The 72,089-nt window shown below is 39.2% G+C and overlaps 1 protein-coding gene and 2 pseudogenes across 1 annotated transcript; 1 reads left to right on the top strand and 2 right to left on the bottom strand.

Moving 5' to 3' along the window:
- Positions 1–21,415: 21,415 nt before the first annotated feature.
- On the top strand, positions 21,416–21,484 carry LOC121458173 (annotated as a pseudogene).
- Positions 21,485–22,820: 1,336 nt separating this feature from the next.
- On the bottom strand, positions 22,821–28,452 carry LOC121457377 (interferon-induced very large GTPase 1-like). Its single transcript, XM_041666049.1, has one exon. It carries the CDS (start codon positions 28,450–28,452, stop codon positions 23,221–23,223), a length of 5,232 nt encoding a protein of 1,743 aa, XP_041521983.1. The 3' UTR covers positions 22,821–23,220.
- Positions 28,453–36,389: 7,937 nt separating this feature from the next.
- On the bottom strand, positions 36,390–37,386 carry LOC121458127 (annotated as a pseudogene).
- Between the last annotated feature and the right edge of the window lie 34,703 nt (positions 37,387–72,089).

Below are 72,089 nucleotides of genomic sequence, written 5' to 3'. Positions count from 1 at the left end.
TTATAGACTTAGGGACTTGCTTACGTATTATTTCCAATGGCTGACTTACAAAGTATTGAGCTATTGAGCATTTACTGTGAGAGGACAGTTCACTGGTACCTCCTAGTAGGCTGAGAATTATTATAAGTAGGCACTATGAAGGCAAACTTTTCTCTATCTTTTTCTTGTTAAGGTATCGTGAAGAAACAATCCTTTAAATCAATAACTATGAGAGGTCATCCCTTTGGTAACAGAGAGGGCAGAGTAATTACAGATTTTACAAGGATAATAGGTTGAATAACCTTGTTGATAGCTTTAAGATCTGTCACCATTCTCCATTTTCCAGATTTTTTTTCTTAACAACAAATACAAGAGAATTCCAAGGGCTGGTAGATTCTTCTGTATGTTGAGCATCTAGTTGCTCTTGTACCAGCTATTCTAAAGCCTGTAACTTTTCCTCAGCTAGGGGCCATTGCTTAACCGATATTAGTTTCTCAGTCAACCATTTTAAGGGCAGGGCTGTTGGTACATATGGGTTATCAATTTCTTTGTGTTCTTGTACAGCCCAAATGGCCAGTGTTTGTTGTCTGTAATATCTTCTAATATTTTCCTCAAAAACATAAGCTTTAGGGGCTGCAGGAATGTTAATATGGGTATTTGATTGTTGCAATAGGTCACATCCCCACAAATTCACTGTAATATTGGCTATACATGGCCTTAGCTTTCCTATTTGCCATTCTGGCTCTATGCATTCAACCCATCTTGTGCTTTGTCTTACCTGAGATAAGGTTCCAATTCCCATGAACTGAACATTTAACTCCTGAAGAGGCCAATTCGGATGCCAAGATTCTGAAGTAATGATACTTACATCAGCACCCATGTCTAATAAGCCTTCAATAAAAATGCCATTTTTACACACTCTTAGCTTTGGTCTTTATTCATTTATAGAAGTTGGACAGAATATACATTTCCTCTGTCTCATCAGAGCTCTTGACTCATTCTCCACAATTATCTCATCATTCAGACCATTATTTCTTTTCACAGCAGGCATGAGAATTTTTAATTTTCCTGATGAGACACATTCTCCACAGTAACTGGGAATGATGGTACCACATTTGTCATGGGGGCCTGTGAGAGCCCCCCCCATGTTATTTCCCAATGGTATCAGGTTGCCTTGTCTCTCTTTGTTGACCTACGTAGGTCCAATGTCGGCCTTTGCCACCCCTCCTGAAGGCTGGGTCCTCCTATTTCTGTCATGCCCAGAAAAGGCATTAATCCTAGAAATCCATTGTCTACAATCCCTACTCATATGTCCCATTCTGCCACACTTAAAAGATTTGGTATTTTGATGTCTTCTTTTACCATTGGAAATTGTTTCTCCTACCCACACTTCAGTACCATAGTCAAGTGTCTTGACACGAAATGTATGCAAGACCCATTCATCTATGGGTACTGATCTGATCTTTAAAGGCTCCAGGACCCTTTGGCACTCTATGTTGGCATTCTTATAAGCCAGAAATTCTATTATTATACGTCTATCTTCTGGGTCAGTTATCCCTATTTGTAAGCCCTAGTTAGTCTTTGCAAAAAGTCACTAAAAGGTTCTCGCTGACCCTGTTTAACCTTAAGATATGGTTCAACTCTCTTTCTTAGTTCCTGAATTCTGTCCCAAGCCTTTAAAGCTGCTGTGGTACATGGGGACAGGGTTGTGGTCATCATAGAAAGCTTGATCCTGAGGAACAGAGTAAAGTCCTTCACCTAGAATTTGATCTAGGGAAATTTACATTCCTTTCACTTTTTCTTGTTGCTCCAAAATTCTCACTTTCTCTTTAAGAAAGCATCTCCAGTGCAACTGCGGTCCACTTTCTAGGACAACTGGTATTAACTGAGCCCAATCATGGGGTCTGGCTTTGTTACTGAAAGCCCAGGTTTTGACCATCTCCCTAACAAAGGACAAGTGTAGTCTGCAAGTCACAATTGATTGTCTAATTTCTTTTAGATCTGTCATATGTATAGCTCCCATGTATATTCCTTGACAACCTTAGGGTATTTGGAGCCAGATACCTTTTCTGATGTTAATACTGGAAAGGCAGGTAGATTTCTCGGGAAGCTATCTCAGAGATTTTTACATACTGATGAGGTTAAATTTTGCCTTTTTATCTTTTTCTCCTGGTCATCAAAGTTGATATTTTCTCAATCTTTTCAAATCTATTTACTACAGCCTTTTGTAATGTCTGGACCTCCTGTCCAGTATTCTGCTGTAATGCCCTCATTGAGGATTATCAAGTATGAAGTCTGTCTAGTAAAGATAATGGCTCATCCTTGGACATAATCTTCATGGCATGCATATTACCTTCTTGGAGAGACATTCTATCAGTCAATCTGTCATACCCCTTTGACAGAGTCTGAGTAATACATTCAACAGTGTGAATTCTCTCAAATAATGTTTCAGTACCCACTGTCACAGACTGAGTTTTATGTGCCAAATCAGCTGTTTCCTTCTCCAGAGTGCTGAATCTCTCTTTAAATGAATTACTTTTATGTGTCAAGTTAGCTGTTACCTCCTCCAGAGTGCTGAATCTCTCTCTAAATAAATACTATTATTTGCCAAATCTGGGGTTTCCTTCTCCAGAGTGTGGAATCTCTCTTTAAATAAATTATTATAATGTGCCAAATCTCTGTTTTTTTTCCTCCAGAGGGCTGAATCTCTCATTAAATAAATTACTATTATATGCCAAATCAGTTTTTTTTCTCCAGAGTGTTGAATCTCTCTTTAAATAAATTACTATCAGACTGTACCTTTTCCAAAAATATCTCAGGTGACTGAGTCTTATTAAACAAAGTCCTAGTATCCTCCTTCAGATGTGCAATCTCTTTTTCGAAAAGTTTGTTATTAGTCTGTACCACTTCTAAAAGCACCGCATTCCACTAAGTTTTGGTATTTAAAGTGTTTGTATTCTCCTGTAGATGTATGACTTCCTCTTCAAGAAGCTTGGAACCAGTTTGTACCATGTTTAAAAATACCTCAGCTGGCTGAAAATTGTTAGTTAAGATGGTCATATCCTTCCTTAGATTTCCAACTTTTTTCCTAAGAAGCCTGAATTCAGTTGTCAAGACTGCATCATTTTCCTATTATCAAACCATATTTTTTAAGAAAAGATTATTGAGTACAAAACTAAACCCTTGGAATAGGAATAGCAATGTAGAAGTGACATCATAGGTGTCTTGTAAAACCTCACACATGGTGTAAAAGAAAAGGCTATTGAAACCTTGAATGGTTAGATTGTCTGACATATTGCCCATTTTAAATCAGTAATTTATGAATTATAGTTAGAATAAAAAAGCTCACCTTTGGTTTAATCAGCTGGAGTAGGGACAATAAACTGTCATCTGCCAGTAGGTGTTTGAGTGTACTTGAATCCACATGCGTGGATTAGATCTAATTTTAGGTTAAATGCTGAAAAGTATACTCAAATCAAGAAGTTTTTTTAGTATAAATCACAGACTGTATGTCTGTGAAGGTCCTTGGCTGTTTAATAACCACACTAGACAGGTCTCCTGCTCTGGCGGCAGCAGTAGCAACAGCCATGGTGGTTGGGCTCATGCTGGGTGCAGTGGGGTCTGCAGCCCCAGAAGGGTGCAGGGAAAGTGCATAAAGACTGTCTTTGCCCATGGCAGTGGCAGCAGAGCTGCTCACTCTAAGGGCTAATTCTTGACACTTGGCGCCCAACATAGAATTCCCACACAGTGGCCCTGTTTGGCTGTTACCAGCTGATTTCGGGGTTGGGAACACAGGAGGCAAAGGCAGAAAAGGCTGTGGAGATGTGACTTTGTTGGAGTAGGTGTGAACTTGTTAGAGGAAGTGTGTCACTGCAGGATTGGCTTTGAGGTCTTCTTTGCTCACAGTGTTCAGTGTGACACATATTGCATCTGCTGCCTATGGATCTCTCCTCCTTCTCCAGTACCCATCTGCCTGAATGCCACCACCATGGTGATAATGGACCAAACCTCTGAGACTGTAAGTTAGCCCCAGTAAAAGTTTTCCTATGTAAGGGTGATTGTGGTCGTAGTGTCTCTTCAAATCAATAGAAACTCAGACTGACACACTGACTCATGGTGTTTTATATCCTAGAGAACTTTCTTGACTTTTAATGGTATTCTGTAATATTCTTTTCCAGAGCTTTAAAATATTCGTATTTTTAAGAATAATACTTTTTAAAAGAAATAGTTGATATGTATAAAAATTAACATTTTTCACTCAAAAAGGAGTTAAACTCTGCCATAATAAAGACAGATAGAGCCCTATTTCCCTTCCTAAATACTATAATTAGACCAAGTTAAAGATTATAAGATTGTGATTTCAACCTAATCCAGCCTTTTATTAATGTATTTAAAAATGGGAAAATATAATTTTGTTAAAAGAACATTTGAAAGAATACTATATTGTTACCTAATTTCCTCTGTAATATAACTGTTCATTTACTTCCTCAAACTAAAATCTGAGTTAATAAAAAAGATCAAATGAGGAACCACAGGTAAGAGTTATAGTCAGCTAGCTGTAAAAGGCCAGCATCATGTGCCCCAGGGAGTCAGGTTTTGATACCTGTCCTTGATTACAATAAAAGAGAACAGAGAAACAAGATTCGTTGTGAAAAGGGAAAAAGATCCAGTAACACCCTGCAAGTCTATCTTCAGGAACCTGAAGTGAGCTGAAGTTTAAATAGAGTAGCACACCTGCCATTTGCCATCTTTGTCCCTTCTTTAAGAAAGTCTGACAAGCTGAAAATCTCTTTCCTAGAGAAGAGGTTTCTGCACTGGCTAGGCAGGATTTAGGCTTCCTCTTCTCCTTGCCTGAAATCCCTGGGAAATTTCAAGTTCTTAATAGCCCATGGTTTTCATAATCTGGTAGCGAAAATGTAGCACAGTTTCTCTTTAGAATATATTCATTCCTGCTCTGCAAGCAAGATTCTCCACATGAGGTTATAGGTATTTCCAGAGGAGAATCTAGAGTTAAAGAGCACAAAATCGCTTCAAATACTCTAAGCATCAAGTAAAACAGTGCAGGCAGTATAGATGGGTGATTGAAAGAGTGAAAACACTCAGAATTGGTTCAGGAGAATTGTCTGTAATCTGTCAATCATGTTTTAAATAAGCGTTGATTGGCCAAGCAGGAAGTATAGACAGGAAAACCAGACAGGAAGTAGAAATGATGTAATGAGAACAGGAGAATTCTGGGAAGGAGGAAGTTGATTCCTCCCACTCCTGCCCAGACCACCAAAGCAGCAGGATGTGGTCTGCCCCATTGAAAAAGGTACTGAACCACATGGCTAAAAGAGATCAGAAAAATGGGTTAATCAAGATGTGAGAGTTAGCCAGTAAGAGGTTGGAGCTAATGGGCTAATCAGATTTATAACTTATGGAGATCTCTGTGTTATTTCTTTGGGGCTTGCTGGCTGTGGGGTACCAGACAGGACAGAAATCCCAACAAGCAGGCTCCCTTATGTTATACAGAATGTCCCCAGAAAGTGAACTTAGAATTTTAGACTGTACTTAAAAGAGTGACATGGGATAGGCATGGTTTCATACTCATCAAATCCTAGCACTGATGAGGCTGAGGCAGGAGGATTGCCAAGAATTTAGCATCAGCTAGGCTTTCATTATCATACTCTATCTAAAAAAAGTAGAGACAGGCCAGTGAGAGAGTTCAGTGTATAGGCACTCTCCCTCACATATGATGACCTGAGTCTGAGCTCTGGGTATCAAATATTGAACCAACTATTACAATTTGTCTGCTGACATCTGTTTAGTGCTCTACCATACACATGCCCTGCCCACACCAAATAAAGAAATTGCAAAAAAAATAATAAAGAAATAAATCCTTTTTTTCTGAGTCAAAACTCAGAAAAAGGACACATAGCAGAGGGCACCTGTGCTGTGGAAAGAGATCCTGGGTAAATATCTAACTGAAGGAGCAATTCTTTTCCCTCCTTACCTTGTTTTCCTATGTATCATATTTATTGAAGTTTCTGGGACAATAACTTTCATGTCCAAATAATTGTCAGGGCTCTTTGGATTATGCTACCAACTGCAAGATCATGCAGTGAGAGTTCAGCACAGTCTTCAGGTGTCCACTCAGCACAGATGCTTGTCTCATGTGGGACACACCTCATTTATCAAGGCATGAGGAGTATCGTTACCAGAGATGCACATCTTCTTAACGTTTTCTGCAAGACAGTATGCAATAGTGCCTCTGAATGTTTAAAGCTGTCTCTTTGCAGACATCTGTGTGAAGACCTCTTTCCCTTAGATTATAGTTTGGGAATTCTTCCCATAGCACTATAGTGTGTTAATAGTTTACTGAGCATAGTTTTCCTTATGCACTGATATATTGGATGACTCCACCCAGCAGTACATGATTCTGACAAGAATGTAATCACTGTTAATTCCCTTGTTCTCTCAACTATAAACTTAGAAGTCTGACTTCCTGCAATTATCTTCCTTGGCAGTTTGTCAGTGTTAGTGTCCAGGCAAAGAGACCTCAATTGTGACATTCACAGATGCCCAAGGACAAGAGTTATGATATATCTGAACTTGTTTATCATTTTACTGTCCGCTAAGTCTTGCATTAGTGCTGTTGTTCTATTTGTGTGCTGTTATCTAAAAAGAGTTTGGATCTGTCTAATTACAGATTACAGAGAGTGAGGCAGCTCTGACTATGGAGTGGCCACAGTATTGTGTTTTATGAATTAGACAAAGATTTCTTTCCACAGTACAGCTCTGTTGATACAAAACAAACAAGCAAACAAAAACCCAACTAAAGAGAAAACAAAACAAATTCTTTTACCTCGGTGGATATAAGATAATTTATTCTGTAGTTAAATGTGAGTGACCATGACCCAGGAATGATTGGGCTTCATTCAAATATTTTGTTCCATTATGGTAGCAGTCCAGAGAAATTTTCATAGTCACAGAAAAATGAAAATCATGAATCAATTCCTTTTCAACACATTGGCAGAAACATGAGTGAGGCAGTGACCATCAGAGTCACAGAATCTCTGTTTTGGGTCTCAGATCCTATCTGATGACATTTTTTAATCTTTAATTTGGTAGAAGGTAGAGGTGTGTATTTTCTGAAATACTTCTCTCATAGTTACACAGTTGTTAGTGCAAATAAAGAAGAGGATTAAATATCTTTTTAGGGGCTAAGATAACCCAGGATAACTTGAGACACACAGAATTCCAACTCTCCAGAATATTTGGAGTTCTAGTAAGTCAGCCTTGTATGAAGTTTAGTGTAGATTCAACCTCCCCCTATCCCAAAACATCAGTTAATAGTTTCTTCTTATCGTTTAGTCAGCCGTGCCTCACTATGGAACAGAAGCTTTCAGTCTCATTTCTCACTCAAAGTCCTTTTCTCAGAAATGCTTATTTATATTCACATGTAAATGGAGAGTTGTCAGCCAACTGTGTGTCTGTTGATTAACCAGTGGGTTTTTTTTTTTTTTTGGCAAGGTATTTTTTGATGTTTTCCTTTCTTTTCTTTCTTTCTTTCTTTCTTTCTTTCTTTCTTTATTCCTTCCTTCCTTCCTTTTTTCCTTTCTCTCTCTCTCTCTCTCTCTCTCTCTCTCTTTCTTCCTTTCCTTATTCTTTTTTTTTCTTGTGCTGTCATTTAACAAATTTGTACCATTGAAATTTGAAGTAAGAAGACTTCATAGAATAGTCCTATTTTCTGTTATGTTCAGGGCCTTAGAAAAGCTTCCCCAGTCCTCAACAATATTGTTTGTGGACACTGGCATGCTGTGTACAGTAGATCCATGATGGAAGGCAAAAGCTGTTTCACTCCAGCTATCCTGGAGTGGGTTGAGTCCCAGAGCCCACTATAAACAATAGTTGTGCAAATAACCAGACCAAATGCTGCTAAGAAGCAAGGAGGAGCATCTTCTGTTGACTGTCAAGTTTCTTCCTTACTCCCTGGTAATCTACACTTTCCCTAGAAAAGTGGTTATCTGTCTTATAGACAAATATCTGAATAATCTCCTAAAGTAAGAGTGGAGGGAAAATCTTTCATTCAATTCAAAGGTCTTCATCCACCAATTTCAAAGCAATGTAGTTAAAAATATTATTCTCATAAGGATTACTTTGGGTTTCATGGAGTATTTCAATGTCCTATTTGTTATAATTTTTTAAACTTTTCTTCCAATCCAACCATATTCTCAAATGGAGAACATTTAAGTTACTTATAAAATTCTAGTCCATTGCAAGCAATAATCACTCAGATAAATGTTCATTTTACTACTAACTACTTGAGGAAAAAAGTGCCCACTTTCCCCTCAAATCCTCTTCCAAACCTTCGTTCCAATGGTTTTACTTTGTGGCGATGTCATTGTGTCCTCACCTTTAGGCTTCTCATTCTTGTGTAGACTTCTTCCATTTGTAATTCCACACTCTTGGGCCTCGTACATATCCATAAAACATCTTTTCTCATGCCTGCTGAACTAACTTCCCTCACCATAATGGAGCATAGAGCAGTGCTTGTGGTGGAGGAAGCACAGCAAGGGTAGAAGTGGCCCCAAAGCACAATCTCCCTCCATCAGTCTTCTCCCAGGCTCAGAAGTTTTTGAAAAGAAGGAAACCGAGGCAGACTGTTCCTTAAGAAAGAGATCTATAAGAGCAGATAGGCAGGTACACAACAGTGCTGTGGGGGTTGAAGCAGAGTTCACACACTCAGCATATATTACTGCCAGGGGCACTGTAGACTGCAGTATCACTTAACTTGCATTTGCATTCTAGGTGTTTGGCATTGGTGCTTGGCTTTTTCCCTTATATTCAGTCTATCTCTAGTTACAATATATCCTTAGGAAAGACTGAGAGAAATTCCCACATTCTTCATTCTTTCAATCTCTCTCTCTCTCTCTCTCTCTCTCTCTCTCTTTGTGTGTGTGTTTGTTTGTTTGTGTTTGTGATAATTATAGAATTGTTTGAGAGTTTGTAAGTAAGTGCATATATGAAAACATCAAAGTCTCAGTGTTCAGTGGCTGGATTGAAATTTCTTGCTACCTCTCTTATCTCCCTTTCTCATAGCTGTTCACACTACTCATCCAGAAAGAAAGGAGATGGGAATACAATAGCCTGATGTTTTCAGGTCTACAATGAAGAAACAACAGGAGCATTCTTTTCATCCTTGCTCCAGCAATCTCTTTTTTTTTTTTTTGTAGCTAATACGTGTTGATTTTTTAAAGCACAGTTCCACCTTGATGCAAGAGAAGCTGGAATAATTTTATTTGAAAGGAGTTCACGAAATCTTTGCTGAGCTCTGGAGGTTTTCTCGGAGGCTCTGAAACAAGGAGAAAGGGAATTTCAGTTCTGTGCCCTTGTTCAGGAGTGAAGTTTGCAAGGCCAGTCTAGGGCTGGAGCCAGTGCTTCCTCTTAAGGGTCAAGGTTGCAGTTTCTGGGATCCTGACTCTTCCCCCTGGAAAGTAGTTATCAGTCTATAGTCAGCTGTGTCTGAGGTATCCCTCATATTCTTTGCCAACATTGTCTGACTTAGATCCCTCCTGACCTTAGGCATTTCCCCTGTAAATAGTTATGTGGTACTGTACTTCTAATAAACTTGCTAGACACAAGTGATCTGCTTATGCAAGACATCCTGGTCCCATGTATTGCTTTTGGAGTCTTTATTTCTCATTTTCTCTATTTCTCATCCCTGGCCCACCCAGTCAGTACCTCAACTTTTAGGACCTTTTTTCTTCCAGTTAGGGATTCTAACTGTCTAACTGTGGGTAATGCCAGAAATACACAATGAATCAATGGCCATTTATATACAGAAGACATGTATCCAAGTAAATAATGGGTTTAGAAGACCTTCCAAGATATATTTTTATTATTTTACATGGATGAATATTTTTCCTGAGAGTGTGGATGTGTACCACATGGTTGCCTGGTGCCCCCAGAGGTCAGAAGAAGGCATTGAATATCCTAAGAAGAATTAATACCTATACTGCTCAGATTGTTCTGCATAATAGAAACTGAAGGAACATTGCCAAACTCCTTTTATATGGCTAGACTTACTCTGATACCAAAACCACACAAAGACTCAACCAAGAAAGAGAATTACAGGCCAATCTCCTTCATGAAAACTGATGTAAAAATATTCAGTAAAATACTGGCAAACCGAATCAAAAAACACATCAAAAAATCATCCACCATGATCAAGTGATCAAGTTGGCTTAGTCCCATACATGCAGGGCTGGTTATAAATATATATATTCCATATTAATAAGCTGAAAGATAAATAAAATATGATCATCTGGTTAGATGCTGAGAAAGCATTCGACAAAATCCAATACTCCTTCATGATGAGGGTCTTGGAGAGATCAGGGATACAAGAAACATATCTAAACATAATAAAATCAATATAGCAAGCCAACAACCAACATCAAATTAAATGGACAGAAACTCAAAGCAATACCACTAAAATTAGGAACAACACAAGGGCTGTCCTCTCTCTGTATATCTATTCATCATAATTCTTGTAGTTATAGCTAGAGCAGTAAGACAATGAAAGATCAAGGGGATTCAAATTGGAAAGGAAGAAGTCAAAGTTTTGCTATTCATAGATGATATGATAATATACATAAATGACTCCAAGAATTTTACCAGGGAACTCTCAGTTGACAAACACCTTCAGTAAGGTGGCAGGATACTAGATCAACTCAAAAAAAAAAAATCACTAGCCCTCCTGTATACAAACAATAAAGGAACTGAGAAAGAAACCAGAGAAAACTTGCCCTTCACATTAACTGAAATTAACATAAAATACCTTGGAGTAATACTAATAAAAGAAGTGAAAGAACTTTAAATTTTTGAAGAAAGAAACTGAAGAAGATACCAGAAAATTGAAAGATCTTCCATGCTCTTGAATAGGTAGGATCAACATAATAAAAATGGCAATCATACCCAAAACAGTCTTTAGATTCAATGCAATCCCCATCAAAATTCCAACACAATTTTTCACAGACCTGATTTTCCATTGGAGATTTATTCACTTCCTTTTTACAGAACGCTATCATATTCTTACAGTTAGTTTTTAAATTCTTTTTCTTATGCTACAGCTATGTTGCAATATCTAGGGCATGCTGTGGTAGGATTGCTGGACTCTGGTGGAGACATTTTTCTCTGATTGCTATTGATTTTGTTCTTATTCTGACATCTAGTCATCTGGGTTTAGGGTGATTATAGGTATAGATGTTGATTTCTGGTTTTTTTTTTTTTTTAGAAGGCTGTTTTGTTGTTTGGTTTTTGTTTCCCCTCTGGATTTTAGGAGATTGTTGGAAGCTAGGGGAAGAAGTGTACAGAGGTCACTGGCCTGTGAGATTTTCAAGAATCATGGATGGGAGTTGGAGAGGAAGCTCCCCTTGATATTCTGTTGTAGGGCTAGAGAATACCCTAAGGATTCGAATTGGGGGAACAGAGAGAGGGGAGAAGGTCTTGGGGTGGGTGGCCTATCTGCTTTTTTGGTAGGCATGGACTGTTTGAATAGAAAATATCTGCCTGAGTAATCATGACACATGGGAGGGTTAACTTCTATTGAAAGGTAGAGAGTGGACTAAGCCTCAGGCAGCAAGCTAGGCCTTTTGTCTGTGAGGTTCCTGGCCAGCAAGGGGCCCTGATTCTGCATCAGAAGATCCATCAGAGGGGTGAGTGTGTTCTTGACCGGTGGCAGAAGCCCCGGAAATGGATCATGGACATTCCTCAACCCCCTAATCTTTCTGGTCATTCTGTAGGGGATTCTCTCCCCAGCTACTCCCTCTCTCTTCCTAGCCCATCCCAGCTTGTGCCCAGGCAGCCCTTTCCTTCTTTAGGGCCATAAGATCCCCCACCTCAGTCTGTTTGGGGCTGGGACGGGGTTGTGAGTGTAATCAGGCAGGAGTTTCTTTGTTTCACTAAGCCTCAGGCAGCAAGCTAGGACTTTTGTCTGCTAGGTCCCTGGACAGCAAGGGGCCCTGATCCTGGACCAGAAGATCCATTGGAGAGCATTTGAAGGAAGAGATGGGTAGGCGCCAATGCAAGAATTCCTCAACAATCTGAAAAACATAACACCAGAAACCAGTGAACATATGGCAGCAAGACTTGAATACCCTATTCTGGAAGAAGTAGAATAAATTGACATTATGAAAGTGATAGAGTTCCTTAAACAGGATGTTAAACACTCCCTTAATGAAATGGATGAGAATAACAAAAAGTTTGAAGAAATAAGTAAATGTGTAAAAGATATCCTAGGAAACCTAGAAAAAACAATCAAACTGATAATGGGAACAGATCAAGACTTGAAAACTGAAATGGAGGCAATGAAGAAAACACAAACCAAGGGCCATCTGGATATGGAAAATCTAGGTAAATAAACAGAGATGACAGAGACAAGCATAACCAACAGAATACACAAGATAGAAGAAAGAATCTGAGATGCTGAAGACACCATAGAGAAAATAAATTCACTGATCAAAGAAAAAAGCAAACCCAACAAATTCTTATCACAAAACATCCAGGAAATGAGGGACACAATAAAAAGACCAAACCTAAGAATAATAGGGGTAGAAGAAGAAGAATTATTACACCTCAAAGGCCCAGAATATATGTTCAAAAATTATAGAAGAAAACTTTCCCATCCTAAAGAAAGATATTCCTATGAAGGTACAAGAAGCATACAGAACACCAAATACAGTGGATCAAAAAAAAAATCCCCTTGCCATATAATAATCAAAACACAAAACATACAGAATAAAGAATGAATATTAAAAGCTGCAAAGGAAAAAGATCAAGTAACTTCTAAAGGTAAACCTATCAGACTTACACCTGACTTCTCTATGGAAACCATGAAAGTCAGAAGGTCCTGGACAGATGTGCTGCAGAAACTAAGAGACTATGGATGCAAGCCCAGACTACTATACCCAGAAAAGCTTTCATTCACTATCAATGTAGAAAACAAAATATTCAAGGATAAAAACAAATTTAAACAATGCATAGCCACAAATCCAGCCTTACAAAAGTAATAGAAGGCAAATCACAACCCAAGGAACCCAACAATGCCCACAATAAATATGACATCTAGTGACCCTTCACCAGCACAACTCAAAGAAGGGAAACACACAAACTCTACTACCCAAAAAGAAAATAACTGAAGTAAACAAGAACTGATCATTAATACCACTTAATATCAATGGACTCAATTCACCTCTAAAAAGGCACAGGCTAAGAGATTGAATGCGAAAACAGAATCCAACATTCTGCTGTTTACAAAGAAACACATCTCAATCACAAAGACAGACATCTACTCAGAGTGAAGGGTTGGGAAAAGGTTTTTCAATCAAATGGACCTAAGAAACAAGCAGAAGTAGCCATACTAATTTCTAACAAAATTTACTTCAAACTAAAATCAATAAGAAGAGATCATAAAAGGAACAATTCATCAGGATGGAGTCTCAATCCTGAATATCTATGCCCTTAATATAAAAGCACCCACTTATGTAAAAGAAATATTACTAGAACTCAAGGCAGACATCAAACCACACACACTAAAGTAGGAGACATCAACACTCCTCTCTCACCAATGGACAGGTCAATCAGACAGAAACCTAATAGAGAAATAAGAGAATTAATGGAGGTAATGAATCAAATGGACTTAACAGATATCAATAGAGCATTCCACCCAAATAGGAAAGAATATACCTTCTTCTCAGCATCTTATGGAACCTTCTCGAAAATTGACCACATACTTGGTAACAAAGCAAACTTCCACAGATACAAAGAAATATTAGTAACCACCTGTGTCTTATCGGATCAACATGGAATAAAGTTAGAATTTCACAATAAATCTAGAAAGCCTACAAACTCATGGAAACTGAACAGTCAACTACTGAACCACCCCTGAGTCAGGGAATAAATAAAGAAAGGAATTAATGTCTGTCTTGAATTCAATGAAAATAAAGGCACAACATATGCAAACCTCTGGGATACATTGAAAGCAGTGCTAAGAGGAAAGTTCATAGCTCTAATTGCCCATATTAAAGAAACAGAGAAAGCTCACATTAGAGACTTAACAGCACAGCTGAAGGCTCTAGAAAAAGAAGCAGACTCACACAGGAGGAGAATAAGACTGGAAATAATCAAACTGAAGGCTGAAATCAACAAAATAGAAACACAGAAAACAATCCAAAGAATCAATGAAACAAAGCTGGTTGGTTGAAAAAGTCAACAAGATTGACAAACCTTTATCCAACCTAATCAAAAGGCAGAGAGAGAATATGCAAATTAACAAGATCAGAAATGAAAAGAGGGACATAGCAACAGACAATGAGGAAATTCACAGAATCATTAGGTCTTACTACAAAAGCTTATATGCCACAAAATTGGAAAATGTAAAATAAATGAACTTGGTTTTAGATAAGTAACATATACCAAAATTAAATCAAGACCAGGTGAACAATTTAAATAGACCTATAAGTCTTGAGGAAAAAGAAGCTGTCATAAAAAAAACCTCTCAACTGAAAATAGCCCAGGACCTGATGATTTTAATGCAGAATTTTATCAGAACTTCCAAGAAGAGTTGATACCTATTCTCCTTAATGTGTTCCACATAATAGAATCAGAATAGTCATTGCCAAACTCTTTTTATGAAGTTATAGTCACCCTGATTCCAAAAACACACAAAGACCCAACAAAGAAAGAGAATTACAGACCAATATGACTCATGAACATTGATGCAAAAATTCTCAATATAATTCTGGCAAACAGAATCCAAGAGCACTTTAAAAATATATCTATTATGATCAAGTAGGCTTCATCCCAGAGATGCAGGGCTGGTTCAACATACGAAAATCTATCAATGTAATCCATCATATAAATAAACTGAAAGAAAAAAAATCATATGATCATTTCATTAGATGTGGATAAAGCATTTGACAAAATTCAAAACCCATTTATTATAAAGGTTTTGGAGAGGTTAGGGATACAAGTATCGTACCTAAATATAATAAAAGCAATATATAACAAGCCAACAACTAATATCAAACTAAATGGAGAGAAACTCAAAACCATTCCACTAAAACCAGGAACAAGACAAGGCTGTCCACTCTTAACATATTTCTTCTACATAGTTCTTGAAGTTCTAGCAATAGCAATAAGAAAACATAAGGAGATCAAAGAGATTTGAATTGAAAAGAAAGAAGTCAAACTTTCATTATTTGCAGATGAAATGATAGTGTACATTAGTGACTTCAAAAACTCTACCAAAGAACTCCTAGAGTTGATAAAAAAATTCAGTGATGTGGCAGGTTACCAGATCAACTCAAAAAAATCAGTAGCCCTCCTATACACAAAGGATAGAGAAGCAGAGAGGGAAATCAGAGAAACGTCACCTTTTATGATAGCCACAAATAGCATAAAGTATCTTGGGATAACTCTAACCAAGGAAGTGAAAAATCTATTTGACAAGAACTTTCAGGCATTGAAGAAAGAAATTGAAGAGAACACGAGAAAATGGAAGGATCTCCCATGCTCTTGGATGGGTAGGATCAACATAGTAAAAATGGCAATTCTACCAAAGGCAATCTATAACTTCAATGCAATCCCCATTAAAATACCAACAAAATTCTTCATAGACCTTGAGAGGACAATAATCAACTTTATATGGAAAAACAAAAAACCCAGGATAGCCAAAACAATCTTATACAATAAAGGAACTTCTGGAGGCATTACCATCCCTGACTTCAAACTCTATTACAGAGCTACAGTAATTAAAACAGCTTGGTATTGGCATAAAATCAGAGAAGATGATCAATGGAATCAAATAGACGACCGGAATATTAACCCACAAAACTATGAACACCTGATTTTCTACAAAGGAGCTAAAATCATCTTCAACAAATGGTGCTGGCAGAACTGGTTATCAACCTGTAGAAGAATGAAAATAGATCCATATCTATCAGCATGCACAAAACTCAAATCCAAATGGATTAAAGACCTCCATATCAGTCCGAACACACTGAACCTGATAGAAGAGAAAGTGGGACATAGTCTGCAACACATAGGCACAGGAGACCACTTCCTATATATAACCCCAGTAGCACAGACAATAAGAGCAACATTGAATAAATGGGACCTCCTAAAACTGAGAAGCTTCTGTAAAGCAAAGAACCCTGTCATAAAGACAAAAAGGCAACCTACTGATTGGGAGAAGATATTAACCAACCCCGCAACAGACAATGGTCTGATCTTCAAAATATATAAAGAATTCATGAAAGTAGACTTTAAAATACTAATTAACCTAATTAAAAAATTGAGCACTGAACTGAGCAGAGACTTTTCAACAGAAGAAGTTCATATGGGCAAAAGACACTTAAGGTCATGCTCAACCTCCTTCGCAATCAGGGAAATGCAAATCAAAACAACTTTGAGATACCATCTTACACCTGTCAGAATGGCTAAAATAAAAAACACCAATGATAGCCTTTGCTGGAGAGGCTGTGGAGGAAGGGGTACACTCATCCATTGCTGGTGGGAATGCAAACTTGTACAACCACTTTGGAAATCAGTGTGGAGGTTTCTCAGGAAATTCAGGATCAACCTACCCCAGGATCCAGTAATACCACTCTTGGGAATATACCCAAGAGATGCCCTATCATATTACAAAAGCATTTGTTCAACTATGTTCATAGCAGTATTATTTGTAATAACCAGCACCTGGAAACAACCTAGATGCCCCTCAGTGGAAGAATGGATAAAGAAAGTGTAGAATATATACACATTAGAGTACTACTCAGTGGTAAAAAGCAACAACATCTTGAATTTTGCATGCAAATGGATGGAAATAGAAAACACTATCCTGAGTGAGGTAACCCAGACCCGAAAAGATGAATATGGTATGTACTCACTCATAGGTGGATTCTAGCCATAAATAAAGGACATTGAGCCTACTATTAGTGATCCTAGAGAAGCTAAATAAGAAGGTGTACCCAATGAAAAATATATCGTTATCCTCTTGGATATTGGAAGTAGACAAGATTGCCAGGCAAAAATTGGGAGCTTGGGGGTGGGAGTGGGGTGAGAGTAAGGGGAGATGGAAAGAGAGAAGTGAGAAGGGTAGGATGGGGAGAGCTTGGGGAAATCAGACTGTTGGAATGGAGGAAGGGTGGATATTAGAGCAGGGAATTATATATCTTAATTCAGGCAGCCATTTGAGGGTTGGCAAGAGACTTGACTCTAGACAAGTTCCAAGGTGTCCAAGGAGATATTCCCAGCTTGTTCCTTGGACAGCTGAGGAGAGGGCACCTGAACTGGCCCTATCCTATAGCCACACTGATGAATATCTTGCATATCACCATAGAAACTTCATCTGGTGAAAGATGGAGATAGAGACAGAGACCCACATTGGATCACTGGACTGAGCTCCTAAGGTCCAAATGAGGAGCAGAAGGAGGGATAATGGGAGCAAGAAGTCAGGATCTCGAGGGGTATATCCACCCACAGAGATGGTGGAGCTGATCTAATGGGAGCTCACCAAGGCCAGTTGGACTGGGACTGATGGAGCATGTGATCAAACCGGACTCTTTGAACATGACTGACAATGAGGGCTGACTGAGAAGCCAAAGACAATGGCACTGGGTTTTGATTCCACTGCATGGACTGGCTTTATGGGAGCCTAGTCTGTTTGGATGCTCACATTCCTGGACCTGGATGGAGAGGGGAGGACCTTGGACTTCCCACAGGACAGGTAACCATGACTGCTCTTTGGACTGGAGAGGGAGTGGAAGGGAATGGGGGGAGGGGGAGGGATATGGGGGGAGGGGAGGAGCTGGAAATTTTTTTTTCTGACCAAATTTCACTATTTATTTGGCAAAAACAATGGTAAATATTCACACATACATAAAACCACATGATTGTATATTACATTTAACTACTTGTTTTGATGTATGTATACACCATGTAATTCTGTTAAACACATCTGTCTGTGTGAATTCTTATCTCTCCTTCACAATGAAAGCATCAAAAGTAATTTCACCAAATTCTTCAGTATATACAGCACACAACAATAACATTTATTGACCAAAAGTAAGATTGTCTCCAAATACAATTCTGTAATATCTTCTTATTCCTCAAAATTACTTGGGAACCTCCCTCATCCCCTGGAACTTATGTTTTCTGTCTGTGGTGACATGTAGGCTTACCTTACAGATGCCTTGATTTAGTGAAAGCTGACATTCGCTGATAACAAGATCATTATCATTACTCTGAGACAAAGACATGTTGCAGTAAATCTGTGCTTACTAATGCATTCATTTCAGTTTACGGTATTTTGGGAAGGATAAGACATTTTGTTTCAGTAGTGAAGGAAATTTTTATGTTAATTAAAAAAAGGAAGGTGGAGTTGGGGATGTTCTGAGAGTGAATGGCCTAACTGGTCTCATGGAATATGTGGCCAGTGTTTGAGCAGGGGGTGTCTGCCTGAATTCAAAATGTGGGATTTTTAAATAAAAGCAAAAACTAAAAGAAGAAGGTAATGACTCACAAGAAAGTCTAGCATTCTTGACGACCTTGGCTTGATCTCCAGTGTCTTTCTATTAGTTGAGTACGTTCCTTAAGTATATTGGTTTCTTTTAGCAGTTATTATAAATGATTACAAGCAGTAGCCCAAAAGAATAAAAAAAAACGTATTACTCTCAGGTGAAGTTACAAATTCAACTCAAAAATTATTTTTAATAATTCCTTGAGAATTTAAGATAATATACTTTGAACATAATATTAATCTCAATTTTTCACAGGTCATGTTCTCTGTCCTTAACTCCCAATTCAACTAAATTTGAGATGCTATCTTCTCTTCCTGTTTCTCTTCCTCTTCATTCTACTTCTTTTTTTTTCTAACATTGAGTCAAGTTTGGGTTGTCTACTTACTGGTGGGAGTGGGACCTGAACTGGAGTTAGTTTCCCACTCCCAGATGCTATCATATGACAGTGGTACTTCAGCTAATAACTCTTTCTGCTATCCTGTAATTTTGTCTGGTTAGAACTAGTATAAGATTCACACTTTTCCCAAATTTATCGGACATGATTTTTCTTATCTCAGGGAACCCATCTGTTTATTTTGAGTTATGAATATTTTTATAAACTGTATTACCCCCCAGGTTCCTCTTCCTCCTCGTCCTCCTCTGCTTCTTCTTCTTCATCATCATCTTCTTCTTCTCTTCTCCTCCTCCTCCTCCTCCTTCTTCTTCTTCTTCTTTTCCTTCCTCTTCTTCCTCTTACTCTCACCTTCCAAGTTTAAAACCTGTTTGAAAAAGTCTGAACTTGTTTAATAAATTGGACTTAAAGAAGTTCTTCTGAATGTCTGAAGGGGATTTAAAACAATCCAGGTCCCATCCAACTTTAGCGCTGCGATAAGGGAATAGAGATATTAGGGCTCCAAGACAGGGCCTCCAAAATGGCAGTGCTGATGGAAATATTTTAGGGAGATTGTCCAACTCTCATCATGGTTTGGGCATGCTAAAACACTTGTTTTTTCCCCTGAAAAACAGGAACTGAAATTTTTCACAGAAAGCCTTTAAGTAACATCTGAGCACTCCTCAGTTCAGTAATCATATGTGAATGCTCTTGACCATGGCTAACCTGTCTCTTCTCTATGACCAAGTCCCCAGGCTAACCCACCTAGATATTCCACAATCAGAGTTCAGTGGACATGGAAAAGATATATTTAAATGAAGCTACATAAGTTCAGAAAGGCAAAAATAATATTACCCCTCTCATATGCAGATCTGACCTATAATATATACTTGTATCTATGTAAAGGTATGTAGCTTAAGTCTAAAGAAAGAAACTTTTGAAAAAGAATGGGATTAATCCAGGAAGTAACCTGAAAAATTGACAAATGAGCTAATCTGATAAAGGCAATTCCCAAATTGATATTCCTTCCTCCCATAAAATCCTAGTTTGTGTTATGTGGACAATATTTCACTAACACAACCTAACAGTCCGAATCCCATAGATGAAAAACCAGAAAATACATTTCAATTAGCATGCATAAGAGAATACTTTCTGAACAAGGACTCTGGTATCACAGACATTAAGACCACAATTGACTAATTGGACCTCATGAGACTAAAGAGCAAAGAATATGATCATGACAATAAAGAAAAAGAACGAAAAAAAAAACTTTACCAGCTTTACTTATGACAGAGGGTTATTGTCTAGAATATATAAAACACCAAAAAACTGAAGACCAAGAAATCATCTCCATTACAGAATAGGGTATAGAACTAAACTCAAATAGTAATATATAGTCTACAGTGTTCAATGTCCTTCACCCTCAGTGAAATGCAAAGTAAAACTACTTCAGATTTCCTTGTAAAATAGTCAGAAATTCCAAAGTCAAGAATACAAACTACAAGAAATTCTTGTGAGTATTTGAGGAAAGGGGATCACTTCTTCACTGTGGGATGGAGTGCAAACTATTACAGCCAATATGGGAACCAATGTAAAGCTTTCTCATAAAGAGAAAAATAGAAGTGCCCAGGTCCCCAAGGTGTTAGTATATCCGAGACATAAGATATTTGCCAAGGGAAGTACAAATATTAGAATAAGCATAATTAAGAATTCTATGTTGTGGGGAGCAAAGCTGGAGAGCTGGAGTCATCAAAGTCCTTGAAGACTAAAGCATCAAATGCCAGACACAGAGCTGGATCCTGGATTTGGTATTTTCTCTGATTGATTTCTGTCTTGCATTGTTTTACTCTTTCCTTACTATATCTCCATCCCCATATTTCAAAAAAAATAGGAAGGTCTATTTTCTACTGTTTGGGGGAAGATGTAATTCTTTCTAAAATCTGTTTACTTTTAGTCATTGTTCAGGTGGTCGCAGTGAAGAGTTATCTTTATGTCTGAGAATTGACTTTGGATTTTAGAGTTTTGATTAATGTTGATACATTAAACTCGTTTAATTTATGTCAAGAATTGAAAACTAACTGGTTATAATTAGGTAACAGTACACATTGCTGACTAAAATACCTGACAAATTCAACTGAAAGAAGAAGAGTTCCAGCTCATGGTTTGACTTCAGAGTGAGAAAATTAGAGCTGCAGGAGCTAGATCCAAGTGATCTCATTACATTTCCAGTCAGTAAATGGAGAGCAGTGAATGCCCTGTGTTCAGGTCACTTCCTCCTTTTTCTTAAGCCCAGGAAATGGGGCTTACCAGTTAGGGAAGGTCCTCCCACCTCCAGGAATCTAATCAGTATTATCTCTTGATGGAGGAAGGTCATTGGCTAATAAAGGAACTGCCTTGGCCCATTTTATTGGTTAGAGGATAGGTGGGAGGAGTAGGCAGAACAGGACGCTGGGAGGAAGAGGAAGTGAGCTCAGTCTCAGCCTGCCCCCCCCCCTCTCTCTCTCTCTCGCTTCGGCAGCACATATACTAAAATTGGAACGATACAGAGAAGATTAGCATGGCCCCTGCGCAAAGAGAGAGAGAGAGAGAGAGAGAGAGAGAGAGAGAGAGAGAGAGAGGGGCAGGCTGAGACTGAGCTCACTTCCTCTTCCTCCCAGCGTCCTGTTCTGCCTACTCCTCCCACCTATCCTCTAACCAATAAAATGGGCCAAGGCAGTTCCTTTATTAGCCAATGACCTTCCTCCATCAATCTCTCAAGGCATAGACTAATATAATCTGAAAAAAAAAACCAAAAACTTTTGCTGGTATGTTCCTGGAGTCTTGTCTCCTAGGTGACTGTAGACAAAAATTCTGGTAAAAATACCATTGAGTTTGTTTTTTATTAGTCAAATACTCATGTGCATGGGACATGTACTGCAGTATAGATAATATACCTATGGGGTTTCATTGGTTGAAACTGATTTTTTCCTTTTCAGTGTGTATAAATTGCAGACAACTTATTTGAGGGTGGGACCCTGTGTTCACTTCTCCCTTTTAGTGCTGCAACAGTGTCTGGATTGAATTCATCAAGACATTGTGTGCATTGCTACAGTCTCCGTGAGTTCCTATGCACATCAGTCCTGTTATGCTTGCTCGTACTGTTTTCTTGAAGTTGTACATGACATCTAAATCTTCCAAACTTTCAGCCTCCTCTACTGTAAAGCTACCTGGGACATGAGGATGATTTGATGAAAACTTCCTATTTAGGACTGAGTGTTCCAAAGTCTCTCACTCTCTATATATTTTCTCACAGTGGGTTTCTGTATTAATTCCCATAGACTATAAGAAGAAACTTCTCTGATGTGTGTTGATCAATGCACTGATTTATTGATATAGCAATCATTTTAATGCTATGTTACTTTAGCAGAATTTTAGTAACAGGTTTCCCCTAGGTATGAGATCTATCTAATCTGAGGTTCTTGGCTACTTAAGCAGTATACATATAGGTTTCATTGTATGGAGTGGGCCATAAATCAAATCAGAAAGTGTCAGTTAATCCCACAATATATGTGCCAGTATTGAACAAGTTTATCTTGAAGGCAGGTAACTGTTGTTTTGGGGTTAGTAGTTGGGCAATGCTGTTTTTAAGTACTAATATTTTTGATTTGTTCTTTCTTTTTATAAAATGAACAGAAAAATGCCAAGACAGAAAGTATGAAAAGAGTAAAACCATGGTCAGAAAAATTGTTCTTGTTTATCTTTCCTTTATTGGATTGGTAATGATCATTGACATCATGGGTTTGTCCTGATCAAACCTGCTTAACTATTTTACAAAACAGAGGCTTCTTCAATTGTTCTGCTTTGGGATCCTCAATTCTCAAGGAAGATTGTTACATTAAAGTTGGCAAGGTTTCTTATAATTTAAAGAGGGGAAAATCGACTTAAAGGCTTTTCCTCAGACAAGTATTTTAAAGCCTTTTCCATCAGTGTATCTAGAGATCTGTGGCAGCCTGAAAGGCTAGAATATTTGTCTAATAACATAACTTTCCATGTGTATGCTATATGCTTAAAGAAACATTAAGAATATAAACTGTGAAGTAGACTATTGATAGGATATTGGTCTATACATATTTTCATATATATAGTACATTATATATGAAGCAGGAATAATAAACACATTGCAAAAATCTTCTTAGTAGAAAATCTTCTAATATGGAAATAGTAGCTTATTAATGGTTATTTTCTTGATTTATAAGGTATCTTGAATGTAGCTCCTAAATTGATATTAGGGTCCCTTGATTAATTTGAAATTTCTTTGGAACTACTAGTATTCTATTTGTGACTTTTTAAGTAATCGAGTACTTCTTGCTTTGTGATTTTGAACCATGAATCTGGTATTGTTCCTTTTTCAATAAACTTTTTGCCATATTTGTTTTCTAGCTCTGTTTTAAAGTGGCAGACAAACCATTTCCAGTATGACTGGGGAGATGAGTCTGGAGTGATGCTCCACCTGGCGTAGTTATCTCCTGCTTCTCGATATCTTTTGTATGAATATTGCAAGTCATTTACAAAAAAAGGATAATCACTTGCTACTAAACTAGTACAGAATTCAATGACAAAGTCCTCTGTTTTGTTCCATTTAGCTCCACGTACAGCCTGAGGACGGTGGAGTGACACACTGTGGTCTCCTTCGTGTTCAGGAATGGTGTTGGTACAAACTGCTTTACAGAAAGGACACTGTTTCCAGCAGCCACAGAGCTGAGCAGAGAGAATTTTCTCAATGTCAGGAACCATTTCATCTATGGGCTTACTTGAGCAGTCCTCTTTGACTTTCCTCAGTGCAGGATCCAAAGCTGCACTCATGGATTCTTTGAGAAACTCAGTGTCCTTTATCTCCAGGTGCTCTATGCTTATCAGGTCTCTTTTTGGAAAGATCACGTGGCTCCCTAGATGATCACAGAACAAATCCAACCAGCGAGAAGCAGTGCTGCTATCATCTTTAGTTACTTCTGTGGCATTTTGAACAGCAGAGAGGATGGTGTTCTTGATGTCCTCTAAACTTATTTTTAAAAATGTCTTTAATTTCTCACCTTTTTCTGAGCAGTACCTTATAATGTGCTCTGTAATGTATTCTCTAAAAAATGGTTCTGGATAATGAACATATTTCCAATACTTCTCAAAATTTTCTTCTTCTGCCAGAGAAATGAGAATGTGTTTCTCCAGGTTAGCCCTGTTTCCATTGAATGCAGGGCACATGGATTGCATATCCCCAGTTACTTTACTAACCATTTCCCTCCATACAGTGGCAGATATAGCAGGAGTAAGCTTAAGCCAAAGGAAGTCAACAATGGATGTGATGGAGGTGGTACCTTGGCAGTGCATCTTAAAACTCATGAAAAAATCCTCTTTCTTTCTCTTCATATAGTTCACAGGATCATTTGCCATCTTGAATGCCTCATGCATTTCCTTGAAAATCTTTGATGCTTTCTGGAATAAGCACAAGGATAAGTCAATGATGTAGTCTCTGGTTAATATGTAGTCCTCCTCCTGGGGAAGAGATTTCACTTCATTTTCTACTATCCTCAGGATTTCATGGAAATCATTCTGATTGTAACCACACTGTTGCTTCCAAATATTTTTGATTGTTTCATTAAATCTTAAATCAATATTAGAAGTAAAAATTTTAATAGATTCTTTATGTGAGGTTTCTAAACTCATGCGGATTAAGCCATGTCGTTTTTTCATTTGGATATGTTTGTCATAGTTTATTTCAAACATGTCTCCAGAGTCCCTTTTTAGTTTTTCTATAATATTTTTCTCTTTCTTGAAATGCTCCAGAAGGATATTTTCAGAATCCAAATCAATGTTAGGATCTGTCACAAGAGGAACACTTGGAGTCACATTGGAGATCCAATTTGTCCAAAGTTGATTGAATTTCTCATGTAACTCTTCATCACTGAATTCTTTACCCTTCACACTTAAAGCCAACTCTCGGCTCTTCTCTAACAGTTCATTTTCATATTGTGAAATTTGGTTATCTAGTCTTTCTTGGCTTTGTTTAAGATTGATAAGCTCATTGCTTTTCTTTCTGGTATCTAAAATAAGTGATTCGTTAAGCATTTGTAGCTTCTGCTCAAAATAAGTTTTCCACTGAATCAATATTTCACTCTCTGGATCTTCTTCAAAATACTTGTCAAACTCTTTCTTGATGGTTTCATATTTTCTGTGAAGTGGACCCTCTAGTGTATTGATTGTGATCGTCTTTATTTTTGAATTCTGAATCTGATTGTTCAACTGGTTCTGTAATTCCAGAACATAACTCCTCAACTCCCAGGTCCAGTGATTATACATAGTTTCCAGTTTGTTCATGGCTATGACTTCCTTAGTGTTTCTGAAATTGAAAATGAAATTTTCACTGACCAGGGCTTTCCACAAATCTTGAACTCGGAATTTTATATCTGAGATTTTCTTGATCCTTCCCCTGGATTCCTGCTGGGCAGTCTGAAGAATCACACTCTTCAATTCCTGGACATTGTAGCTATAATAAGGATTGGGAGAGGCCATTGGGGGATTGCCATCCCAGAGGTGAGCAAAGTAATAGACATGATTCTTAACATCAAATTTGATTACATCGCTGAAGCGGGTTATGTTTGAGCATTCTTCTAACTCAGCAACTAATGCGGTCATCTCATCCAGTCTCTGCTCCAGTCTCCTTCGTCCTTCCATAGTTTGGTCTTTAGCTGTAACTTCTCCCACATTCTGATGGACAAAGATACAACTTGGGGAGATTTTCACTTGTTTCATTCTGAGAAAAGCCTGGACAACTATTTGAAGGATATCCTGCATCTCTGCTGGATTCTCCCCAAATATATTGATCAGAGTCAAGTTTCCAAGACAAGTAACAAATGTTGCCAACTCATTGTCCCAATTCTGGGATTTGCTGTTGAGTTCTGGAGCCCGCAGTCCTTCTGTGTCTACAACGAGCAGAAAATCAAAGCCAAGTTCTTCTGTGAATGTCTCTTCCACCTTCAGGAGCTGCATGTAGGCCCCCTTGGTGCACCTGCCTGCACTGGCTGTGAACTGCAGCCCAAAGAGTGCATTCAGTAGGGTGGACTTCCCTGAGCTCTGTAGGCCAAGGATAGAGAGAACAAACAACCTTTTGTCTCCAACTTTCTCAGAGATCTTGTCAAAAACAGCTGCCACCCACTTTAGAGGCACATATGAAGCATCCCCATCCATCAGCTCAATGGGAAGACCAGCTACCATCAGGTCTGCAGCAATCTGGGGGAGGCAGAGAATAATGCTGTCTCTAGGGGAGGAAGTTTCTTCCAGAACTTCATAAATCTGGGCAACTTCTCGGAGTAGGTGCTCAATGCCAAATGTACAGTCATAAATCTCTTTGGTGATGGCTTCTATCTGATTCTGCTGGTCAATCAAGAAGTTGCTTTTACACTTTCTATGTCCTTCTGTTTGTTCTAATAACCACAAAGACCTTTGTTTCTCCTGTAATTTTTCTAAATGATCTTTAGTTAAGTTATGTAAAAGCAGATTCAACCAGGTCAAGATATACTCTTTGGAAGGAGTTTCTTCATTTTCTTGAAAAGTTTTAAGGAAAGAGCACATTACATCATTGAGAGGAAAGGCTTTTTCTAATTGTTGAAAGCGGATTTTTTGTTTCTCTCCCTCAATATCACTTTTATGTTGTTCAATACTCCGATTTCCTTTTTCTGTCAGATGATAGAGTTCTTTGTCCTTCTTACACCAAATATGCCAGAGATTTCCCTGAAGTGGTAGTAAGTTTTCTTTTATCTTTGATAATGTCTGTTTTGCTAGTAGGGCCGTTATAATCTCAGCCTTTTCTTTAGCTTTCTTGCAGTCTTTCTGGTCTTCATCAACCAGGAATCCTTGTTTTCGAGCCATCTGTGAACAATCTTCTAAGCTCAAAGAAGTATTAGAGTATTTTAATAAATGTTTTATGGCAGTTATGAGTTCTTCTCTTATTTCTGCCCCATTTCTATTCCTGATGCCAATTCTTACTCTTCTACCAGAATTATTGACCGAGACAATTTTTTTATTATCCAACAAACACAATAGAGGTATTGAGGACTCACTCAAGTGTCTGACAATATTCTGGTTTTCTTTATTGTCATCAGTAGATGACATGACCATCACAATGACAGAAGAGATATCCTGCAGGAAGCTGAGTTGTTGCCTATGGTCCTTGGCATCTCCATGAAGATTGGTGAAGGCCATACACCTATCAAATGTGTCCTCACCTTGACCCCCAGGACAGAACCAGGAGATCTCCACCACTCCCTCCATCAGGAGACAATATTTGCTGCTTTCTCTGCAGAACCTGTGAAAAAACACATCGTGTTTACCTTTACTGAGCAGAGAGTTCATGATCTGAGATTTGGAAGCAGAGAAGTCATTTCCAACTCTAATGAAAGACACAATGGGGGTAGAGACACAGCACATCTGCTGATTCCTGTGACTGTAGCTCTTGTCCTGTGCTGATTTACTTGACTCTTGCCAACTTCTCCTGATTTGTCTGAGAGACCAGAGAAAGAATTCCATCTGAGAGGTGTTTGGATTTGGCACCAAAAGGGGGAGTGCAAACTGACAAATGGAGAGTTTGGACAAAATGTATTGCCTGGCAAGATCATCTGCACAGTGGAAAATGGCCATCTGGATGTCCATTGGGTGAATGCGTGGCTGGGACTCTGTGTCCAGAGGATCAGTAGGTTCATCTCTGTCATCAGACAAGTCTTCGAATGGATCAAAAGTATCAGTTTCCTCATAGCAGGGATCTAAAGAACTATTGGTTTTTTCATTTTCAGCCTCTTTGAGGACCAGATGTCTGAACCCACAATCTAGCATCAGTAGCTTTTGTAGGAAATAGAAGGGAAGTTCCTGTTCAGATGCTGGTTTGGACTTGTGTACAGAACTCTTGCAGATCAAATGGAAGTCAGCTCTGCTCATCTTTTTTGGGTAGTGATGTTCTAGGCCTAGGCGTTGTAGTAAGCTTAAGAAAGATCCTTTTTCTATCATTTCTGCTTTGCTGTTTTCATTATGCTGCTGGTTACTAGTCTCTTTATTTTCATGGGTGAAGCACTGTGACTGTTCTTTTGCCTCATCCATCCAGCATTCTTCAGGGATCTCCATTGCTTGTCTCAGCTCTGCTTCTTTTTTCTTAACTTCTTTGTCTTCTCTGTGTTTCCCTTGTATTTGCAAGGCTGTCAGTTCCTGCAGTGCCTGTCCTGCCTGCTGCTGTCTGCTCTCTATCATCTCCCCTGCAGTCTCCTGGAACTCTGCAACACCGTTTGGATGTGAGATGTCAAGCAGCTTTTCCAGAGCCTTTTCCTCCCATGTGTGTTGTATCTGGGACTTCAGCTTCTGGAGCTCTCTTTCTCCTAAGTGTTGTAAGTCCAGGGCACTAGTCACACCCAGGTCTTTCTGAAGCTTAGGCAGCCAGTAGTCAACAGACAACCCCATGTTGGTCAGCTTCTCCTGGAGATCTAGCTGCCTTCTGCTCCTGGAATGAACGCGCTTCGTTGATGCCATGGCTCTGTGAAGAACAGATACTTATTTAATCTGTGTCCAAATGTAAGATATCTGATCCGTGTGACCCAAAGTGTAAGTCTTCTTAGGAGGCTTGTTATTGAAGATTTCTATGCTTTCTTTTAATTGTCTAATTTATGTTTACTTAGAATTTTTGTCCTGTTGTTTTCTGTTTACTGTACATAATTTATATGTCTAGCTGCCATTAAGAGCTTCAATATAATAGACTGGCTTCAGGTATTTCCTTCTGCATTGACTGAAGCCAGAATTACTAATGGTGAAATTTTTAATACATTAAGAGGTGACAACCAACTTTTTATTTGACAAAAAAATAATTTCCTTATCCTGATTAACATTTCTGTATTTGTTTCTATGAAAACTATGTTGACTGTTGTAATTTATATCTTCCTAAATACAAATGAAATTATGTAATATTGTGTTGGTCTCTTATCATTATAAATGAATTTCTGTTTTATGCTTGGTCACTTGCTTCTAACATTTCCTCTTGCCCTAGGATATTGTGTTAGAATCTTTTCTATTGATGTGATAAAACACAATGATCAAGGCAACTTAAAAAACAATGTCTAATTTTGGGCTTGTGATGTCACATGGTTAGAGTCTATCACCATTATGGCAGGGAGGATGATAATAGTCAGGAAGACATAATACTGGTACAGTAGATAAGAGTTCTTGTCTTAAGACAAAACCATAATAAAGAGAGAAAGGTAAGGAATGGCTGGGGTCTTTTAAAACCTCAAAGCTCATACCTAGTGACAAACCTTCAACAAGTCCACAACTACCAATTCTTCTCAAGAATTTCCACCACTAGCAGGACGGTGGTGGTGCACGCCATTAATCCCAGCACTCGGGAGGCAGAGGCAGGTGGATCTCTGTGAGTTCGAGGCCAGCCTGGTCTACAAGAGCTAGTTCCAGGACAGGAACCAAAAGCTGTGGAGAAACCCTGTATCAAAAAAATCAAAAAAAAAAAAAAGAATTTCCACCACTGTGGAACAAACATTCAAGTATCATTTTCATTCCAACCACTGTATTCTACTTCTAGCCCCCAATAAATGTATAATGCAAAATGCATTTCATCTAACTTCAAATGGTCTCATCATCTTCAATTCTCAACACTTTAAAAATCCAAGTTCAAAAGATTCTTCTGAGAGTAAAGACAATTTCTGAATTGTAACTCTGTAAAATCAAAAAGCAAATTGAGTGCTTCCAACTTCTAAGAGCAATAATTATAATTATCATTCCATAAAGGAGGAAAGGGGTATAGTGAGAGCATACTGGACCAATGCAAGACCAAAATACAGCAGGACACACTGCAAATTCCACAGCTGCATGTCTGACATCAAAGGGTAGACATTAGATGGCTTTATTTTTCTAGCTTCTCTGGCTACAACGAAGCTAGAGGTGGGGGAGAGACTGGAAGAAGAGGGAGAAAAAAAACTATGGACAGAGTGTAAAAGCAAATTAATCAATTAATATATCAGAAGCTACAGTATTGTACAATAAATGTACTGCTCACAGATTAATAAAGGAAGACCCACAAGTGTACAACTTATGGGGCATCTCGTTTTGCAGAGCCTGTGAGAAGACTTGACTTTTGGATAAATCGCTGTCAATTCTGTTAAATCTTGTGAAATCATAGTGATTCTCCCTTAAAAATGGGATTCGTTCCCAAAACAATGAGCTGTGTAACTTCTCCTGCAGGGGCAATGCAATGTCCTTTCCATTCTCCCACACCATGAGACCTTAAAGCCAAAACATTCACTCTTCATTCTAACAGTCAAATTTACAGAGATTCAATCCCACAAAATTACTTGCTAACAAACCATATAGAAATTTTTATAAAAGATAGGCACTGAGCAGATAGGCAGTATGCCCAGCCCTTACCAGACTGGCAGGTCTGGGTGTGGGTGAAGTCCAGGTTCAGGAATCTTTAGTAACTTTATCTAATGGTTTGTAATGTCAGATATTTACCCTTGGATGCTGGCTGTTTCCTGGGTGGTGTCACCTGTTCCAGAGTGCTGTTTTGTGACTGCCCTTTTTGTGACCTTAATATGCATATTATCATTGTCTTGGTCTATGGAATTTTTCAACTATGTTTGTAAAGACTAGAAACCTCATGGAGACACCCCTTGTTCTTCTCCCTGTTTCTTCTCAAGAAGGAATAAAGAGCATGTAGTGGTAACGTACAGGAGTTGATTTATTCTGTTTACCCTCAGATCCAATTATCCAGGTTTTGCCTGCCATTGTGAATCTTTCTGTACCCTGGGTGGTTTAATGGGATTAACCCCAAAATAAATCTTGATATTAATATTAAATATTCAGTGGGAAACTAAAAGAGTGAATGAATGCCAAGATAGAATAACAAAGCTTGTACACTAGATAGGTTTGAAAGTTTGGAACACATTGCAACATACTACAGGGCACCTCTGACAAACATATATTCAACACTATATCAATGAGGAAAAATTCAGAGTACTTACTTTAAAATCAGGGTTGAGACAAGGAAGTCCATTTTCTGACCTCTTAATCATACAGTCCTTAAGGTCTTAGGTAGATTATCTAGGAATCAGAAATAAACAAAGGTGAACAAATAAGGAAAAAAAATCCAATTACTACCATTTTAGGATGATGTGATCCTATACATTAGATATTCTAAAACTTCCATGATAAAACACTTTCATCACACTATTAGTATACAATATAAATAGTAAAAGTATCACGATGTTTCCAAATACCAATAATGAACTTGAAAAGAAAGAAATTGATAAAAAAATATTTCATTCACAATAAATGAATGAATAATAAAAATATGGAATAAAACTGTTTTACTGGCATTGGGACCCTACTTCTCACACTTGGTCATCTTAATACATGGGGTATCTTGATATGCCATGTGTTGTTGCTATCCGTGGAAGACTTGCCCTTTCCTGAACAGAAATGGAGGAGGAGTGGACTGGAGCTGAAAAGAGAGGGGAGAGGAGGGAGGAAATGGGAGGAAAAGAGGAAGGAGAAACTGTAGCTGGGTTGAAAAATGAATAAATAAATATATTAACAAAACCAAAAATATAAAATATATGTACTTTATGTTTTATTCTGTCAAAATAATTAAATCATTTGCTGGAAAATGGATGAATAAAGCCGGGCGATGGTGGTGCATGCCTTTAATCCCAGCACTCGGGAGGCAGAAGCAGGTGGATCTCTGTGAATTCGAGACCAGCCTGGTCTACAGAGCTAATTCCAGGACAGGCTCCAAAGCCACAGAGAAACCCTGTCTCAAAAAAAAAAAACAAAAAAAGAAAGAAAGAATCATATTAAATAAAATATACCAGGCTATGATAAATGCAACATTTGATTTCATTTTTTTATTGATTTTTATTGAGCTCTACATTTTTCTCCCTAATTCTCCCCTCCCCGCTTCAAACTTCCCCCAAGGTCTCCATGCTCCCAATTTACTCAGTAGATCTTCTCTTTCTCTACTTCCCATGTAGATTAGATCTATGCAAGTCTCTCTTAGTGTTCTCATTGTTGTCTATGTTCTCTGTGACTATGGTTTGTAGGCTGGCTTTCTTTGCTTTATGTTTAAAAACCATCTATGAGTAAGTACATGTGATAAATTGTGATAAATGTCTTTCTGTGTCTGGGTTACCTCACTCAAAATAATGTTTTCTAGCTGTTGTTATATTTTTCTGCAAAATTCAAGCTGTCGTTATTTTTTTTTCTGCTGTGCAGTACTCCATTGTGTAAATGTACCACATTTTCCTTATCCATTCTTCAGTCAAGGGGCATTTAGGTTGTTTCCAGGTTCTGGCTATGACAAACAATGCTGCAATGAACATAGTTGAGCATATGTTCTTGTGGCACCATTGTGTATCCTTTGAATATATACCCAAAAGTGCTATAACTGGGTCTTGAGGAAGGTCGTTTCCTAGTTTTCTGAGAAATTGCCACCCTGACATCCAAAGGGGATGTACTAGTTTGTATTCCTACCAGCAATGCAGAAGTGTTCCCTTTTCCCCACAATCCCTCCAGCGTAAGTTGTCATCAGAGTTTTGGATCTTGGCCATTCTTACAGGTTTAAGATGGAATCTCAGAGTTGTTTTGATTTGCATTTCTCTGATGACTAAGGCTATTGAACATTTTTCCTTAAGTGTCTTTCGGGCATTCCACTGTTGAAGGCTCTCTGTTTAGATCTGTACTCTATTTTTTATTGAATTATTTGTTCTTTTAATGATTAATTTCTTGAGTTCTTTGTATATTTTGGAGATTATACCTCCGTCTGATGTGGAGTTGTTGAAAATCTTTTTCCATTCTGCAGGTTGTCATTTTGTCTTGTTGATAGTGTCCTTTGCTTTGCAAAAGCTTTTCAGTTTCAGGATGTCCCATTTACTAATTGTTTCTCTCAGTGTCTGTGCTGCTTGGGTTATATCTAGGAAGTGGTCTTCTGTGCCAATGCATTCAAGTGTACGTCCCACTTTCTCTTATCTAAGGTTCAATGTGGCTGGCTTTATGTTGAGGTCTTTGATCCATTTGGACTTGAGTTTTGTGCATGGTGATAGATATGGGTCTATTTTCATTCTTCTAAAGGTTGATATCCAGTTATGCCAGCACCATTTATTATATATGCTTTCTTTTTTTTCCACTTGATATTTTTGCTTCTTTGTCAAAAATTTGGTGTTTGAAATAATATCTAGGGCTTCTATTAGGGTACATTAGTCCTCCTGTCTGTTTTTATGCCAATACCAGGCTGTTTTCAGTACTGTAGCTCTGTAGTAGAGTTTGAAGTCAGGGATTGTGATGCATCCAGAAGTATTTTATTGTACAGGATTGTTTTTGCTATCCTGGGTTTTTTATTTTTCATTTTCCATATGAAGTTGAGTACTGTTCTTTTGAGGTCTGTGAAGAATTTTGCTGGGATTTTGATGGGCTTTGTGTTCAATCTGTAGATTGCTTTTGTTAAGATTGCCATTTTTACTATGTTAATTCCGACTATCCAAGAGCATGGGAGATCTTTCCACTTTCTTGTGTCTTCTTCAATTTCTTTCTTCAAAGATATAATGTTCTTGTCATACAAGTCTTCCACTTCCTTGGTTAGAGATACTCTGAGATATTTTATGCTATTTGTGGCTATTATGAAGGGTGATGTTTCTCTGATTTCTTCCACAGCCCTTTAATCGTCTGTGTACAGGAGAGCTACTGATTTTTTTTTGAGTTAATCTTGTATCCTGCTACATTAATGAAAGTGTTTATGTGTTGTAGAAGTTCTTTGATAGAATTTTTGGGATCGCTTTTGTAAACTATGATATCATCAGCAAATAGTGAGAGTTTCACTTCTTCTTTTCCAATTTGTATCCTCTTGTTCTCCTTATGTTGTCTTATTGCTCAAGCTAGAACCTCAAAACTATATTGAATGGATACGGAGACAGTGGACAACCTTGTCTTGTTCCTGATTTCAGTGGGATCGCTGGCAGTTTCTCTCCATTTAGTTCGTGTACATTGCCCTTATTGTGTTTAGGTATGTTCCTTGTATTCCTGCTCTCTCCATGACCTTTATCATGAAGGGATGTTGTATTTTGTAGAAAACTTTTTTGGCATCTAATGAGGTGATCAAGTGGTTTTTGTTTTTCATTTTGTTTATATGGTGGATTACATTGAAAGATTTTTGTATGTTGAACCATCCCTGTATCTCTGGGATGAAGCCGACTTGATCATGGTGGATGATGGTTCTGATATTTTCTTGAATTCAATTTGCCAGTGTTTTATTTAGTACTTTTGCATCAATGTTCATGAGTGATATTTGTCTGCAAATTCTCCTTCTTAGTAATATCTTTTTGTGGTTTGGTTATCAGGGTAATTGTAGCATCATAAAAAGAGTTTGGAATTGTTCCTTTTGTTTCTATTGTGTAGAATAATTTGACAAGTATTATTATTAATTCTTCTTTGAAAGTCTTGTAGAATTTTGAGCTGAAACCATCTGGTCTTGGGCTTTTTTGGTTGTGAGAATTTTGATGACTGTTTCTATTTTTTTAGCAGTTATATGTCTGCTTAATTTGCATATCTGGTCTTTATTTAATTTTGGTAAATGAGATTTATCCAGAAAGTTGTCCTTTTCCTTTATGTTTTCCAATTTTGTGGAGTACAGGTTTTGGAAATATGACCTGATGATTCTCTGTATTTCCTCCATGTCTGTTGTTATGTCCCCCTTTCCATTTCTGATTTTAGATATTCTTCTCTGCCTTTTGGTTAGTTTGGATAAAGTTTCATTTATTTTGTTGATTTTCTTGAAGAACCAACTCTTTGTCTCATTGATTTTTTTATATTGTTTTCTTTGTTTCTATTTTGTTGATTTCAGCTCTCAATTTGAATATTTCCTGCTGTCTAGTTCTCTTAGATGAGTTTGCTTCTTTTGTTCTAAAGTTTTTAAATGTTCTGTTAATTCACTAGTGTGGGATTTTTCCAGCTTCTTTATGTAGGTATTTAGGGCTATGAACTTTCCACTTAACACTGCTTTCATTGTGCTGAGTAAGGTATATATTTGTATGTTTGGATGGAATATTCTGTAGATGTCTGTTAAGTCATTTGAATCATAACATCTGTTAGTTCTCTTATTTTCTCTGTTCATTTTTTGTCTGACTGACCTGTCCAGTGGTGAGGAGGAAGTGTTGAAGTCTCCCACTATTAGTGTGGGAAGTTTAATGTATGATTTAAGCCTTAGAAGTGTTTCTTTTACATGTGAGGGTGCCCTTGTATTTGGGGCATAGATGTTCAGTATTGAGATTTCCTCTGGATGGATTTTTCCTGTGATTAATATGAAATGACCTTCTTTGTCTCTTTTGACTGATTTTAATTTAGGTCTATTTTGTTAGATATTAGAATAACTACATCTGCTTGTTTCTTAGGTCCATTTGATTAGTATATTTTTCCCAACCCTTTACTCTGAGACAATGTCTGTCTTTGAGGTTGAGATGTGTTTCTTGAATGCAGAAGAAGGATGGATTCTATTTTTGTATCCAATCTGTTAGCCTTTGACTTTTTATAGGTGAGTTGAGTCCATTTACATTACGGGATATTACTGACCAGTGATTGCTATCTCCTGTTAATTTATTTTCATTGTTGGTGATGTTAATTTATGCGTTTTCCCCTTCTTTGGGGTTTGCTGCTATGAGATCATCAATTGTCTGTGTTTTTGTTGGTATAGCCAGCTTCCTTGGGTTTGCGTTTTCTTCTAGTTTTTGTGTAGTGCTGGGTTGGTGTCTAGGTATCGGTGAAATTTAGTTTTGTCATAGAATATCTTGTTTTGTCCTTCTATGGTGATTGAAAGTTTTGCTTGGTATAGTAGTCTGGGCTGACATCTATGGTCTTTTTATGTCTGCATAATGCTTGACCACAACCTTCTGGCTTTCATTATCTCCAATGAAAAGTCAGGTGTAATTCTGATAGGTCTGCTATGTTACTTGCCTTTTTTCTTTGCAGCTCTTAATGTTCTCCCTTTACTCTGTATGTTTAGTGTTTTGATTATTGTGTGGCAAAAAGACGTTTTATTTGGATCCAGTTTATTTCATGTTCTGTAAGCTTCACAGGCATATCTTTCTTTAGTTTGAGAAAGTTTTCTTCTATGATTTTGTTAAGTATATATTTTTTGCTTTTGAGTTGAACTCCTCCTTCTTTTATACCTATTATTCTTAGATTTGGCTTTTTCATGGTATCTCATATTTCCTGGATGTTTTGGGTTAAGCTTTTGTTGGATTTAATATTTGCTTTAACTGATGAGTCTATTTCCTGTATTTTACCTTCAGCACTTGAGAGTCTTCCATCTCTTGTACTCTGCTGTTCATGCTTGCAATTGTGGTTCCTGTTTGTTTTCTCATGATTTCTGTTTCTATAATTCCCTCGGTTGTGTTTGCTTTATTGTCTCTATTTCAGTTTTTAAACCTTGAATAGTGTCTTTCATATGTTTGATTTCTTTTTTTTTTAAACAAGGGGCATTTTATTAGAGTCCAGGGGTGTCAGCTTTGGGCAGCGACAGAGGGCAGCTTCACGTAGCTCTTCACTGGGGCCAGTGGCCGAATCTTTCGGCCAGCCCAGCCTCCCTTGCGTTGCCATAGCCCACTGTTAGGCCTCTTGCCCAGCCAGCGATTCCGTCCTGCCTTGCGGATGATCCGCTGGTTATGATTAACGTTGGAAACTCGGCCTACAGTTGCAATGCATGTCTCCAGCACCTGCATTTGCCTCTTCGAGGGCAGCTGGATAATGGCTGTTCCATTCACCTTCCGAAGCAGCACACCACACGTCCCTGCAGCTCGGATATACTGTGCTCCTCGGCCAGGCTCATTTTCCACATTGTTGAGGGTCCCCACAGGCAATGCCCCAAGAGGATACGCATTGCCCTCCTGAGCTGCCACTGCCATTCTGCCTATGTGGTTAGAGTTCAGGATTGTATCTCCTGCCTTCATGTTTTCTGTGGCAATGATCCAGCGTTTCCGGCTGCCCCCAGCTACCAGGGCTATGTCTGCAGACCTGCATGGATCGTAGCGGACGACGACAACCTTCTCCTCAAAGGGTTCTGGCTTGCTCTCTTTTCTCTGGCTGGAACCGCAGGAAGTCAATCATTCTGTAATTTTGTTTGTGGCCCCCACCAATACCATGTACTCGGATGCGGCCTGTATGGTCTCGACCCCCAGACTTCCTCATCTTCACAGGTTTGACTGTGTACTTGGTACGACTTTTCCAGGACACAAACTTGGCATTAAGATCCACAGATGTATGCACCGAGCGCTGAGAGGGCAATGACACGGCCGAGGGCTGCTGAAGGGCATTGCTCAGCGTCTGGGCAGCCGGGAGCAGAGTTGGATTCAGGGCGGTAATGACCAGGGATGCCAGGCTCAGAGAGCGCAGAGCACTAGTGAGCGCGCACAGGGCCATGGGGAGTCCTCGGAGTCCATATGATTGATTTCTTTTTCTTGGTTTCCTTTAAGGAATTTGCTGATGTCTTCTAATTTTTGTTTGTCTTTTCCTCCATTTCCTTAAGGGAATTTTTCATTTCCTCTTTAAGAGTTTCAAACATTCTCTTGAAGTTATTTTTTTAGTCATTTTCTTCTGCTTCTTCTATATTTGGTTGTTCAGGTCTTGCTGTTTTAAGGTCTTTAGGTTTTACTGGTGTTGTGTTGCTCATTGTGGTATTGCATGTGTTCTTACTTTTTCTACTCATCTTTTCCTCTAATAGATATGGTTGGGGTTGTCTGAGATTTTGTTGAATAATCTTCTAGGTGCCAAAGAATCCAAAGCTCAGATGATTGTGCCCTTGTGGTACAGTCAGTGCAACAGTTCTAGTTACCCTGTTGGTTATTTTGTGCTCCTGGAGGTAGCTCAGTGCTCCTGTGCTTTGTTTCGTTTACTTTGAGTTTGCTGTCTCAGGTCTACTTTGTCTAGGTTACTAGCTTTGAACTGTTTCTGTAAATCCGGGTCTGGATTCCCTCCTGTAGAAGTCCCTGGCTTGGAGTTGGTTCTACAAAGGTTTTTGGCTCTGGTCTACTGTCTCAGAGATCCCAAGCTCGGGTGTGCCCAGAACCAGAGAGGACCTGGCTCAGGATTACTCCCTCAGAAGTCCCAGACTCACATTCAGACCAGCAGAGGTTTTAGGTTCCTGCCTATTCCCTTTGATGTCCCAGACCAATTCCCAGACCCACAGAAGTCCTGGCTCAGGCCTACTCCTTCTGAGGTCCCAGACTTACGCCTGGTCCCTCAGAGATCTCTGGTTCCTGCCTACTCCCTCAGAGGTCACAGATTCATGCCCAGACTGGCAGGTTCCTGGCTCAGGCCTAGTTCCTGGGAGGCCCTAGACTCAAGCTCTGACCCACAGGTGTCCTGGCTTAGGTCTACTCCCTTGAAGATCCCAGATTCATGTCTGGACTCTCAGTAGTCTCTGGCTCTGGCTCACTTACTCGGCAGTTACTCCCCTGTACCTGTTCCAGCGGAGATCGCTGACTCTGGATCTGGTTGCTGGCTTAATCCTGATCTGCCGGTGTCCGGGGACTGGATTGGCGTCTGGCTTCTGCTCTAGTGGAGCTTTCCTCCTTAGTCCCACTCTGTCCTAGGTAGCTGGTTCAGTTCCACTTCTGTTCAATTTGTTGCTCAAGGTGGAGTTCCATGCCTCAGGTTGACTTTGGCCTAGGTTACAGGCCTTGACCTGCTTCTGCAAATCCTGGTCTGGATCCCTTTCCTGCAGAACTCCCTGGCTTGGAGTTGGTTCTACAAAGGTTTTTGGTTCTGGTCTAGTGCCTCAGAGTTCCCAAGCTCAGAGTTCTAGGTACGCCCAGAACCACAGAGAACCTGGCTCAGGCTTACTCCCTCAGAGGTCCCAGACTCACACTCCAGACCCTCAGAGGTTCCAGGTTCCTGCCTATTCCCTTTGATGTCCCAGACAAATACCAGGATCCACAGAGCTCAGGCCTACTCCTTCTGAGGTCCCAGACTCACGTCTGGACCTGCAGAAATCTCTGGTTCCTGTCAACTCCCTTAGAGGTCCCAGATTCATGCTCAGACTGGCAGAGGTCCTGGCTTAGGTCTACTCCCTTGAAGCTCCCAGATTCACGTCTGGACCCTCAGTAGTCTCTGGCCCTTCCTTGCTCACTTGCTCAGCTACTGCACCCCTGTACCTGTTCCAGTGGAGATTTCTGATACTGGAACAGGTAATTGGTCCCAACATTTGATTCTTTTCATGGCATTTTCATGTTACATAGATGATGAGATCATTTATATGTAAGTATATAGCTTATATGATGTTAAAACAGAAGCAGACTGTGTGAATGACCTAGAGAGATGACTCAGGGGTTAAGAGTACTTGGTCTTACAGAAGACCTGCCGTTGGCTACTAGTAACCACATGGCAGCATACATTTATCTGTAATGACAGTTTTAGTGGACCATGTGCCTTCTGGCCTCCACAACCACCAGGCATGCATGCTGTGCACAAACATTCATGCTGGCAAACCATGGGTGCACATAACTAGCAATAATAAACTTAGAAAAACTGTGTTGAGAATGAATGGGACAAAGAGATGGGAGGTGCGAAGGAATGTTATAGAGTATAAACATATTAGGCAGAGCCCCACCATTTTGTAAAGCTATTCTATTAACTTGTTTCTTCTATATTTTTGCTCTTAATCACAACCATATAAGAGTTTAGCACATGTCTCTGAGAGACAGACTCCCTGCAACCATTAGACAGTCTGACTGCATGCATTCATTATGGACTGCCAATCAGTCACTGGCATAGAACCTACTTCTTTCTCTTAAGTGTATGAGAAGGGATATTCTTTTTGTCTTGTTTGCCTGATACTGGCTTAGCATCTTTGCTGTATTGCTGTCTGTTTGTCTGTATATGACATTAGTAACTTTTCTAATAAATATATAAAAAACAGAGCCCTTTGAACTCCTAATATGAAACCTTTTGAATATAGGCAAACTATGTGATATACTTGAATTAAAATATTTTTATGAAATTTATTACCATCTATAATGTATATGTGTGAATTTTAAGAAATTATTAAGAGGCCATAGCAGGATTTACAGCCCCCAACCACAGTGACTCAGAATCTCTCATTTTTGGGCTTGATGGGATTCTTTTGTCATTGGATCCCTAACTTTGCCATTATTGTCAAGCCTCTGTACCAGGCAGCCAGATAGACCCTCAAGGGGCCTGTTACTCACATGGCCATCATCTCCCTTAACTTCTCTCTGATACAAGATGTCCTTGTAACAGTTCCTGCTTTTGTTCTTCCATGCCCGACAAGATCTTACCACCTTTATACAGATGAACAGTTAGGAGTGGTCACTGGAGTTCTAACACAACTGGTTGGGCCTTTGAATCAGGCTGTCACCTTTTTGCCCAAACAGCTGGACCTAACCATCTGTGAATGGCAGACATGCTTGAGAGCTCCAGCAGCAGCAACTGAACTCACACGGGAGGCTTTCAAGATCACCCTGTCCAGGCCAGTCATGGTATATTCCACCCACTGCCTCTCAGACCTTCTAAGTCATTCTCTCTCCTTCCTTGGGCCTTCATGAGTCCAAGTCATTTACTCACTGTTTCTAGAAAACCCCAAATTACCTTGGCCTCTAGTCCTGCCCTAAACCCTGCAGACCTCCTTCCTGTTCCCTCCCCACTCTGATACTTCCTCTAATTCTTGCCCAGAGGCCTATGCTCACCTTGGCCCAGACTTTTAGATCAACCACTTAGAAATCCTCAATTCACCCTGTTTGCTAATGTAAGTTCCCTTAGAGACAAATGAGGAAACCGCCAGACAGCATATGCAGTGGTCACTCCCAATAAAACAGTTAAAGCGACCTGCCTGCCAATGGGAACCTCTTCACAAAAGGCCAATTAATTGACTTGACTAGAGCACTCCAGATAGCCAATATCTATACTGACTCCAAATACGCCTTCTTAATAGCCCATACCTATTCTGTAGCTTGGAAAGAAAGGGGCTTCCTTACTACCAAGAATACTTTCATAGTTATTGGACCCCTTATAGCCAATCTCTTGGAAGCCCTCCAGCTCCCTGCAGAAGTAGTCATAATTCACTGTTGGGGACAACAATTCTCCAAGGATCCAGTGGCATTAGGCAATGCCAAAGCTGACTCAGTGGTCCCAGCACCTGGCCTACAGCTCCTCTGATTTAACAGAACACATTTTTTGGACTCCCTCCTATCATCCCTGTTATCAACCAGAAGAGAGAGATGAACTCATTAAAGAGGGGGCCAAAAAAACAAAAGATGGATGGTTCTGCTTAAATAACTGTCTCATCTTTCCTGAAGACCAGACATTGTCGATCATTTCAGATATCCACCAGACCTTATGCATAGTCCCCAAAGTTATATACCATTTCTTAAAGTCCCTCTTTGACCTCAACCATCTTCGAGCTCATATTTCAGAGGTTTACTCCTGAAAGGTGTGTGCCAAGGCCAATCCACAGGGGTTGTCCATATATGTCAGTCTCTGCATCAGCTTCATGGGCATCAACCACGTAAAAAATGTGGGCTGATTTCACTCATATGCTTCGTCATAAAAAACCTCTATTATCTCCTAACACTTGTGAACACTTTTACAGGATGGATAGAAACGTTTCTGGCCTCCATGGAAACAGCAGATGTGGTGGCTCAGGTACTACTAGACTACATCATTCCTTGGTTTGGCATTCTACAGACCATCCAAATGAACAATGGGCCAGCCTTCACATCCAGGGTCATGGAGCTCACATCAGAAGCTCCCAACATCTCCTGGAAGTTCCACATCCCTTACCACCCACAATCCTTGGGAAAGGTGTAGAGGGCCAGTGGACTCACCAAACAACAATAATCAAGCTTTCCATTGAATTCAGGTTATCTGAGCCCTCCCTTCTCCCCATTGCCCTTATCTTTCTCTTGGTCACCCCATGTTCTCCTATGGGTCTAAGCCCTTTCAAGTTCCTTTATGGCACTCCCTTCCTCCTTAGTTACCACCTACCAGCCCAAACTCCTCTACTGGCTGGGTACCTACCCTACTTCTCCCTTGGGAGAATGTTTTAGGTATAAGCCAAATGAAATAATGTATTGATTGGTCAGCATTTCAATTCATATCTAAACTTTCATTCCAAAAGGACATGTTAGGACTTAGTATCCATTTGGTGCTCCTAATAAACATTAGGAGGTACTGCCTATTTGGATGAAGTAGGTTATACAGAAGCAAGCCTCTGGATTGTGTATTCTGTTTTTTGTCTATTTGTCGGTCTACGTATTTTGTTTACAATGAAGTGATTATCTTACTCTGTCCTACATTTGCACTGTGGTGATATGCTTTATCACAGAACCAGGTAAGGGAATGAGCTGATCATGGACTGAATTCTCAGATACTCTGAGTAAAATCAAGTCTTTCTCCTTTAATTTGATTTTTACAGAGATTTAGTCACAGTGACAGAAAACTGACTATCACCATGCAACTCCATTGAAAGTAAAAATTTATGATCCGTTGAAAGACAAAATGAAAAGAACAAGAATATAATGTTTGAGTTATGATGTGGATACAAGCCCAGTGAGTGGAAGGTGGTTGTTTGTATAAGAATGCCTCCCTATAGGTTTATGTATCTGAATGTTTAGTCCCAGCAATTGGCACTATTTGAAAGGAACAGAAGATCTGGTCTTGTGTACTAAGAGTGTCACTAAGGGTGGATGTTGAGGTTTGAAAAACCAAGGTAGGCCCAATAGCTCACTCTTCTTGCTGTCTTCAGGATTTGGATGTACAACTCTCTGCTATCATGCTTGCCTGTGGGTAAACATTCTCGCTGTTGTGAAGACAATGCACAAAATTTCCCAAACTGTAAGCCACCCCCAGTTGAAAATTTTCTTTCATAAGATGTTCCAAGGTCATAGTATCTCTTCACAGCAATAGAACTCTGTTTAAGACAGAAGTTGGTTCCAGGAATGGAGTAATGCTGTGATGTGCCTGATTGTACTGGTTGTTGGCAGAATGTGGATGCTGGAACTTTTGATTAGAAAAGCAATGATTGCTTAAGTAGTACTTAATGAGCCATATGAGTGAAAGCATAGAAGACAGTGGTGGTGAGAGCAACATAGATTATGATTCAGGAGATTTCAGAGGAGAATAATATTAGTAAATTTTCTAGAGACTATTGTGGTGATATTTTGACAAACAAAGTGGCTGCTTTTTGACCTTTTCCAAAATATCTGCCTGAGAATAACTTAAAAAGTTTGGGATTATTGGTATAGGCAGAGGACATTTCAAGAGAGCCCAGTACTGATTCATCCTATGGTTACTATAATTCACTCTTATGTAGATTTATAATGAAAAGGAGCAAAATGCATATAGAAAATTATAACATGTATGGCTTGAGGGGAAAAGAAAAGCAGGAAGAATAATGGTTCCAAGTTCATTGCAAAAAAAAGAGAGAGAGAGATAAAAAGTTTAAAGGAAAGCCAGATGTTAAATAGAATGAAGAGATTTATGCCCTCAGGACAAGGTCCCATCCAGGTAAATTTAAAATTGTGGAAAGGATTTAAAGTCAAGCTCAAGAAGTGAAGGAAACAATAGGAAACAGAAAACTGGTGCAACTGAATTTGACCAAGGGGAAAGTTCCAGCCCTAGGAAGCAGCAGACCTTGGCAGCTTCAGCCAAGTGTTTCTGTCTTTAGAATAAAAGATACAAGAAAGGACCTGCAGAATATCCTTCCATGCTTAGGAAAACCGATGAGGCCATATATGTCTCAGGGATGTCCCTGAATAGTGGCCCAGACAAGCCATTTTGTTAAACTGTAAAGTTGAAACCTCAATTTTGTTTAGAGACATAAGATTCCTGCCAATGAAAGCTGCAGACTTAGTGTGGAAACAGTCTAAGAGAGAAACATGAGTTTCAGTCAACAAAGCTGATAAGACTAGGAAATCTGAAGACTACTTTGATATCAAACTTTGAGATTGAAGTTTGTCCTGTTGGTTTTGATCTTGCTTTGGTCTCGTATTTCCTCACTATGCTCTCTTTCCTCCCTTTTGGAATGGTGATGCATATTCTGGATAATTATACATTGGAAGTATTTATTTTGATTTTATATGGAATTGCATTTAAGAAACTTCTATGAGTGTCAGAAAATTCTTTACCATCTCTCTTTTCAACCTTGCTTCCAACTCTGAACTCATATACTACAGTGTACTTGGAGTGCAGCATTCTGTACTTGAGACTGAACCTTCTGGAATGGTTCTCACTGTGCTCCTTTTCCCAACTTTTGAAATAGTAGTGTATATTGAGAGATATTATATGTTGGAAGTATGTGGTATGCTTTTTTATTTGGTTTAATTAATGAAGATAGTTAAGCGATTGCCTGGAATCTCAGAAGATACTTTGTACTTGGTACTTTTAAACATTGTTGAAGCTGTGATAGACTATACAGATTTTAAAAATTTGACTGGATGCATTTTGCATTATGATATAGCTTTGGGCCAGTGGAGGCCAGGGAGTGGAATGTGATAGAACCCATTCCCTGTGGAGGAATATCTTGCTCAGCCTAGATACAGGGAAGAGAGCCTTCGCCCTGCCTTAAGTGATATGACAGATATTCTTTGTTCCCCATGGAAAGCCTCACCCTCTCTGAGGAATGGATGGGGATTACGGTGGGGGAAAAGTGAGGAGTGGGAGGAAAAGAGGGAGATAGAACTTGGATTGTTATGTAAAATAAAAAAGACTGTTTAAAAAAGAAAATAGAAAAGAAAATGTCCACTATAGATTTGAGCACTTGGTCACCAGGGTTTGGCATGAAACTGAGTATATTAGCAGGTATGGCCTTGTTAGAAGAACTCTGTCACTGGGATTTGGGCTTTCAAAGGCTCAAGCAAGTCCCCTTGCCTCTGTTCTCTTGCTGCCTATTGATCCACATGTAGAATTTTTAGCTATTATATCTTTCTGCATGCTGGCATATCCACAGCCATTGTGAAAATGTACTAAATTTCTGAAATTGACAGTGTCTCACATAAATGATTTCTGTTATAAGTGTTGTAAAAACATGATGTCTTTTCACAATAATTGAAGAATAACTAAGACATAATTTATATGCTCAGAGAAAATATATAATATCTAATAAAGTAATATCATTCTATACATATACAACACTTAAAAACCAATAACATGAAAATGAACAACATAGTAAAAACTTTGGGCAAAGACTTGGTCTAACAAGCTCTTCACCTAGAAGAGTTACAGATAATTTATAGGTTTATAAATGATTTTTTTCAGGATTTGTTTTTTGGAAAATGCAAATGACTGCAATCATGATATATTACAATTATTAAATTGATCACTATCTGCATTCCTTGTAATATACAATACTTGCAAAAAAGTGGAGGAAGTCATGTGAATTCAAATAAGTTAACATCATTATTGAAGATAGTTTAGGCTTTCCAAATGAAACATTTATTATAGACCCAAGAAATCTTTTTTTAATTAATTAATTTATTTATTAAAGATTTCTGCCTCCTCCCCGCCATCTCCTCCCATTTCTCTCCACCTCCCCCAATCAATTCCCCCTCCCTCATCAGCCCAAAGAGCAGTGAGGGTTCCCTGCCCTGTGGGAAATCCAAGGACCTCCCACATCCTTCTAGGTCTAGTAAGGTGAGCATCCAAACTGCCTAGGCTCCCCCAAAGCCAGTATGTGCAGTAGGATCAAAACCCAGTGCCATTGTTCTTGACTTCTCAGCAGTCCTCATTGTCCTCTATGTTCAGCGAGTCCGGTTTTATCCCATGCTTATTCAGACCCAGTCCATCTGGCCTTGGTGAGTTCCCGATAGATCACCCCCATTGTCTCAGTGTGTGGGTGCACCCCTCGCGGTACACTCATCCATTGCTGGTGTGCAAACACTTTGGAAAGCAGTGTGGCAGTTTCTCAGGAAATTCGGGATCAACCTACTCCTGGACCCAGCAATACCACTCTTGGGAATATACCCAAGAGATGCCCTATCATACAACAAAAGTATATGCTCAACTGTGTTCATAGCAGCATTGTTTGTAATAGCCAGAACCTGGAATCAACCTAGATGCCCTTCAATGGAAGAATGGATGAAGAAAGTATGGAATATATACATATTAGAGTACGACCCAAGAAATCTTAATCCTTGGTAATTTCAAACAAATGTTGAAAGCTTAAGTTAACACAAACATCTGAATAGAGACTGAATGGAAGATTTCCATTTTTCATATTTGCTAATCTAAACAGAGGCAACCAACATGTCTATTAAGAGCTTCAATATGGAAAGCCCTTCACGAGCTAGCTCATCTGTTTGAACTCTGGTTACCCAGTTGGTGGAGCACTTGTGTAAAAATGTTGACTCTTCACTTTTGTCCACAGTATCTAAAGCAGGATGAAAGCCTGACATCTTTGTCTTCATTGTGAGCCTGGTCTGTATTTGACTGAAGGAACAGAGGTAAGTTGTTGTCCTTAACATTTCCTTTTAAAGGGATATTAAATCCCAGGAAGAAGAAAACCTAAATGGTTAAACAATTCATCTCTTAATGAGATTTTTTTCAGAAGACTGGACTTTATTATCTGTGATGGAAGAACAGATGAATAATTTAACAATTTATTGGACCATCTTGCAGTAGTGACTACTTTCTAGTAGTTGAGATATTCGTGGATACATGGAGTGTTGAACTATAACTAAAGTAGGATTGCTTAACTGTGCATACTTTTGATTTTCTATTTGAATCTAAAATATTCATACTAATACCCTGAAGATGGATTTAAGTACCACTGGTTCTATTTTTTCTTCCAATTATGGTCATATAGAGCAAATCTCCTCTCTATTTTTACCACCATACATTTATTTAACTTTTTTACAAGCCATGATGTTTGTTACTTTGGATCCCTGGATTCATATTAAAACCTTTGGTCAGGTTCTTATTGCAAAGAATTATTCATCCAGAATGACCTCTCATATTATGTGATTTAAGGTAATAAAATGTCTTATAAAGAATCACACTTCAGTATAATGCTTAGATGAGACCTATGTCTGTTTCTCCCCATTTTTAACTCTAGACAGGCCAGATACAGCTTATCAAAATTCCAGTTCATTGTCTCATAAATCTTGTTGGAATCATTTACTCATTTTCATCTATTAATAGCCAAATATTAACTCTGACAAATTTAGCTAATTTGCCTTCTTTCACATCCCCTGGACTCTGTCTGACCCTCCTCCAGTGACAGTCCATGATTAACTTTTCTTTTCCTTCTCCTAGGTCAATTTCCTGACTACAGGGAGAACAGTCTCTAAGTACCCACCTGCCACATAGTGGCCTCTTCCTCATCATGTCTGTCCTCCCACATGAGCAAGGTCCTAGTCTGGTCAGTGATATGGTTCAGTGAGCCCTTGCACATGACCTCACAATGTGAACTGGATTCCTGGGACCCACACAATGTCAAAAAAGAGAAAATAATGCACACAGATGTTTCCTGACCTCCACATGTATGATATGGCAAATATGATTACCCAGCATGCAAAAAGTCACAATAACAATAACATGTATACCTAAAAATTAAAAGATCATTTTCTGCCTGTTTTATGATATGTTTTTCCCCTTGTTGTGTCTGTCCCTTTCCAATGTTTAAAATAATCCTTTCAAAGACGGGCTCCCACTTTAAGCCTGGACTTTTTTTGATGTTGTTGTTCCTATTAGTCACCAAATTAAATTTTGGTTTAGAATTTTATTCTCCCATACTTTTAGCTTGTTTATGGGGTAATAGTTTTAAGAGTATGATGAAATGTGGACCTATGATATCTTTTTTTCTCAAGACAGCACTTCTCTGTGTAACAGTCCAAGTTATCCTGGAACTTGCTCTTGTAGACCAGGCTGGCCTTGAACTCATTGAGACCTACCTCCCTACATCTCCCAAGTACTGGTATTAAAGGCATGAGTCACCACCACCGGTTTATGATGTCTTTTTTAATGTTTGCAGGCTTTGTGAATATGAGGAAGACATTGGGATAGTTCTCTCTCCTTTCCCCTCCTCCAAATAGCAAGGTTTTACATTAGGTTTGCTTTATACTGCTTTGCCTTCTATCTAGAGTTATTTCCCCTACCTTTTATTGACTCATCTCTTTTGCATGTATGCTAATGTGTAAAGAGAGGCACATGTGCCTTCCCCCTTCACTTCAGCTTATCTATGGTCACTTGTGAAAAAGAAATGTGTTTGTCTAAATTAAAATACAGCTTCTGGTTCCAAGAGGTAAAAGTCTGAGGTCCAATTAATCCTTGTAATAAAACAAGAACCTCTATGATTGAAGACAAAGACTGCTCAGTCAGAAGTTTCTCTATTTCCCCTGGAGTGACATAAAAGTCTTTCCCATTACTAACTCTTGAAGATGGAAATTGGAGATAGTAAAGTCAGGGTTGACTTTGTCCCTCTTTTCAGGGGAACAGAAATATGAACTTTAGATTCAGTGCTAAACAATGCCTTTGGCTTCAGCATGCCATAATTGTAATGACTCCTTATCTTTCCCATCAGTTTCCATTTTGCATTGTCTATTCCATTCATTCTATTTTGTATTTATCTGTCCACCCTGCTTCCCATCTACTCTTCCACTTACTTGTCTCTTTAGGCCAGGTGTCTGCTCCAGACAGAAATGCAGGGAGAGTGTGATCCTTCCTGGAGGAGGCAAGGCTGAAGAGTGTCAGTTACAGCACAGTGAGGGTTATTTATCTGGGGGCAAAGGCTGAATTTACTCTCAGCACAATAAAATTTCATGTTCTCCTTCTTACTGGGAGGAGTTTTGTATTATTCCTGTTTATATTGTGTTGTGTCACCTTGGAGTAGAGTCCAATTTATAAGTAACTAATCCTACATAAAGAAATTATGAATCCAATTTTATTGACTCTTGAGTGAAGAATGACAAGGGCAGGAAACTCATATATCTTAGTAGCTTTTAGGAGGAAGGAGCTAAATGAACGAAGAAAACCACGCTTCATGAATCAGAGATGAGAAAATCAGGCTGATGCTGGTGAGATGGGTCAATGGATAATGTGCTGACTAGGCAACTGTGACGACCATTGTTCATACACCCAGAATCCACATAAATGTTAGGCAGGCATAATGGATGTCTAATACCAGCACTAAGGCAACAGAGAGAACTAGAACAAGCTAGCTAGAATTGGTTAGCTCTAGGTTCAGGACTTAACAAATTGTGTGGAGAGTATTTGAAGACAACCAATTTCAACAGTAGGACTTCACACAGATATGGGCACATTGGTATGTACCCTCTAAAATGATCATGTGCGCACACACACACCAGTACACACCAGTACACACCAGTACACACACACACACACACACACACACACACACACACACACACACTGCAGGCAGGCTCATCCTGGAACTAGAGTTTTCAGGCACATGTAAGCTGCCTGATTTGGTGCTGAAAACAGAACTCTGGTCTTGTGAAAGAGCAATGCTTTATTTCCGGTTTTCTAAACAAAGGCGGCAAGCAAGGTTAGCCATTCCAAGTAGTACTTAAATGCTGATCCCATCTCTCAAACTTCTGCATGAGTTTTAAAGAAGGAAAAATCATATGTCTTTGTAATCTTACAATCTTTTGGATAATTTATATCATGTCTATACCAAATTTCAGAGATACAAATCAAATGTTTCCTTCTTTATTTTTGAGATACTAATTTGACATGATTCTCTTTATTATTAAAAAAAAACTTGAAAAAAATTATACAAGGTTAACCAAACTGAGCTGCAGCTGGAAGTGCACAAATTTAATCCTAGCATTTGGGAGGCAGAGACAGGCACATCTCGGAGTTTAAGGCCAGCCTGGTCTACAGAGTGAGTTCCGGAATAGTCAGAGTCTCTCTCTCTCTCTCTCTCTCTCTCTCTCTCTCTCTCTCTCTCTCTTTCTCTCTCTCTCACACACACACACATACACACACACACTCAAAACCTGTTCCAGAAAACTATAAGTGAATAGATAAATAAATAAATAAATATGACAGAAAATAAATAAAAAATTGCCAAATCAAAGCCTATACCTCTCCTTGAACAGTCAGAATTTGCATTATGAAGCTATGGTTTTCACTCTGGATTTTTAACTTCCTCTGATGAATTATTTTGATGCAGTTATCTACCACCAAACAACAACATCTACAATGGGGTTGGAATTAGAAAAATAGTTAACTTTGTATTTTCTTTCCTTGCTTGTTTCCATTACTTGCCTCCAGTCCTCCTTATCTCCTAGTATTTAGCCTGTTTGCTTCTTTTCCTACTTCTCAGACTACATTTGCATGCTGTAGGTGCTGCATAGAAGGAAAACAATGAGTGTTTTCCCTGAGATTGTGTGACTTCACTTAATATTATACATTTTAATTTTATCAGTTTTCATGTAATGCTCCTATTAGATTTTTCTTGGAAGCTCTATTGTTTTCATATATATCTACTTGTATGTATACAATTTTCATTATTCTTTCATCTTTTGATGGCCATATTAGTTCATTCCAATTTTTTGCTTTAGTGAATAAAAAAGTGATAAACATGAGGGTATAGGAAAGAAAGGGAATAGGATAATGATGCAGTCATAGTGTATTATAATGTCAAAAATAAAAATATGATTAAAAATTCATGAGGGTGAAAATTTCTATAATAGGGTATGGTGTTCTTTGGGTATATGGCCAGGAGAGAAATAGTTAGGTTACTTAGTACTTCTATATTTAAGATTTTGAGAAATATCCAACCTGATTTCCACATGACTGTGCTAAATTTCCCCCCACCTATGGTAAGTAAAGAGTGTTCTCACCACATCCTATCATTTATTCTTAGATTTGTTGATGATAGCCATTCCCACCAGGTTAGGTAGCATCTCAAAGTAGTTTTATTTGAATTTCTCTGATGACTAGGAATATAGAACATCTTTTAAATACTCATTGATCATTTGTGATTCTCTCTCTCTCTCTCTCTCTCTCTCTCTCTCTCTCTTAAAAATGAAAACAACAAAAAAAAAATAAAAAAAACCTCTCTGTTCAGTTCATGTGCCAGTTTTCTGATTGGCAGTTTTCTTTCCCTGGTACTTAATTTCTGCAGTTCTTCATAAATTCTGACTTAAGTCCCATGTCTGAAGTGTAACTAGTAAAGGTTTTCTCCCATTCTGCATGCTGTCTGCTCGCCTGGTGTTTTCATTGTTTTACAGAAGCTTGTAATGTTCATGGGTCCATCTGTTGATCCCGAGGGAAAGTTCTGTGCTGTTGGTATTCTATTAGAAAGGCTTTTATCTTCCTTGGGGTTTTGAGGGTATCCTCCATTTTTTTCTAGTACTTTCAGTTCATCCAACTTCAAACAAAGGTCTTTGTTTGATTGGAATCGATGTGTGCACATGGTGAAAGAAATGAATCCTCTTCCTTGTTTCTGCAGATAGAATTCAGTTTTGTAGCACTGGTTGTTGAACAGATGGACTCTTTTCAATCTATGTTTTGCTTCTCTTGTGAAAATTTAAGTGGGCAAAACTTTGTCATTTTATTTCAAGGTCCTTTTTTCTAATACACTGATATATTAGTCTATTTTTAAACTAGAACCATGTTGCAGATATTACTGAGTCTTTTATTATGCTTTCTGCTATTTTGCTTCATTAGTAATAGAATTTTTTTTCAAATGGCATATCTACTCCCTCTACTCCTGCCAGTTCCTTTCCACTCCCAACCCCTCCTAGATCCACTCCCCTCTGGCTCTCATTTAAAACCAAACAGGAATTTAAAGGATATTAATAAAAATACATAAAATAAAACAAAAACTAGCTCATCAGAATTGGAAAAAGTAAACAAGTGAAATGAAAACAACCCAAGATGAGGCACAAAAGCCAATGATCCACGCATTTGTATACTAAGGAATCTCATGAAAACACTAAACTGAAAATCATGCTTTACTTTTCTGTTGAGATCTTTGATCCACTACAGTTTGAGTTTTGTTCAGTGTGATATGTATAGAACTATTTGGATTCTACTGCAGTTAACCGTCCAGTTTGAGAAGTACCAGTTATTGAAAATGTTCACTTTTTTCCAGTATATATTTGGCTTCTTTATGAAAATTCAGTTGTCTGTAGGTATGTGAATGATGTCTGGCTTTTCAGTTTGATTCCATTGATTGGTTCATCTATATTTGTGTCAATACCATGTTATTTTTTCTAATATAGCTCTGTAGAACAACGTGAAATCACGGATAGTGATATATATAACGATTCTTTCATTATTCAGAATTGTTTTAGCTATCCTTTGTGTTTGTAACCATATAAAGCTAAGAATTGTTCTTTCAAAAGAACCCTTCTAAAAAGCCTGAAATCAAAGAAGACTGAGTCAATATTCTACAGAGATTTCCTAGCTTATCTCCAAGTAGGGCACTTAAAAAGAAATGGTAACAAAGGCAATCAGTCAATCCAAAGTCCAGTTTGGTCAGGTGGCCAGCCTTATCTTTGAGATCAGCAAAGCTATTACCTCTCTCACTATCATCTTCTGGATTTTGCCCACATCATCATCTCTTATTTGTAGACCCCTGAGGCTGTTGAGCCTTGCTTTCCTCCTGTCAGTATCACCTGCTTTAAAGTACAACTCACAACAAAGAAATACATTTCGTAGCATGTCCTTAAGGAGTTGTTCATAACGGCCACCTACACATTCTTTTTATAACATGAAACACAAAAGTGTCATTATAGTAAATAAGATAAAAGTGTCTCTTCATCCATTCTTTCTTCATCTGAATAATCTGTAATTTTACCATGAAATAGATCATTTGCCAGAAAAATATAATACAGCTACTTTTAATATACATACACATTTATGTTTTATATATTAACGACAGCTTTATTAAAGTTCAGCATTAACAAATACCCATAAACATATGCAAAAACCCTACTATTGGAAAGAAAACCACATCAATAACCAAACGTAAATATTTTTAATGTTTTTCTGTGGAGGCATTTTAAATTGGTGGACAGATGAAATAATTTGTTATCTTAAATCATATCTCCTGCTGTCTTGTTGTCTCATTCCTCTATACCATTTTACCCTTCTTCTTCCACCCTTTTCACCTCCCTTCAAAGCTCACCCACCTCGGACCTTACTAGTTCTGTGCCTTCTATGGATACTTCAATGTAAACACACCCATTTGAAGGTTCAAAGCTAGCATCCACTTAGGAGAAGGAAATAAGGCATTTGTTATATAACAGAGCTATAGAGACACCACCATAAAAGAAAACACATTGATCAATGTAACAGAATAATAAATGTAGAGAATGCAAATATAATCCCACTCTTTACAGCAACCTGATTCTTGAAAAAGAGGCCAAAAATAAACACTGGAGACATGATAACATCTTCAATAAATGGTACTGACCATTAGCTTAATTCTATGTAGAAGAATAAAGTTAAAACTTCATCTCACCACTTCACAAAAGCCAATCACACATAAATCAAGGACCTCAATATCAATTCTAGGTCCTAGTTTGCTTCTCTTGATAAAACACTGAATGAAACAAATTGGAGAGGAACTAAATAATCTGTCTTCTGATCTGTTAGCAATCCACCACTGAGCAAATTAAGCATGAGCCTAGAGGTAGGAATGAAAGCAGAGCCACGGAGCACTGCTGCATGTTGGCTTGTTCTTCATCACTTGCTAAACTTGTGTTCTTATACAACCTAAGGTAACCAGTCCAGGAGTGGCAATGATATCTATGGGACTGGCACTTCTATATCAATCATTATCCAAGAAAATGCCCTAAAGATACACACCCACAAGCCAATCTGATAGAGATAATTCCCTTATTGAGATTTCTTCCTCCCATGAAACTTCAGTTTGCGTGTGGTAGACAATATTTAACCAGTGTGATCTAATGCTCTCAATCCAATAGCGAAGAAAGTAAGAAATATACTTGAACTTATAGAACCAAAAGAAAACTTTCTGAATAAGGACCATCACAGGTATTGACCAATGGGAACTCAAGAGACTAAAAAGCTTCTGTATAGAAAAGAATATCATGATGTTGGTAAGAGGAAGAATGGAAAATAATCTTTACCAGATTTATATCTAACAGAGGGTTACTATATAGAATATATAAACTCCCAAAAAACTAAACACCAAGAAAATAATCTCAGTACAAATGTGGAATTTAACTAAACAGAGTTCTCAGAAGAAGAAATACAAATGGCCAGGTAATGTATCCTTACCCTTAAGGAAAATACAAGGTAAGACTACTTTGGACCTTACTGTAAAACAACAAGAATGGCCAAGGTCAAAAACACAAATCACAGTAAATGCTGGTGAGGATTATGGGAAAGAAGAGCATTTGTCCGTTGAGAGTGGATGTGTAAACTGTTGGAGCCACTATAGGAATTAATATGAATCATCCTCAAAATGATGGGACTAGACATAACACATGCTTCCAAAATTTTGGAGATGTCTAAGACATGAGGCATCTGCTATGTTCTGCTGCTTTCAAAGACTAGAACAGGCATAAGCAAGAAATGGGTGTCTGGAGTTAGGAAACTCCTTAGGGACTGAAGTCTCATACACCAGAAACAGAGCTACAGGACTTGGTGTTTTCCCTGCTGGATTTCTGTCATGCTTTGCCCTACTCTTTCCTCACTGTAGTCCCCCGATCTTCCATTTTGAAATGGGAACATATATTCTGTGCCACCGTTGGAAATTTGTAATTATACTATAAATCTTTGTTATTTTTATTATTGTTCATTGGGTCAAAGTTAAGAGTTTAAGTTTTAAGTCTCAGAATTTATTTAGACTTTAGAGTTTTAAACAATGTTAAGACTGTTAAATACTATGGAAAATTTTGTGTTGGATTAATGGGTTTTGCATTATGATATGGCCATGAGCCTCTGGGTGTAGGAATGGAAAACTGTGGTTTAAGTGAGAAATGACCCTTGGGCTTACATATTGGAATATATGAAGTTGTAAAAATTTTAAGACATCCCTCATTTCTTCTCAGCCTATGTACATTTGCTGTAGGAAGTTTAACAGTGGAGTCAGACCTGATAGTTTGTACACCCATCTGCTTACAGTTCACACCCTGTGTTTCTTGTGTACAATGGAGATGCGATCTCTCAGTTTATGGCTCCTTTCCTACATGCTGTGCTTCCCCACTGTGACAGAAACTTTGTCTTCTGGAACCTCAGTCAAAACAATCTTTTCCTTCTGCAAGCAGCTTTTGCTTATGGTATTTTATCTGAAACAAAGGAAACTACCTAATGTAATAAGGTGACATTGCACATTAGTCAGGCAAAATCAATTTAAGCAGAATTCCAGCTCATGGTTTCAGTTCAGAGTGGGAAAATTTCAGAGGCTTGAACTTGAGTTAGAGGGTCTCACTGCATCACTAGTCAAGAAAGAGAGAGCAATAAATGCTCAGCTCTCAAGTCCAGTGTTTATATATGCTTTCTTTTTTATTGATTTTTATTGAGCTCTATATTTTTCTCTGCTTTCCTCCCTGCCTGTCCTCTCCCTGCTTCAATCCCCCCCCCAAGGTTCCCATGCTCCCAATTTACTCAGAAGATCTTGTCGTTTTATACTTTCTACTCCTCATGTAGATTATAGCTATGTAAGTCTTTCTTAGTGTCCATATTGTTGTCTGACTTCTCTGGGATCGTGTTTTGTATGCTGGCTTTCTTTGCTTTATGCTTAAAAACCACCTATGAGTGAGTACATGTGTTAAATTGTGATAAATGTCTTTCTGTGTCTGGGTTACTTCACTCAAAATAATGTTTTCTAACTCCATCCATTTTCCTGCAAAATTCAAGCTGTCATTATCTTTTTCTGCTGTGTAGTACTCCATTGTGTAATGTACCACATTTTCCTTATCCATTCTTTGATCAAGGGGCATTTAGGTTGTTTCCAGCTTCTGCCTATGACAAACAAAGCTGCTCTGAACATAGTTGAGCACATTTTCTTGTGGCACGATTGAGCATCCTTTGGATATATACCCAAAAGTGGTATTATTGGGTCTTGAGTAAGGTTGTTTCCTAATTTTCTGAGAAATCGCCACACTGATATCCAAAGTGGTTTTACCAGCTTGCATTCCCACCAGCAACTGATTGTGGCTTTTCTGTATTGAATTTGTTCTGTTACAAGAGAAATTTCCTTGATGAGAAGTGAGGAAACACTCAGCTGTTGATATAAGGACAAAAATTCAAATGTTGTTAGGAAGTTTCTCTCTTGTTTAGCAGATATTAAGTTCAATTACAGAGCTTTTCATTACTGCCATGGTATGTATGTCACTACTATATGTACTCAGTGCACGATGCTGGCAGTTGGCTACTTCTTCTTTCCTGCAGGATCCATGCATGTCTCCTTTAGGGTTCTCCTTATTTCCTATCTTCTCTTGGTTTATGGACTATAGGGTTTGCTTTATGTCTGATATCTACGTATGAGTGAGTATATACTGTGTTTGTATTTCTGTGTCTGGGTTACCTCACTCAGGATGATTTTCTAGTTTCATCCCTTTGCCTGCAAATTTTAAGACACTATTACTTTTTACCACTAAGTAGTACTTCATTGTGTAAATGTACCACATTTTTTAGCCATTCTTCTGTTGAGGGACATCTAGGTTGTTTCCAGATTCTGGCTATTATGAATAATGCTGCTATGAAAAGAGATGAGCAAATGTCCTTATAGTGTGATTAAGCATCCTATGGGTATATGCCAATGAATGGTATTGCTGGGTCCCAAATTTTCTGAGAAACTGCCATACTGATTTCTAATGTTGCTGTACAAGTTTGCAATCCCACCAGCAATGGAATAGTGTTGCTCTTACTTCACATGCTCTCCAGCGTAAACTATCATTGGTGTTTCTTCTTAGCCATTCTGAATGGTGTAAGATGGAATCTTAGAATTGTTTTGATTTTCATTTCCCTCATGGTTAAGGATATTGAACATTTCCTTTTTTTTTCTTATTTAAATTTATTTATTTATTAAGGATTTCTGCCTCGTCCCCGCAACCGCTTCCCATTTCCCTCCCCCTCCCCCGATCAAGTCCCCCTCCCTCATCTGCTCGAAGAGCAATCAGGGTTCCCTGACCTGTGGGAAGCCCAAGGACTGCCCACCTCTATCCAGGTCTCGTAAGGTGAGCATCCAAACTGCCTAGGCTCCCACAAAGCCAATACGTGCACGTACTGCATGTACCCCATTTTTAATTGGATTATTTGTAATTGTGATGTCTAGTTTTTTGAGTTCTTTATATATTTTGGAGATCAGTCCTCTCTCTGATGTGGTATTGGTGAAGATATTTTACTATTCAGTAGGCTTTTGTCTTATTGACTGTGTTCTTTGCTTTACAGAAGTTTCTCAGTTTCAGAATGTCCCATTTACTTATTGTTGTTCTCAGTGTCTGTGCTACTGCTGTTATGTTTAAGAAGTTGTCTTCTATGTCAAAGTATTGACAGCTATGTCCCACTTTCTCTTCTATCAGGTTCAGAGTGGCTGGATTTATACTGAGGTCCTTCCTCTATTTGTACTTGAGTTTTGTGCATGGTGATAGATATAGATCTATTTGCATTCTTCTACTTGCTGACATCCAGTTATTCCAGCACCATTTGATGAAGATGATTTCTTTGCCACTATTTAATTTTAGTTTCTTCATCAAATATCAGGTGTTCCTAGCTGTGTGGATTAATATCTGGGTCTTCAATTCAATTCCATTGGTTTACCTGTCATTTTTATTCCAGTACCAAAGTGTTTATTATTACTAGCCCCACAATGTCTCCCTAATAACTATATAGTAGAGCTAGATGATAGGGATGGTGATGCCTCTAGAAGTTCATTTATTAAACAGAATTGTTTGGCTATCCTGAGTTTTTTGCTTTTCCATATGAAGTTGAGTTGCTCTTTTGAGGCCTTTGAGGAATTGTATTGGATTTTTGATGGGGATTGCATTGAATCTGTAGATTGCTTTTGGTAGAAATGCCGATCCAACCTACTCAAGAGCATCAGAAATCTTTCCACTTTCTGATATCTTCTTCAATTTCTTTCTTCAGTGACTTAAAGTTCTTGTCATACAGGCCTCTCACTCATTTGGTTAGGTTACCCAAAATATTTTATGTTATTTGTGGCTATTTAGAAAGGTAATGTTTCTTTGATTTCTTTCTCAGCCCTTTATCATTTGTATAGAGGAAGGCTACTGATTTCTTTTAGTTAATCTTGTATCTTGCCACATTATTAAAGGTGATTATCTATTGTAGGAATTTCCACATCAAACTTTTGGGATTACTTATGTATACTATCATACAAACAGCCAAATTTTGACTTCTTCCTTTCCAATTTGTTGGATCTCTTTTTGTTGTCTTATTACTCTAGCTAGAACTTCAAGAACTATGTTGAACAAATATGGAGAGAGTTGTCTTCTTCCTGATTTTAGTGGAATTGATTTGAGTTTCTCTCCATTTAATTTGATGTTGGCTGTCGGCTTGCTGTATACTGATTTTATCATGTTTAGATATGTTCCTTGTATCCTTGATCTCTTCAAGATCTTTATCAGGAAGGAGTATTGGATTTTGTCTAATGTTTTTCCACCACCTAATGAGATGATCATATGGTTTTTTTTTCTTCCAGTTTATTACTTTAAGATACCATCTTACACCTGTCAGAATGGCTAAAATAAAAAACACCAATGATAGCCTTTGCTGGAGAGCTTGTGGAGAAAGGGGTACACTCATCCATTGCTGGTGGGAATGCAAACTTGTGCAACCACTTTGGAAAGCAGTGTGGCGGTTTCTCAGGAAATTCGGGATCAACGTACCCCTGGACCCAGCAATACCACTCTTGGGAATATACCCAAGAGAGGCCTTATCATACAACAAAAGTATATGCTCTACGATGTTCATAGCAGCATTGTTTGCGATAGCCAGAACCTGGAAACAACCTAGATGCCCTTCAATAGAAGAATGGATGAAGAAAGTATGGAATATATACATATTAGAGTACTACTCAGCAGTAAAAAACAAGGGCTTCTTGAATTTTGCATGCAAATGGATGGAAATAGAAAACACTATCCTGAGTGAGGTAAGCCAGACCCAAAAAGAGGAACACGGGATGTACTCACTCATATTTGGTTTCTAGCCATAAACCATGGACATTGAGCCTATAATTAGGGATCCTAGAGAAGCTAAATAAGGAGAACCCAAAGAAAAACATATAGGCATCCTCCTGAATATTAACCTTCAGCAGGCGATGAAAGGAGACAGAGACAGAGACCCACATTGGAGCACCGGACATAAATCTCAAGGTCCTTCCAGTTTATTTATATGATGGATTACACTGATATATTTTTGTATGTTGAACTATCCCTGCATCTCAACAATGAAGCCAACCTGATCATGGTGAATAGTTCTTTTTTTGTGTGTGTTCTTGGATTCAGTTTGCCAGTACGTTATTAAGTTTTTTGCATCCATTTTCATGAGGGAGATTGGTTTGTAATTCCTTTTCTTGGGTGAGTTTTTGCATGGTTTTGGTATCAGGGAAACTGAAAACTTATCAAAAGAGTTTGACAATGTTCCTTCTGTTTCTATTGTGTGGAACAATTTGAGGGGTATAGGTATTAGCTCTTCTTTGATGTTCTGGTGGAATTCTTGGCTGAAACCATATTACCCTGTGTTTTTTATGGTTGGAATTTTTTTTGATGAAAGCTTCTATTTCCTTACAGATTATAGGTCTATTTAAATTGTTCACATTTTGTTGATATAATTTTGGTATGTGATATCTATCCAGATAATTGCCCTTTTTCTCTACATTTTTCAATTTTGTGGAGTACAGGTACACATTTTTGAAGAATGACCTAATGATTCTCTGTACTTCCTGGGTATCTGCTGTTATGTACCCCTTTTCAATTCTGTTATTTTATTAATTTGAATATTCTTTTTGCCTTTTGATTAGTTTGAATAAGCGTTTGTCTATCTTGCTTATTTTCTTAAAAACTAGCTCTTTATTTCATTAATTCTGTTTTTTTGAAAAGAGTAAAAATTTATTGATAGTTGTTTCACATAAGAAAGTCTCCAGTGTTTCAGAGCTTTCTGCCTGTGTACTCTCCTCTAATTTCCCATTTGTAAACTCCGAAGCAGCAGGTGCCATTAGGATGAGAGATTGTGGTATAGGAGCCTAGTCACCCCTCAGTGTTTGCCAGAGATTGCTACCCTAATTCCTATGGATACCAAAATCTGAGGAGGAGGGGAGAGCGGGAGAGAAATGGGAGGAGGGGAAGAAGTGGAAAATTTAAATGGTATTATTTATAAAGCAATAAAAATTAAAAATATACTCAGTAATTCTTTACATTGTTTTCTCTGTTTCTATTTTATTGATTTCAGCTCTCAATTTGATTATTTCCTATCATCTACTCCTCCTGGGTGAGTCTGCTTCTCTCTGTTCTAGAGCTTTCAGGTGTGCTGTTAAGTCACTAATGTGAGATTTCTCCAATTATATTAAGTAGGCACTTAGTGATATGCACTTTCTTCTTAACACTGCTTTCCTAGTATCCCGTAGCTTTGGGTATATTGTACATTCATTTTCATTGCATTCTAGGAAGTCCTTAATTTCTTTCTTTTTTCCTTGACCCAGGGGTGATTAAATTGAGTCTGTTCAGTTTCCATGAGTTTGAAGCCTTCCTTCAATTAGTGTTGGTCTTGAATTCTAACATTAAGCCATGGTGATCCAATAAGGTACAGGGTGTTATTCCATTTTGTTTTTATATCTGCTGAGGTTTACTTTGTCACTGAGTTTGTGGTCAGTTTTATAGAAGGTTCTATGAGATGCTGAGAAGAAGACATATTCTTTTGTGTTTGGGTGAAATGTTCTGTAAATATCTGTTAAGTCCATTTGAGTCATAACATCTGTTAGTTCTCTTATTTCTCTGATAACTTACTTAGTGGTTGACTTGTCCAATGGGGAGAGTGGGGTGTTGAAGTCTAGTATGTTGGGTTTGATGTGGGATTTAACCTTTAGCAATGTTTCTTTTACATATGTGGGTTCATTTGTATTTGTCATCTAGATGTTTCAATGGGGCAGATTACATCCAGCTTCTTTGGTGTCTGGACAGGACTGCAGAGGAACAAACTTCCTCCTTGACAGAATTCTCCTGTTCTCCTTGACCCACCACTACTTCCTGTCTGGTTGTTCTGCCTATACTTCCCACCCTGCTACTGGCCAATCAGCATTTATTAAAAATATAATTGACAGAATACAGACAGTTCTCCCGCACCATAAGTGAATTATTGATTTCTGCCAATTTGTTTGTCTTTTCCTCCATTTCTTTTTTTTATATAATTTTTTTTATTAAGAAAAGAAGAAAAAAACATAAACAAAAAACAAGTTTCCACCTCCTCCCAGCCTGCCATTTCCCTCCCCCTCCTCCCACCCTTCTCCCCCTCCTTCCACCCTTCTCCCCCTCCCCCCACTCCTCTCCCCCTCCCTCTCCAGTCCACAGAGCAGTCCGGGTTCCCTGCCCTGTGTTAAGTCCTAGGTCCTCCCCCCTCCGTCCATATCTAGGAAGGTGAACATCCAAACTGGCTAGGCTTCCACAAAGCCAGCACATTAAGTAGGATCAAAACCCTGTGCCATTGTCCTTGGCGTCTCATCAGCCCTCATTGTTCGCCATGTTCAGAGAGTCCGGTTTTATCCCATGCTTTTTCGGTCACAGTCCAGCTGGTCTTGGTGAGCTCCCAGTAGATCAGCTCCACTGTTTCAGTGGGTGGGTGCACGCCTCGTGGTCCCGACTTCTTTGCTCATGTTCTCCCTCCTTCTGCTCCTCATTGGGACATTGGGAGTTCAGTCCAGTGCTCCAGTGTGGGTCTCTGTCTCTATCTCTATCCATCACCAGATGAAGGTTCTATGATGATATGCAAGATATTCGTCAGTATTGCTCTAGGATAGGGTCATTTCAGGTTCCCAATCCTCAGCTGCCCAAGGAACTAACTGGGAACCTCATGTTGGGCACTTGGGAGCCCCTCTAGAGTCAGATCTCTTGCTCACCCTAAAGTGGTTCCCTTAACTAAGAATTGTGGTTCCGTGCTCCCCTATCCACCTTTCCTTTATCCCAATTCTCCTGATTCCCCAAGTCCCCCCTCCTTCCCTTCTACCTTTTCTCTCCCCATCTCCCCTTACCCCCATCCCACCCCACCCCCAAGATCCTAATTTTCTCCCCGGCAATTGGGTCTACTTCCCTTAGCCAAGAGGATAACTATATGTTTTTCCTTGGGTTCACCTTCTTACTTAGCTTCTTTAGGTTCACCTATTGTAGACTCCGTGGCCCTTATTTATGGCTAGAAACCAATTATGAGCGAGTACATCCCATGTTCATCTTTTTGGGTCTGGGACACCTCACTCAGGATAGTGTTTTCTATTTCCATCCATTTGCATGCAAAATTCGAGAAGTCATTGTTTTTTACCGCAGCGTAGTACTCTAGCGTGTATATATTCCATACTTTCTTCATCCATTCTTCCATTGAAGGGCATCTAGGTTGTTTCCAGGTTCTGGCTATTACAAATAATACTGCTATGAACATAGTTGAACAAATGCTTTTGTCATATGATAGAGCATCTCTTGGGTATATTCCCAGGAGTGGTATTGCTGGGTCCAGGGGTAAGTTGATCCCGAATTTCCTGAGAAACCGAAACACTGACTTCCACAGTGGTTGCACAAGATTGCATTCCCACCAGCAATGGATGAGGGTACCCGTTCCTCCACAGCCTCTCCAGCAAAGGTTATCCTTGGTGTTTTTGACTTTAGCCATTCTGACAGGTGTAAGATGGTATCTCAAAGTTGTTTTGATTTGCATTTCCCTGATTGCTAAGGAAGTTGAGCACGACTTTAAGTGTCTTTTGGCCATTTGAAATTCCTCTGCTGAGAATTCTCTGTTCAGTTCAGTGCCCCATTTTTTAATTGGGTTAATTAGCATTTTAAAGTCTAGTTTCTTGAGTTCTTTATATATTTTGGAGATCAGACCTTTGTCTGTTGCGGGGTTGGTGAAGATCTTCTCCCAGTCAGTAGGTTGCCTTTGTGTCTTAGTGACTATGTCCTTTGCTTTACAGAAGCTTCTCAGTTTAAGTAGGTCCCATTTATTCAATGTTGCCCTTAATGTCTGTGCTTCTGGAGTTATACATAGGAAGCGATCTCCTGTGCCCATCTCCTGTAGGGTACTTCCCACTTTCTCTTCTATCAGGTTCAGTGTGTTCGGGGTGATATTGAGGTCTTTAATCCATTTGGACTTGAGTTTTGTGCACGGTGATAGATAAGGGTCTATTTTCATTCTTCTACAGGATGACATTCAGTTGTGCCAGCACCATTTGTTGAAGATGCTTTCTTTCTTCCATTGTATACTTTTAGCTCCTTTATCAAAAATGAGGTGTTCATAGGTTTGTGGGATAAAATCCGGGTCTTCTATACGATTCCATTGGTTGACTTCTCTGTTTTTATGCCAGTACCACACTGTTTTCATTACTGTAGCTCTGTAATAGAGTTTGAAGTCAGGGATGGTAATGCCTCCAGAAGATCCTTTATTGTATAGGATTGTTTTGGCTATCCTGGGTTTTTTGTTTTTCCATATAAAGTTGATTATTGTCCTCTCCAGATCTGTGAAGAATTTTGATGGGATCTTGATGGGGATTGCATTGAATCTATAAATTGCCTTTGGTAGAATTGCCATTTTTACTATGTTGATCCTCCCAATCCAGGAGCAAGGGAGGTCCATCCATTTTTTGGAATCCTCTTCAATTTCTTTCTTCAATGCCTTAAAGTTCTTGTCAAATAGATATTTCGCTTCCTTGGTTAGATGTACCCCAAGATATTTTATGCTGTTTTTGGCTATTGTGAATGGTGAAGCTTCTCTGATTTCCCTCTCTGCTTCCATATCCTTTGTGTATAAGAGGGCGACTGATTTTTTGGAGTTGATCTTGTATCCTGCCACATTACTAAAGCTGTTTATCAGCTGTAAAAGTTCTTTGGTGGAGTTTTTGGGGTCGCTTATGTACACTATCATATCATCTGCAAATAACGAAAATTTAACTTCTTCCTTTCCAATTCGAATCCCCTTGATTCAATTATGTTGTCTTATTGCTATTGCTAGAACTTCAAGCACTATATTGATGAGGTATGGCGAGAGTGGACAGCCTTGTCGTGTTCCTGAGTTAAGTGGGATGGCTTTGAGTTTCTCTCCGTTTAATTTGATGTTAGCTGTCGGCTTGCTGTATATAGCTTTTATTATATTTAGGTATGACCCTTGTATCCCTAATCTCTCCAAGACTTTTAACATAAATGGATGTTGAATTTTGTCAAATGCTTTTTCAGCATCTAATGAAATGATCATATGGTTTTTTTCTTTCAGTTTATTTATACGCTGGATTACATTGATAGATTTTCGTATGTTGAACCAGCCCTGCATCTCAGGAATGAAGCCTACTTGATCATAATGGATAATTTTTCTAATGTGTTCTTGGATTCGATTTGCCAGTATTTTGTTGAGGATTTTTGCGTCGATATTCATGAGTGAGATTGGCCTGTAGTTCTCTTTCCTGGTTGAGTCTTTGAGTGGTTTTGGTATCAGAGTAATTGTGGCTTCATAAAAGGAGTTTGGTAATGACCCTTCTGTTTCTATCTTGTGGAATACATTAAGGAGTATAGGTATTAGATCTTCTTGGAAGATCTGGTAGAATTCCGCATTGAAACCATCTGGTCCTGGGCTTTTTTTGGTAGGGAGGTTTTTGATAACCTCTTCTAATTTTTGCGACTAACAGGTCTATTTAGATTGTTCACCTGGTCCTGATTTAACTTTGGTATATGATATTTATCTAAAAATGTATCCATTTCCTTTACATTTTCCAATTTTGTGGCATATAGGCTTTTGTAGTAAGATCTAATGATTCTCTGAATTTCCTCTGTGTCTGTGGTTATGTCCCCCTTTTCATTTCTGATCTTATTAATTTGCAAATTCTCTCTCTGCCACTTGATTAGCTTGGATAGTGGTTTGTCAATCTTGTTGATTTTCTCCAGGAACCAGCTTTTTGTTTCATTGATTTTTTGTATTGTTTTCTGTGTTTCTATTTTGTTGATTTCAGCCCTCATTTTGATTATTTCCAGTCTTCTATTCCTCCTAGGTGAGTCTGCTTCTTTTTTTTCTAGAGCTTTCAGGTGGGCTGTTAAGTCTCCAATGTGAGCTTTCTCTGTTTTCTTTAAGTGGGCACTTAGTGCTATGAACTTTCTTCTTAAGACTGCTTTCATAGTGTCCCATAAGTTTGAGTATGTTGTTTCTTTATTTTCATTGAATTCTTGGAAGACTTTAATTTCTTTCTTTATTTCTTCCTTAATCCAGGTATGGTTCAATAGTTGACTGTTCAGTTTCCATGACTTTGTATGCTTTCTGGGGGTAGCATTATTGTTGAATTCTAACTTTAATCCATGGTGATCTGATAAGACACAGGTGGTTACTAATATTTTTTTGTAACTGTGGATGTTTGCTTTGTTACCGACTATGTGGTCGATTTTCGAGAAGGTTCCATGAGCTGCAGAGAAGAAGGTATATTCTTTCCTATTTGGATGGAATGTTCTATAGATGTCTATTAAGTCCATTTGATTCATTACCTCCATTAATTCTCTTATTTCTCTGTTAGGTTTCTGTCTGATTGACCTGTCCATTGGTGAGAGAGGAGTGTTGAAGTCTCCTACTATTAGTGTGTGCGGTTTGATGGCTGCCTTGAATTTTAGCAATGTTTCTTTTATGTACGTGGGTGCTTTTATATTAGGGGCATAGATGTTCAGGATTGAGACTTCATCCTGATGGACTGTTCCTTTTATGAGTATAAAATGCCCCTCTCCATCTCTTCTGATTGATTTAAGTTTAAAGTCAACTTTGTTAGAGATTAGTATGGCCACACCTGCCTGTTTCTTAGGTCCATTTCCTTGATAGGCCTTTTCCCAGCCCTTTACTCTGAGTAGGTGCCTGTCTTTGTGGTTGAGGTGTGTTTCTTGTAAACAGAAGAATGTTGGATCCTGTTTTCTTATCCAATCTCTTAGCCTGTGCCTTTTTATAGGTGAGTTGAGTCCATTGATATTAAGTGATATTAATGACCAGTGGTTGTTAACTCCGGTCATTTTTTTTTAGTCGTAGAGTTTGTGTGTTTCCCTTCTTTGTTTTGTGTTGGTGAAGGGTCTCTAGATGTCTGAGTTATTGTGGTCATTGTTGGACTCCTTGGTTAGTGATTTTCCTTCAATTACTTTCTGTAAGGCTGGATTTGTGGCTGCGTATTGTTTAAATTTGTTTTTATCCTGGAAAATTTTATTTTCTCCATTTACAATGAATGAAATCTTGGCTGGGTATAGTAATCTGGGCTTGCACCCATGGTCTCTCAGTTTCTGCAGTACATCTATCCAGGACCTTCTGGCTTTCATGGTTTCCATGGAGAAGTCAGGTGTAAGTCTGATAGGTTTACCTTCATAAGTAATTTGGCCTTTTTCCTTTGCAGCTCTTAATATTCTTTACTTATTCTGTATGCTTTGTGTTTTGATAATTATATGGCGAGGGGATGTTTTTTTTTGATCCAGCCTATTCGGTGTTCTGTATGCTTCTTGCACCTTCATAGGAAAATCTTTCGTTAGGTTGGGAAAGTTTTCTTCTATAATTTTATTAAATATATTTTCTGGACCATTGAGCTGTCCTTCTTCTCCTTCTTCTACTCCTATTATTCTTAGGTTTGGTCTTTTTATTGTGTCCCATATTTCCTGAATGTTTTGTGATGAGAGTTTGTTGGACTTGCTGTTTTCTTTGATCAGTGTGTTTATTTTCTCTATGGTATCTTCAGAATCCGAGAGTCTTTCTTCTATCTCTTGTATTCTGCTGGTTATGCTTGTTTCTGTAGTCTCTATTCGTTTACCTAGATTTTCCATGTCCAGACGGCCCTCTGTTTGTGTTTTCTTCTTTGCCTCCATTTCAGTTTTCAGGTCTTGAACTGTTTCCATTATCTGTTTGATTGTTTTTCCTTGGTTTTCTAGGGTATCATTCACTGATTTATTCAATTCTTCAAACTTTCTGTTATATTTCTCATCCATTTCTATAAGGGCATTTTTTACATGCTGTTTAAGGGTGTCAATCACTTTCATGAAGTCAATCTTTTCTCCTTCCTCTTGATTAAGGGGTTCTTGTCCTCCCGTTGTGAGGTCGCTTGTTTCTGGTAGCTTCATGTTGCTTTTCAGCTTGTTGGGTGAATTCTTGCCTTGACGTCGGCCCATCTCTTCTTCCAAATGCTCCCTATGGATCTTCTTTTACCGGATCAGGTCTCCTTGCCTACCAATCGCTGTCTCTCCCCAATGTTGGCTCTCCCAATGCTGGGTCTCCTGGCGCCGAAAGATCAGGCCTCCGTGCTGGTTGGGCAGCTCGCAGACAAAGCGCCTACCCCGCTTGGTGCAGGCAGGCCACAGAAACAAAGGAACTGCTGCCCGCCCGGGAGCCCCGGGTACTCGGACCCAGCGCCCAGATAGGCTGGGCTGGGCGATGCCACGCGCCAAAAGAGGGCAGTGGGGGCGAAGTGGGGAGGGCTCTGGACGGAAGCTGGGTGGGCCAGGAAGAAAGAGGCAGCACCCAGGGAGTAGAGGCCTTGCAGAGAGCCCAAGAAGGACAGGGGGCCAAGAAACCCCCGAGCTCCCTGTCCCAGGCTGGCGCCGTGGGCCAGAAACTCACCCCAATGCTGGGTCTCCTGGCGCCAAAAGATCAGGCCTCCGTGCTGGTTGGGCAGCTTGCAAACAAAGCGCCGACCCCGCTTGGTGCAGGCAGGCCACAGAAACAAAGGAACTGCTGCCCGCCTGGGAGCCCTGGGTACTCGGATCCAGCGCCCAGATAGGCTGGGCTGGGCGATGCCACGCGCCAAAAGAGGGCAGTGGGGGCGAAGTGGGGAGGGCTCTGGACAGAAGCTGGGTGGGCCAGGAAGAAAGAGGCAGCACCCGGGGAGTAGAGGCCCTGCAGAGAGCCCAAGCAGGACAGGGGGCCAAGAAACCCCCGAGCTCCCCATCCCAGGCTGGCGCAGTGGGCCAGAAACTCACCCCAATGCTGGGTCTCCTGGCGCCGAAAGATCAGGCCTCCGTGCTGGTTGGGCAGCTCGCAAACAAAGCACCTACCCCGCTTGGTGCAGGCAGGCCCCAGAAACAAAGGAACTGCTGCCCGCCCGGGAGCCCCGGGTACTCGGACCCAGCGCCCAGATAGGCTGGGCTGGGCGATGCCACGCGCCAAAAGAGGGCAGTGGGGGCGAAGTGGGGAGGGCTCTGGACGGAAGCTGGGTGGGCCAGGAAGAAAGAGGCAGCACCCGGGGAGTAGAGGCCCTGCAGAGAGCCCAAGCAGGACAGGGGGCCAAGAAACCCCCGAGCTCCCCGTCCCAGGCTGGCGCCGTGGGCCAGAAACTCACCCCAATGCTGGGTCTCCTGGCGCCGAAAGATCAGGCCTCCGTGCTGGTTGGGCAGCTCGCAAACAAAGCACCTACCCCGCTTGGTGCAGGCAGGCCCCAGAAACAAAGGAACTGCTGCCCGCCCGGGAGCCCCGGGTACTCGGACCCAGTGCCCAGATAGGCTGGGCTGGGCGATGCCACGCGCCAAAAGAGGGCAGTGGGGGCGAAGTGGGGAGGGCTCTGGACGGAAGCTGGGTGGGCCAGGAAGAAAGAGGCAGCACCCGGGGAGTAGAGGCCCTGCAGAGAGCCCAAGCAGGACAGGGGGCCAAGAAACCCCCGAGCTCCCCGTCCCAGGCTGGCGCAGTGGGCCAGAAACTCACCCCAATGCTGGGTCTCCTGGCGCCGAAAGATCAGGCCTCCGTGCTGGTTGGGCAGCTCGCAAACAAAGCACCTACCCCGCTTGGTGCAGGCAGGCCCCAGAAACAAAGGAACTGCTGCCCGCCCGGGAGCCCCGGGTACTCGGACCCAGCGCCCAGATAGGCTGGGCTGGGCGATGCCACGCGCCAAAAGAGGGCAGTGGGGGCGAAGTGGGGAGGGCTCTGGACGGAAGCTGGGTGGGCCAGGAAGAAAGAGGCAGCACCCGGGGAGTAGAGGCCCTGCAGAGAGCCCAAGCAGGACAGGGGTCCAAGAAACCCCCGAGCTCCCCGTCCCAGGCTGGCGCCGTGGGCCAGAAACTCACACCAATGCTGGGTCTCCTGGCGCCGAAAGATCCTTTTCCTCCATTTCTTTAAGGGGATTTGTTATTTCCTCATTAAGGGTCTCTATCATCTTCAGAAAGTTATATTCAAGTATTTTTTTTTCTGCTTCTTCTGGGTTAGGATGTTCATGTCTACCTTCTGTAGGGCCTCAAGGTTCAGGTGTTACCATATTCCTCTTTTGGTTGTTGAATGTATTATTGCATTGGGACCTACCCATCTCTTTTTCCGAGGGATGCTGGTGGGGCCTCTTCTTTAGGAGTTATCTTTTTCTCCAATTAATACAGGTGGAGCCTGTGACTTAGATGATCACTCTTTCTCTTGGTGCCATTGGAAATGTGACCCTGGAAGTCGTTGATGAAACTCAGGGAGGCTCCAATTCTTAATTGCAGTGTGGGATGGCAGCGGGTGTAGGCAGAATGCTCTGGGATCTCTGGGGTTTGGTAGTCGGGGTACGGCTTGGTATATTCCCCTATGAGTTAGGATCCAGAGAGCTGAACACTCCAGCCATAAACCCAGACTCACATCTCCAAGAGCAGTCAGGGACAAGGCTCAGGTGGTCATAGATACATAGATTCATGCATAAGTGACTGCCCAGACAACCACTCTCCAGCGCCAATCATGACCAAGTCTCCCTTGGTCAGAGATGTGGAAGGGGATGGATATGTCTGTGAGGAGACTGCTCTCAGGTCCCTGTGGCCTATCTGGGTGGGATGGTTCATAGAATGTGTCTCTGGGGGCTAGGATTCAGGGAGCTGGGCCCTCCAGCTGTGACTGGGTTTTTTTTCTTGTCCCTTTGTTCAATTCACTTTCCTTTATGACATCTGCAGAGAACCTCACAGGGACAACCAAGGGAAATAGTAATAGGCCCTCTGTTTCGCATAACTTTGCCTAACAAGTCAAAAAACAAATTTTTCATGCTTGGCTTGGGAGATTTTGTTAGGTGGTCTTTGACTTTTTGAGAGAGCATTGTTAGCCAAAATGGAAAAAGTTTATTAAAACTATATATGAGTATTTATGAAAAGAATTACATTGGGTTATTCTTAGACAGTGAGTAGTATGATTCTTTAAGACTTTTACAGAGGTCATTACTGTTATTTTACCCCACCCTCTTTCTTCTGTAATTCCTTCTCTTCCCTTTCTAGAGAACCCTCCATTTTTCCATTTCTTCTGCCTGCTTTTGTACCCTGCTATTCTCCTTTCTCAACCTCTTCATATTCTGTGTTTACCCCTGTCTCCACCCATCAAGAATCCTTTATCCATTTACCTGATCAGACCATATTTACCTTGCTATTCCCCTACTCTGCTGCTCACCAGACCTTTTTCCTGACAATAGATCTGTTTTACTTTCCTGGATTCTGAAGTTACTACAGGATATTTCTTACATCTGAAGATTTGGATCTCAGAGCCTCTCATGGGAAAGAACATGTGACATTGTCTTTCTGGGTCAGGATTACCTTATTCAATATGATCTTTTATAGTTCTATTAATTTACCAACAAATTTCATTTTCTTTACAATTGAATCCAAAATATCTTTTACAATGAAGTCTCACAACATATAAAATATGTTAAGGTAACTCTAGCCAAGTAAATAAATGTCATATATGATTAAAAAAATGTTAAATGTTTGAGATATTGGATAAAATAGCTGCCTGGAAAGATCTTCAATATTCTTGATTTGATAGGATAAACATATTAAACATGACCATCCTACTAAAAGCAGTTTACAGATTCAAAGTAGTAATCCCCATTAGAATTCTAACACAATTTTTCAGAAACCATGAAAGGAAATGTAAGAAGTAAAAAACTTGAGGAAGTATCACTAAACACTTTTCCTAATTTCAACTTGTACTACAAAATCATAATAATTTTAAAACACATCATGTAATTAACATAAAAACTGACATGTTGACCAGGAAATTGATTGAAGATGAATATAAATTTATACAGCTAATAATATCTGATTTTTTTTGTAAAGACGATAAGAACACACACTGGAAAATAATGTCAAATTCTTCAAATGGTGTTGCTGATCAAGTTGGTTGACTGCTTGTAAAAGAATTTAAATAAATGCATGCTTATCATCTTTACAAAACTCAACTTTAAATGGATCAAATATCTCAATATAAAACCAGATATGCTCAACCTAATAAAGTTGGGAATAGCCTTAAATGCATTGGCACAGAAGACAACTTTTTCAAGAGAAAATCATTATAACAGGCAGTAGGATCAATAAGTAATAAATAAGACCTCATGAAACTGAAAGTATTCTATAAGGCAAAGGGCGTTGTCATTCTCACAGGGCAACAGCCTATAGAATGGGAAATTTTTTTTAACCAACTACTCATTTGAGAGATAGAGGATTAATATCTAAAATATATTTAGAATTCAAGAAACTAGATCTTAAGAAAACAAATAACTCAAGTAAAATTGGGGTAAAGCTCTAATTTGATAATTCTCAATAAAGGAAAACCAAATAACTGAGTAACACTTAAGGAAGTGTTCAACATCCTTATCCATCAGGGTAATGCAAAGCACAACCACTCTTAGGTATAAACCCAAGCTGTATCTACCAGAAGGAAACTTTCTCAGTCATATTCATTGCTGCTTTATAGACAATAGCCAGGAACTGGAAACTGGATGTTTGGCAACAGAAAAATGGGTAAAGAAAATGGGGAACATTTACATAATGGAGTATTACATAGCCATAAAAATGACATCATTAAATTTGCAGGCAAATGGGTAGAAATAGAAAACTCTTACTGAGTAAGATATTCAAGACACAGTGAGAAAACTATGGTATGCATTGACTTATATTTGGATATTGGTTGTTAAATCAATGCTAACCAAACTATACAATTCATCACACCACAGAAAGTAAGAATAGAGTAAAGAACTAAAGTGTACAGATAGATCTTGTTGAAAAGAGACAGAGTAGATCCTT

This window comes from Microtus oregoni, unplaced genomic scaffold (genome assembly GCF_018167655.1).
Source record: "Microtus oregoni isolate MIOR12 unplaced genomic scaffold, Mior012 000016F_ref0000370, whole genome shotgun sequence".
Classification (NCBI taxonomy): domain Eukaryota; kingdom Metazoa; phylum Chordata; class Mammalia; order Rodentia; family Cricetidae; genus Microtus; species Microtus oregoni.
This window is presented reverse-complemented; position numbering and strand designations above follow the sequence as displayed.

Coding starts and splice junctions, on each gene's coding strand:
- LOC121457377 (XM_041666049.1), bottom strand. CDS start 28,452: ATGGCATCAACGAAGCGCGTTCATTCCAGGAGCAGAAGGCAGCTAGAT.